This window comes from Triticum dicoccoides, chromosome 5B (genome assembly GCF_002162155.2).
Source record: "Triticum dicoccoides isolate Atlit2015 ecotype Zavitan chromosome 5B, WEW_v2.0, whole genome shotgun sequence".
Taxonomy (NCBI): domain Eukaryota; kingdom Viridiplantae; phylum Streptophyta; class Magnoliopsida; order Poales; family Poaceae; genus Triticum; species Triticum dicoccoides.
In genome coordinates this window covers 378,607,986-378,679,317 of record NC_041389.1, presented here as the reverse complement: position 1 = coordinate 378,679,317, position 71,332 = coordinate 378,607,986, and the positions used below count along the sequence as shown (strand labels likewise).

At 45.4% G+C, this 71,332-nt stretch overlaps 1 long non-coding RNA gene and 1 pseudogene across 1 annotated transcript; both read right to left on the bottom strand.

Annotated features, from left to right (window-relative positions):
* Nucleotides 1–15,477: 15,477 nt before the first annotated feature.
* LOC119309282 lies at nucleotides 15,478–24,028 on the bottom strand. Its single transcript, XR_005150434.1, has 2 exons — nucleotides 21,851–24,028; nucleotides 15,478–15,853 (listed from the first exon to the last, which is right to left on the bottom strand). It is a non-coding gene; the product is annotated as an uncharacterized LOC119309282 (long non-coding RNA).
* A 259-nt stretch (nucleotides 24,029–24,287) lies between these two features.
* Nucleotides 24,288–28,868, bottom strand: LOC119309281 (annotated as a pseudogene).
* Between the last annotated feature and the right edge of the window lie 42,464 nt (nucleotides 28,869–71,332).

Sequence of the window (71,332 nt, the reverse complement as noted above, 5' to 3'; positions counted from 1 at the left end):
AGGATGGCTGCTGGTGGGCTGGGTTTGCACTGCGGCCACTAGGGCCCAGTGCAGCAGTAGTAGTTCCTCTACCTCTTCTCTTTTTCTAAAACTTTTCTGTTTTCTGCCTTTTCTTTTAATATGCACTATTTATATTTAACTAAACCATCAAATTATTTTTGCAAAATATGGAACTTGGTCCAAAATTGGTGTTGCATTTTTAGGCACTGCCACAAAAAAGTATGCAAGGTATTTGAATTCATTTGAAATTTTGTTTAAATAGAAATGATAAATTTTGGGGCTGTTTGCCACAGTTTTGGATAGTTTAGGGCATTTAAACACTTTTTAGAAATGTTGGTTCGCCACCAATATTAACAAATGAATATTTTCGAGATGATGAACATTTTAGTTTTAATGTTTGAAAACTTTTATCGTTTGACTTTAATTCAAATTTGAATTTGAATTGGTTTGAACTAACGCGAGATTAACAACAGTAACCGAGGTGATGTGGCATCATTAGCATGGAATTACTATAGCTTAATTATCTGAGCGTCACAATTCTCCTCCACTACAAGAAATCTCATCCCGAGATTTAAAAGGTAGAGTAAGAGGGAAAATTATGGTTACGTACTTCTAATGGATCTTCTCGTTCTTGGTTTCTCTTCTCCTAGAGGTCGATCCACTACATTGATGTCTTCATTTCTCTACTTCAAGTCATCATGATGAAGCCGACATCCTTTCTTCAGGATCTCCATCGTGCTTATGGAAAGCCAAGGGATAAGAGTTGAGAAGGGCGGAGCTCAATACATGTTAGGTACCTGGGGGCTATCTCTGTGGACAAGGCATAGAGGCATCTCTCGAGTTGATATTTAAGAAAGTCATCGAGAGAAAGGTAAGAAGGTGCAATACGAATCTCAAGCGAATAGGCAATCGTTCGTTGCCTGAAACAAAGTGAAAGGGGTTCAAAGCAATGGGAATATTTATTGTGTCTGATACCAGAATTGGTGATCTTTCGGACAAAGCCACGCGTTAGGAATAACTTTTGAAATATGGGGTGTACAGGAGAGTCAGGTTTCGATTATATGGAACTGTGGGTTATGGACCCACCATATGGGTTAAAAGTAGGAAGGGCAGTGACGTCTTGCACGATCATGTAAGCAAGGCATGTCGGAGGATAGCCTGTCAGTTATGTTGGCAAAAACATCGGTACCAAGGTGAGGGACGAAGAGAACCATTTTCCTACTCGTTTAACGAGGTGGACCAATAGGCAAAGTTCTCGTCCATCGGTGGCTGCCGGAATGTCATCAATAATAGTAACAGGGTCTTACCGATAGAGTGGTACAACGAGGTGCTTACCTAAGCATGGAATTATCACTGCTTAGTTAAGTCAGATTACAAGAAAGGTTAAAAAAACAATGGAAAGGAAAAGTAATTAGTATACTAATCAAAACAATGGAAAGGAAAACTGTGTCTAAACACATATTCTAGGGGTATATCCTTTGCAAGGGCAAGCAGAGCATGATATCCATGACAGGATAGAAGTAGAAAACCCTTTAGGTAAGGGGAGAGAAATTTCATGACATTACCCATACAATGGTGTTTGGATAATTGATAAAGAAATTTTAGCATTTTGCTTCAAATGTCCTTATTGAAAATTGGAGTACCACGGACATGCTTCGAGATATCATAGACATGGTCATCAAGTAAAGGTCTGACTTTCGTAATACAAAGGATCCATCGGGAACTTCTTTATAGAATAAGTCTTACAATTTCAGCATGGATGAATGGCTAACCTTGCTAAAAAGGAAACTATAACAATAGGTCCTCCAGCCAGGTGTGCTAGGCATGACATCACCTTACCGGTTCATATAAAGGCCAATGTTATAACTCTTGGAAATATATTCCGACCATCATATCTGACCGAGATTCAGATATGATTGGTGTCAGGATACCGCAGTCTCAGGATGCCTGAGAAGAAAAGATGCACACAAATTGACGAGATGGCATTATAAGATTCTCGGGAAATGAACTATAGAAGCAAGTTCCAAAACAAGAGTTCATCATTAACCAAGGAGAAGATGAGGATGTGGCTAATGGAGTCAGTGATAATTCACCGAGTTTTCCACAATTATGTTAACAAAGAGATGAAATTCTCAGGCCAAATGATATAATGATGTATGCTCGAGGAAAGCATACACAATTAAACATTGATTGAAATGTGCACCCAAAATATGGGCTGGGTTGCACGATCAATGTTAGAATGGTGGCTTAATGAACACAAGAATTAGAATGAAACTATCGACCATTCACTTCAAAGCAATAGGGTTACTAGAAGTTTTGAATTCACACATCATAGTTCAATTGTTGGTATCCCAGTTAGAAACAACACAAGAAAGAATGGTGATGGTGAGAGGTATCACTATACCAAGAATTCTTAAGAGGTGGAGCAATTCTCACAACATCCTTGATATAAAATATGGTAATGATCCAAGGTAGAACATAACATAAGCTAGGTAGCAAGGAGCTCCATAACATGATCAAGTTTGTGTCGAAGGGGAGGCAATAATGTTGTCGTTGATAATACAAATCATCGAGGGGCAAGGATGGTATTTCTCATTAAGAATTCGATTGATATCCTGGAAGGAGTCAAAATGTTGACGATGATCACGACAACTTTTGTTGAGAGGCTCCACGAAGAAGTAATCGGATGGCGACTGCATCAAGTAAAAGGCTGATGCAGTGAAAGATTATTGGATCCACGGATATGACACTGACCCGGAATCAAGCTTGTTGTTCAGGGTGAACGATAAGTAGAGGAAGATCAAAGTAAGCTTAGCTCATCGTTGAAAGTTGCGCTACGGGAGTAAGGATCAGGTAGCACAATTAAAATTTAGCACAATAATGATATAGCCGATCAGGCTAGGGAATGACTTGAAGGTTTATTAAGCTCGTAAGCAATGAAAAATACTGAGTTATTGAATCGGTGTGCGGAATCGATTCATTTATCGGTGTTCTCGAGTGACTAATAACTCAGAACCCGGAGGGAATCTGAAATCGGTGAGAAGCAATACTAGATGTAGACTCATAGGAAGCGACACAGTTCTTTGATATTATCGATATACCAGAGGGTAATAATCGAAGGAAGATAAAATAGAGGTTGCGGATATGTATTGATCTGGAGAAGACAAGTACTTTAACTTGCCCGAGAAAAGGAATCAAGGAGTATCAATATGGCCAGAACCATGATTGCAAAAGACCAGATCCTAGATATAATATGAACTTATACCAAGGGAATAATTAATTTAAGAGAAGCTTCCATGATAAGATCTACAACGTGTCCACGGGCATGAACACAAAGTTCAAGGTCGACTCCCACTTCTCCAATGCACAACCTTTCATTCACTTTTCGCTTTTGAAGAAGTTGTAGTGTTGAAATTTTATCTGACGAAAAGCCAGTAGAGTGTAACTCGCATAACTTACGAGTTCACACATCTTAGGGAAGGCATAGGTTCAACCCATCGGGGCAACTTAGGAACATATAACACAAACTTCAAGAGTAAATTATACGAGCCCGAAAGCAGAGCATGGTTAAGAAAGCAGAGATACAATTTACCAAAGGCATTATGTATCCGAGGAAAGGCTTACAAGGTTAATGAATATGAAGGTCGCTGTCGGATAAAATCCAACAAAGGATCTGACGGTCCATAACCGAGATGATGTGAGCATTTGCGCACAACCACAGGAAGAAAACAATGCAAAGGCATTAGATTATAGAAACAACCGACTAACTCATAGCTTAGATGCAAAGGAATTATGAATTCCAAATCAAGGTATCAGAAGTAAACGCTCTGATTAAGGATGGATAAGTTGAGTAGGCTTAGGGGTACAATCGACGGCAATCTGATTGGTTGAGATCCATCTCATGTTTAAAATGACGTCTGAGCCGGAAGGATGAATTCTAGGATCTGATTGAGGATTGCGAGCATTCGCAACTTATTGAATCAAGGGACTCAGAATGATAATGACAAAGGATACTAATGAATATTGCTAGTCATATGGAACACAACCATAATGCAAGCAGAAAAGTATTTGTAGAGTAATAGCGGGTAGAGGATTACCGAAAGATTAGATAGTATTTCAATGTGTCTTGTGAATCATATGAACAACGGGGGAAGAGCGGATACTCGGTAAGTGCGAGGAATTATCCATAGAGGGCATTCATGTGGCAAGAACTTCAAAGCAGTAGGCACAAAGTATTCTCGGATCAATAGAGAGAATTTCGGGGTACCTTGTAATAACAAGATCAACTAGGAACATAAGTAAGAATGGCATGTGTATGTATTTATCCATAGGGATATTTTGATGGTAGGGAATTGCAAAAGCAACGGGCACAAAGTCTCGAGAGAACATCGGAGAGTATTTTTGGAATCCTTCGGTGCACCAAGTAATCATCTGGAGTGAGGGGCTCTCCGGGAGGATGTAATTACGAGAACCTAGAGTCAGAGTTAGTAAAATTATTTAACCTAGAAGAGAGATTAGAGTCCCAGAGTATAGACGAGGAATAAAATAACCTAATACCACCCAACGGTGATGTGGGCCTGTAAGCCACACAACCATGTTAGTAAAAGTTTTGCAATGACTAGACTCAACTTCGGCCAACGAGTTTGGAAGGGGATTCCTACAAGCAGTTGGCTCTGATACCAACTTGTGACGCCCGTGATTCAATTGTACACTAATCATACACGCAAACGTGTACGATCAAGATCGGGGACTCACGGGAAGATATCACAACACAACTCTAAAAACAAATAAGTCATACAAGCATCATATTAAAAGCCAGGGGCCTCGAGGGCTCGAATACAAGTGCTCGATCATAAAAGAGTCAGCGCAAGCAACAATATCTGAGTACAGACATAAGTTAGCAAGGTGGCATAAGATGGCTAGCACAAACTAGGATACAGATCGAAAGAGATGCAGGCCTCCTGCCTGGGATCCTCCTAACTACTCCTAGTCATCAGCGGCCCGCACGTAGTAGTAGGCACCCTCAGTGTAGTAGGGGTCATCGTCGACGGTGGCGTGTGGCTCCTGGGTTCCAACATCTGGTTGCAACATCCGAGAAGAATGGATAAGGGGGAAAAGGGAGCAAAGCAACCGTGAGTACTCATCCAAAGTACTCGCAAGCAAGGATCTACACTACATATGCATTGGTATCAATGAAATGGGTAGTATCTGTGGACTGAAATGCAGAATGCCAGAATAGGAGGGGGATAGCTAGTCCTATCGAAGATTATGCTTCTGGCAACCTCCATCTTGAAGCATGTAGAAGAGAGTAGCAAGTGCAGCATCAAGTAACAACGCATAGAATAATCCTACCCGGCGATCCTCCCCTCGTCGCCCTGTGGGAAAGCGATCACCGGGTTGCATCTGGAACTTGTAAGAGGTGTGTTTTATTAAGTATCCGGTTCTAGTTGTCATAAGGTCGAAGTACAACTCTGGGTCATCCTTTTACCGAGGAACACGGCTATTCGAATAGATAAACTTCCCTGCAGGGGTGCACCACATTGCCCAACACGCTCGATCCCTCTGGCCGGGCAAACTTTCCTGGGTCATACCGGCCTCGGAAGATCAACATGTCGCAGCCTACCTAGGCTCCATAGAGAGGTCAGCTAAAAGTATCGAAAAGAGGTGTCTAGAGGGGGGTGAATAGACTCTAAGTAAGAAAAGGTGCAGTTTTTTTAATCTCTTTAAGTTGAATGTGAGTTTGGCACAAGTTTTAACATTCACAATACATATCAAGCAAGCATGACAAGAGTATATGAGCAGCGGAAAGTAAAGCATGCAAATTGCAAGAATGTAAAGGGACGGGATTGGAGTGTGCAAACGCAATTTGGAGACACGAAGATTTTTTACACGTGGTTCTGATAGGTGGTGCTATCGTACATCCACGTTGATGGAGACTTCAACCCACGAAGGGTAATGGTTGCGTGAGTCCACGGAGGGCTCCACCCACGAAGGGTCCACGAAGAAGCAACCTTGTCTATCCCACCATGGCCATCGCCCATGAAGGACTTGCCTCACTAGGGTAGATCTTCACAAAGTAGGCGATCTCCTTGCCCGTACAAACTCCTTGGTTCAACTCCACAATCTTGACGGAGGCTCCCAAGTGACACCTAGCCAATCTAGGAGATACCATTCTCCAAGAGGTAACAAATGGTGTGTTGATGATGAACTCCTTACTCTTGTGCTTCAAATGATAGTCTCCCCAACACTCAACTCTCTCACACGGGATTTGGATTTGGTGGAAAGAAGATTTGAGTGGAAAGCAACTTGGGGAAGGCTAGAGATCAAGATTTATGTGGTAGGAATGGAATATCTTGACTTCAACACAAGTGTAGGTGGTTCTCTCTCAGAAAATGTATGTTGGAAGTGTAGGCATGTTCTGATGGCTCTCTCCATGAATGAAGAGTGGGTGGAGGGGTATATATAGCCTCCACACAAAATATAACCGTTACACACAACTTACCAAACTTGGTGGGATTGAATCGTGAAACTCGGTCAGACTGATTTAGTTCATAATGTGACCGTTAGAAATTTCGGTGGGACCGACATGTCAACTCGGTGGGACCGATATGGTTAGGGTTAGGGCATAACGTAATCTCGGTGAGACCGATTACACAAACTCGGTGAGACCGATTTTGGTAATAGACACACAGAAAGTTGGTCAGGAAAACTCGGTGAGACCGATTCGCTCATCTCGGTTGGACCAAAACATTACGAAAGGGGAACAGAGAGTTTGCATTGCAATTTTGGTGGGAGCGATCGCTTATCTCGGTTAGACCGAAGCTTTGCGAAGAGACACAGAGATATTACAATCCCATCTCGGTGAGACCGAGATCCCTATCGGTGAGACCGAAAAGACTAGGATTTCTGGCAGTGGCTATGTCAAGAGAACTCGGTGGCGCCGGATAGAAAGTTTCGGTGGGGCCGAGTTTGACTTTTGGTTTGGGACATATATGGATGTGAGAAAATGGTTGACGGCTTTGGAGCATATCACTAAGCACTTTGAGCAAGCAAGCCATTAAGCCATACCTCATCCCCTCTTAATAGTATTGGCTTTCCTATGGACTCAATGTGATCTTGGATCACTAAAAGTAAAATGTAGAGTCTTGTGCTTTGAGCTTGAGCCAATCCTTTGTCCTTAGCATCTTGAAGGGGTTCCACATCCTCTAGTCCATGTCACTCCATTGTTGAACTTATCTGAGACATACTAGGTAAAAGTATTAGTCCAACAAGAGATATGTTGACATTAATTACCAAAATCACCCAGGGAGCACTTGTGCTTTCAATCTCCCCCTTTTTGGTAATTGATAACAACATACATCAAAGCTTTAGATAAAGATATAGAGAATAACAAGTAAAGCTTTGGAAAGACATGTAACATGCATAGGCTCCCCCTACATGTATGCAATCATGTAAATATGGAATATAGGAGTATGTGGATGCATAAGCATGACAGAGTAAGCAATGTGTTACATGTATCTTGGATATATGCATCAGAGCAAATGATATGAATAGAAAATGTACCTTCATGCTCATGAGTCCTTCTTGCAAATAGTATGTACATCAGCAAGAAATCCTCACACACATGGCTGTGATGCATATACTTACCTTGTGGTCTTGAGTTGTCTTGGGAAGGAATGAACCTGTGTAAACAAGGTTAGATAAGACAGATACACCTACTAGCCAGAGCAAACAAAAGAAACCACAAGAGTACCAAGACTGGGATGACATGTAGAGAGTGAGTACTGAGTACCCCATTAGATATAGACATGTACCCAAAGGTAAAGATGTGCAATGAATTCAAGGATTTCCTTCCCTTAGATGTCTTGCTCCCCCTGAATCTAGCATGGGATACTGGGAGAAGATAGGGAACAGAAAACCAGATCAAAGAAAAGAAACAAAGCTAATGCAAACAATCAAATATAAATATGCCTTTCCCCTCTTAAAGACATGTGACTTCTCTCCTCTTGAACACCAAGCATCTGGGGTCTCTCTCTCTTCCTGAGTATTCTCTCCCCCTATAGAAATGATTAAGCTTTGATGTGATCTCTCTCTCCCCCTTTGACATCAATTTCCAAGAAGGGTTCTTCTGGATTTTTGTTACAAATGGGTTTGGTCCTTGAGTCACGGAACAAAGCAGCAAGTCGAATGTGATGCTGGTAGAGGACAAGAATCATTGAGTGGAGTTGGATCAAAAAGAATGCAGGAACAAGTGGCAAGTTGTCTTTCCTGCTTGAAATCTGCGGCACCGAGTTGTGTGTTTTGGTTGCACCGAATGAATTCGGTTGGACCAAAAACAACAGACCAATGTGACCGAGTTCATCACAGAGAAAACACTTGTCACCTCAGCTCACTAGACAAGTAAGATATCACAAGGATTTGCAAGGAATTGGATGCAGGGAATGCAGAACAAAAAGAAACAGAAAAGAAATCTAGATGAAGATTTTTTTTGAAAGGGGAAACAAATATGCATGACACAAATGCAAGAGCACAGAAAAAGAACACAAGAGAACTTCATCTAGAATTGCTCGGCGACAATGTCACCTATGTTAGAGTATATTGACTTAGGAGTCAAGTGAGATCACTTGATCATAGGTCATACTCATCGTTTAAGCTCAAAATGGGGTTACCATTTTTCGTTTAAGCATTTTGATGTATTCACATCTTGTTGAGTTTCTTTGACTCATGACTTGGAGTAAAGCTTCTCTAAGATGGAATAACATACCTTGGGTGGTGGTGTTAATCGTGATCATGTAGTTGAACTTGTGTGGGTTGCTCAAGATTGATGTAGCTAATCAAAAGTTGGGAGCTCCACTTAGAATTTGAGTTCATCTTCCTACATGAGTTAGTCTTGCAAGGAAAAGCACTTGTGTATCCAAAATGACAATCATGAAGCTCAATATAGAATTTGTCAAGGATATGTTGAAAGGGTTTCGTGCTTCCTTGTCTTCAACCACCATTTTGTAGGGACTTGGTGATGTAGAGATTTGATCAAGATGTGAGTGGGTTGCAATCTCATAGATTTAGATTCATCCAAGTACATACAAGGGTTAGATGACATGAAAGGGTGCAAATATATCCAAGACATATGAATAGAAACATGAAAGAAATATCAAGGTTTAGTCAAAGGCTCATGCCTTGCATGTATCCAAATGGAGTTCCTACTCCAGGTTTGAAGCATCAATGATGTTCAATTCATCTCTCAAACGGCAAAAGACTTTCTCATCAAGCGGTTTGGTGAATATATCCGCTAATTGTTTATCGATGCGAACATGCTTAAGGTTAATGTCCCCTTTGGCAACGTGATCTCGAATGAAATGGTGACGAACTTCAATATGCTTAGTTCGAGAGTGTTGCACGGGATTGTGAGCAATCTTGATAGCACTTTCATTGTCACAAAGCAATGGAACATGTTTCACATATATCCCATAATCCTTAAGAGTTTGGGTCATCCAAAGTAATTGAGCACAACATGAACCAGCGGTAATGTATTCCGCTTCGGCGGTGGATAAGGATACCGAGTTTTGTTTCTTGGAGGACCAAGACACAAGAGATCTACCAAGAAATTGACAAGTACCCGAAGTGGACTTTCTATCAACCTTGTCTCCGGCATAGTCCGAATCGCAGTAACCAACAAGATTGAAAGAAAACCTCTTAGGATACCAAATGCCAAAATTTGGTGTGTGTAGTAAGTATCTCACTATCCTTTTCACAGCCTTAAGATGACATTCTTTAGGGGCCGCTTGATATCGTGCACACATGCACACACAGGGACGGATGCAGGGGGGCGAGGGGGGGCTAGACCCCCCCTCCCCAACGATTGCCTCGTCCCTTACATGTATGACTTATTCGCTGATCTTTTTTGCCTGTGCACTTGATCGTGATTGCTTCGCCCCCCCCCCCTATCCCTCTTTAGCCTGTTAATTAACGTGCAGCCCGAGCCCATGTACAGCCCAATGCTAAGAATGCCTAAGCAGGCCATCGTGGATGTTAGTTGCAGTGGGCTAATAAAATTATATTAGCAGCCATTCGGCTTGGAAAAAGGCCATCGTGGAACCACGCACGCACATATGGCTGCTAACTTCTTTGTTTCCGAGCCGCCAGGGGCTGCTGCGATCGGATCTTTTCATCACGCGGTTGCGCCGATTGCTGTGATCGAATCTTTCCCATCTCGCGGCCGCGCCACCACCAAGAAGCAGAGAAGGGAAGGGGACGCCGGAACAGGGAGGCGTCAATCTACGGACCACAGACACGTTGCCGGACGGCTTAACGCACTGATGAGAGGCAAAAACATGAGCGGAAAAAGGTAGTTTATATTCAAATTAGTTTAGTTTGTGCTTGACAAATCATAGATATATAGTCATACAGACTGTAGGCATTCAAAATCAATTATACATTTTCTGTTTTTTATTTGTGCTTGTGTAGACAGTAGACATGAAGAGGAAGAAAGTGGAATTGATTCAAGCTCTCAACCGTCAAAACATGATGCCAGTGCAAACAACGTGCAACCTAGCGAAGGGGAGCAGCCTAATCCACAAAGTAAGTCTAAAGATTTTTATTGATGTCATGAGGTAAGTAAGAATGATTTAATTCCAAACATTTATAATTTCTATGTCCAAGGTAATAGCCGGACCAATATTTAATTTATATACAAACTCCTAATCCCAAAATTATGCCACTATAAAATTTCACAAATCTACATCTCTTATGTCATTAAATTTCTATTAGTGCTCAGATTTCCTATCTATTTTTTCTCTTATGACTTTAAGAGGAGGATTAATTCTGTTAAGACATTGGTGTAAAGGAGTTAACATAAGAGGAAAAAAATCTCATGTGCCATTGTCTTGGCCCCCCTATGCTCAAATCCTGGCTCCGTCCCTGTGCACACACTTAGCATAATATCGGGACGAGAGGCACATAGATATAACAATGAACCAATCATGGAGCGGTAAACCTTTTGATCAACCGGTTCACCATCTTTGGTCAAATCAAGATGTCCACTAGTAGGCATGGATGTAGTCATACCTTTGCATTCTTGCATATTGAACTTCTTGAATAAGTCCATGGTGTACTTTGTCTGAGAGACAAAGGTACCTTCCTTAGTTTGCTTGATTTGCAAACCGAGAAAGAATTTGAGTTCGCTCATCATAGACATCTCAAACTTCTCCGACATTAGCTTTCCAAATTTCTCATAAAGTGAGGGTTAGTCGAACCAAATATAATATCATCAACATAGATTTGGCACACAAATAGTTCTCCATTAACCCTTTTAGTAAAAAGAGTAGAATCAATTTTTCCAATTTCAAAGCCTTTTTCAATAAGGAACTTGGTCAAGAATTTATACCACGCTCTAGGAGCTTGTTTAAGACCATAAAGAGCTTTGTGAAGTTTGTAAACATGATTAGGTTTCTTAGGATTAACAAAGCTGGGAGGTTGCTTAACATAAACTTCCTCCTCTATTTCAGCATTTAGAAAAGCACTTTTAATGTCCATTTACTACAAGGTGATATCATAGTGATTAGCATAGGCAAGTAAGATGCAAATGGACTCAAGTCTAGCAACGGGGGCATATGTCTCACCATAGTCCATACCTTTGACTTGAGTGTAGCCTTGGGCGACGAGACGGGCTTTGTTGTGAACTACTTGTCCATCTTCATCTTGATTTTTGCGAAACACCCATTTGGTACCAATGATGTTGTGGTTGTTCTCGGGCTTCTCAACCAATGTCCAAACTTGATTTCTCTCAAAGTTGTGTAGCTATTCATGCATGGCATGTATCCAATCCGGATCTTCCAATGCTTCTTCAACCTTCATAGGTTCAATGCTAGAGATGAATGAATAATGTTCACAAAAGTTAGCCAAACGAGTTTTAGAGCGAGTGATTCTCCCAGTTTGGATATCATTGTAGATTTGCTCGACGGGGTGGTCTTTGGCGACTCTTGCTCGAACTCGTGAAAGCTTTTGCTTGGATCTTGGAGGAACATCTTCTTCATCTTCTTCTTCTTCTTGGCCTTCTTCATTGTTGACGTTGTCGTTCTCTTGTCGTGGTGGAGAAGGAGGTTGTTGATGTTCATCTTGGTGTACTTCCTCGTTTTCTTCATTTTGGTGTGTCCCATTTGTGGATGCTTTTGTATCAACTCTTGGTTCACCTTGTCGTGAGGTGGAAGCTTCCACTTGGACGGACGAGGTACTCTGCTTCACCTCCGTTGGACGAATCTTGCCAATAGACAAGTCTTGGATTGCTTCCGAAGGGTCTTTGTCTCCTACATCAATTGGCAATTGCTCTACTTGCGATCCGTTAGATTCATCAAACTTCACATCTACCGTCTCTTCAACCTTTCGGGTGAAATTATTGTAGACACGGTAAGTGTGAGAGTTTAAGCCATAACCAAGTAGGAAACCTTCATGAGATTCGGCCATAACCAAGTAGCAACTACAACCACAACCTCCGCCAGAAGCATCTGCAGGCGGAGGAGCAGGTCGCCGCCGGCAGGGCGGTCGCGCCGGACGTGGGTTTGGCGAAGCAAGAGGCGTTGCTCGAGTCCTACCGCTCCGCCCGCCAGATTCGCCTCGCCCGCTGGCGATACCAGCAGTGGGTGGCGGCCGCCCACAAGGAGTGCGGGGAGGAGGCGGGCGAGGCGTTGTTCGGCGATACCGACGATGAGGAGAGCGTGCCTCGGCGCCATGACCATGAAGAAACCGGCACGTCCACGGACGCCACCGACAGCGAGGAAGAGTAGTGCACGATACGTAGGTCGCCACCGCTCGTGTCCCGGGAAGGCCACCGCTCCTCCCTCCCATCGATGTGAAGCTTGGTGGGCTGACTATCTTCGGTAGATTAGTCGCTTGGCGGTGACGTGGAGGCGGACAACTTCACTTCCCGGGCCTCCGAAGGCGGAGGTCATGGAGGCAGAGCTGGAGAGCGTCGAGGTGGAGCTGGAAAATGTGAAGCTTCCGTTCTCTTGGTTCATGGCCGAACACGGGGAACGGGCTTCAGCGATCATTTAGCTATTAATTATACTCCAAAGCCCGCCTAGCATCACTTTGATGTATTTGTACTGAAATCGGTCATGTTTATATGAAATCTGGTGTGTTTATATGAATTCCGGCCTTGTTTATATGAAATTCGGACTTGTTTGAACGATTCATCCAGTTGGGTCAAATTGTTGTGAAAATGTATGCGGCTACGGTTGGATGGCGCCCTGCCGCTTCCGTGTCCGCGAACTGGTCCCCCTGTCCGCGAACAGATGCGAAGGGGAATTTGTGGGTTGCCGTTGGAAATGCCCTAAGCATCCATGGGAAGAAGGGGGTAGCAGCGCACCGATGGAGGAGAGGAAGCGACGTCACACACGAGATGAGGGGAAGCGGCACGCAGCGCGCTGAGGAGGACCTGCCCAACCGCCATCTAGGACGGAAGGGGATGAGAGAAGCAGGAGGGATGGGACGAGGGCCACACTCTAGCTATTTAGGAGCAAGAGGGGGCTGGGTGGGGTTATCGGCCAAATAATTAGGCTTTATTCGCCCACAAGCTAACGGACCAACAACAATTAATCGGCCTGAAAACCAATTAATAGGTCTGACAGGCCATTTAATCGTCCTGGCAAGTTAACGCGGCGAGTAGGTGCTATTCGAATCAATCTTTCTACGAGTAGCGATTAACTGGCCCATTAACTGATCCCAAATGATAACGCTCACACGTGTGGCACGAAGCAACATGGCCCAAATGCCTTCATTACCATTCATTTTGCCACGTCAATACAGATGACATCAGCGGAAATCTTTTTGAATTTTGGCTTAAAAATGTTTTGTCTCCTAATTAAAATATCCAATCAAAAATCCGTTTTCATCGTTAAATCAATCTCGACGAGATCTTCAAAAATAGATCTCATGTTGATATGTTTCGATGAAAGAAAAATTGGGTCAAAAGTTGCCATGATGTTTACACTGCAGTTGCCAGTGTTTACACTAAACTTGCCATGTGGCAATTTTAGTTTATAAATCATGGCAATTTAGTTTATAAATCATGGCAATTTTAGTATTTTGACCATGGCAATTCCAAATACTTTGACTATGAAAATTAATTTTTTATGAACCATGGCAATTTTAAGTGCATGTATCATGGCAATTTTAGTTGATTCATGGCAAGTCTAGTTTCTTAATTCTCATTTTATAATATGTTAAAATTACTTTTAAAGGTAGAAGAAAAAATAACTGAAACATACCATGACAACTTCAGTGTAAACACCATGGCAATTCATGTGCAATAGACATGCCAATTTTTAACCCAAAAAAGGGCATCAAAACATATGGATATGAGATCTAGTTTCAAAGATCTCGTCACGAGGGATTTAATCATGAAAACAGATCTTTAATCGGATTTTTTATTTAAAAGATAAAACTTTTTAAAAACTAATCTGTGTATGGATTTAATCATGCATACGGTGACATGGCGCAATCTGTGTGTTGTAGGCGTGTGGACGGGTGTTGCTCTCACCACATGTGCGGACGTTATCAACATCCTAACTGATTAATCAGATGAATTCTTAAACAATCTTTTTTTCATATCGAAGGTGGGATAGTCTCCCAAAAATGTTGTATCTACGCGCAAATGTACTGTGTATTTGTTACTATCTCCGTTCTAAAATAAGTGTCTTGAGCCTAGTATAAATTTGTACTAGAGCTAATACAAAGTTGAGCTTATTTTGGGACGGAGGGAGTACAAAATATTGTTCAACTTTAACGGTGTTAACTAACGGTGTTACCGTAACTGCTCCACCCCTTCCCAGCTTCACCATCTCTCTACCCGCCGTTCCCACAGGGACCATCCCCAATTCTCCACTACCGAAGCTTCCAGACCAAGATCTGCAGACCATGGGGAAGGCGGGGAAGGGAAAGGAGAAGGCGGGGAAGACCGGGAATGCGGAAGGCTCGGCAAGCTGGTATTGCGTCACATGCCGCAAAACCCTACCGCTGAGCGTGCGTCAGGGCATGGAACACTGCGCAAGGTGTAAGGAAGAGGAGAATGCGAGATAGGCGGCCGAAGACAGGGCGCGGAGGGAGCGGCTCGAACGCGAGGCGGAACTCGAGGCTGCGCGGCCGAGGGCAGTACAGTAAGATTTCTAAATCTCCTCATCTGCTTCCGTAAATTCCTTAATGGGTCCCAGATCTGACGTATCTGATTTAAAATCCGCTGGATAAATTAGTTCAAGGTGACTTTTGCTACGTCTATAGCATCTGTAATTAGCATACTGGAGACACAATTTTTGTCATGAACCGCAGTGAACTCTGGAGAATTAGAAGCACATGTTTTTTTTTTCTGCAAACACGGATAAAAGAAAAGTGCAGAGTGTTGCAGTATAGGGACTACTACTGGTCTAAATATGAGCAGGCATGTCTTTGGGTGTAGATTGTCATTCTAGAACATAGGACTAAGGCAGATGAGCAAAATTAAACATTTCATATACATGTTTTATCATCCAATACACCTAGATTACACTGCAGCAGCACATACCATGGGCTGACCACAATACCGGTTCTTCCTCCCGAATTGAGACCTATTGTTTATAGGTCTGGAGATAAAGTAGTGACTTGACTTTGAACAAAACATATTAAACCTATCCTCGATTTAAAGGCATACTTTTTAATGTTTGGCTTACTCATTTTCTGCTCCCAAACAGTATGTTGAGATCCTGGAACATGTGTATGTTAACACTTGAATAACATCATTTCTAAATAATGAAATGCCTCAAAAAAAAACTCTTGAAAGTCTCGAATTTCTTCTGTGAAATCCTTCCCATCTCTAGTTTTTCAGGCCCTGCAGCATAATTAACTTGCTTGAATCCTCTTGTTGCAGGTGACGGGAACGGTAAAATGGACGGTAGGGATACGAGCAAAGAAAAATTTAAAACCTAGTACTTCAAAGTTACTGTTCAGTTCTTTTGTTATGCTCGTGGTTTCAGGGATTGATAGCACCAAAGAATTGCATATGCATCAGCATGCAAAAATAAAATGAAGGATTTCCCAGGGTAGAAACAAGTTGTGGTTGATCCGTACGCTGCACTATACAGCACACTATACATAGGACCTAGTTGGGCCTTCCTGTCAACCAACTTAATTGTTTTATCCATACCACCATCCCAACCTGACCCAAACTGGAAGTGACAGCCCACTACTTGCATCTCCCTCTGTTCACAAATATAAGATGTTCTAACTTGTTTCTGAATCGGATGTATATAGACAAGTTTTAGTGTGTTTGTTCACTGATTTCAGTCCGTATGTAACCCATATAGAAATACCCAAACCACCTTATATTTGTGAACAGAAGGAGTATTTGTTTCATATGGCAGAGATGCCCATACGATCATCCCAACCTGACCCAGACCAATACTAGACATGCAAGACCAATATGTTGTGGCAGGGATGCATGTAGCAAGGGCAGCAACCCATAGTTAGGATAAAGGCAGCATCCTTAGTAAGCTTCTTAGTGCTTCTATGAACGTACTCCGTTGAGATTTTATCCGCATCCTTAGTAAGCTTCTTAGTGCTTCTATGAGGGTTCAGTAGCTCCACCTTCTATGCGAGCAAATAGCCCGGTGAACGGAAACCTGTCATGCTAACCTTGATGAACACGTGCCAGTTCACGTAATTGAAAATTTTAGTTGACCAGAAGCATGCTGGTAGCACCATCAATTCAGTACTTTGGCATTGTTAGCCACTCAGACCTCTGTATAAAGACAGCCTATAGAGGAATAAAGCAGATAATAGGATAAATATCAGATCTCTAGCTATCATTTCTCCTTGTCTCTAAGGTGTGGTACTGTTGTCATCATCAAGCCTTGACTGTGGCCCTCGGGTCCAAGTTTACAGCAAGTTTGACAGCCATTAGTTTAGTGAAGCTTAATGGTAAGGTAGAACATAGTTTAGAGGGTAAAGGGCATCTTAATCAGGTAAAGAGTCTTGGCCATAGTGAACTACTGGTCATCATGTGTTCTTGCGGTGAGTTGTGATGTTCATCCAAATAATTAATGTTAATTTTGGATCTGGTTGCATTTATTATACGATAATAAAAAAGATGAAACCTCTGGGCCAATGTGATGATATTATGGAATTGAATGGTGTGATACTATACTTGTGATTCCAGCATTCCTATGATATTAATTTGTATGCTATTCATGATACGTCAGATCATCCCTTGAAACTGGTGTACACTTGTGCGACAAAAATTGATGGTGGTCTACTGAAAGTCACAATGTGTGTTAGTAGCAAGAGCACAGTTTCTTATTTTGGACTCTATTTTTAGGCTGCTGAAAGGCACTGCAGTTCATGCTGCATAGATGTACTCCCTCCGTCCGGAATTACTTGTCACGGAAATGGATAAAAATGGATGTATCTAGAACTATAATATGTCTAGATGCATTCATTCCTTCGACAAGTATTTCCGGACGGAGGGAGTATATACATACGAGGTACATGGTCTGTTATAGACTAACGGTTGTACCTGACAGCACAGTGACAGCCTGGTGCTAACGACGATGACTTGCTTGCTACAGGATAGCAAGTTTATCTTTACTAAGGAAAACTAACCAGCCTATACTACTATACTACAGGACAAGGATTATTCTAACATTGTCCCACTAATCCTTGTGTATCGATAGATCTCGCGTGAGTCGCTCCCGAGTCGCTCCAGCAGTCAACTCCGGGAGCCAACCCTAGCGCCGCCTCTTCTCGAACCCCGCCCCGGTCTCCCTCCCCTTGCCGCCGCCGGTGGCGTCGCCGGCCAAAGGTCGCGTGGCGTAGGCGGCGGCGGGGCCTCTTTCTCCCGCGCGCTGGAGGTGTACATCGCGGGGCGCGACCTTTCGCAGCGCCGGCGTCGGTCCCTCCCCGGGCCCTGCCTCCTCCCCTTGACGGCCTAGCGTCCCGTTGGTGTTGCTCCCCCTCCCTGCGGTGACTCGTGGGGCTCCGGGGGGTGGGGGCCTCGCTGGCGGCAGATCTGGTCCCCCCCATCCCAGATCTGGGCGATGGCGGCGAAAGGCGTGTGGGTGGTGGCGGCAGCCTGGCTAAGGTGGTGGCGGGGTGGCGGGCAGCCAGGCTGCTCCTTTAGGGGTGGAGGGGCGTCGAACGTCCATGGCCGCGGGGCGCGCTGCGTCTTCGGCGGCGTGCCGCAGCTGCTGCAAGGCGACTCGGGGCTGCTCCTCGGGGTCTCGGCGGTGATGTGGGCTGTCACGGCGTGGTGGTAGCTCATGGTGGTGGTTCGGATTGTTTCACGACGGCGGCTGGGCTCCTTTGGCGGCGGCCCATCGGTCATCGTGTTGCTCCAAGGGAAACTCTGACCCCCGAGTCGGGTGGTGGCGGCGCATTGGCGTCATAACCTTCTTGGAGGCGCTGCCTTGATGCACACGGTTCATCATATGCGGCTTCATCTCTTCGCGGTGGCGTGTTCATGGTGGAGGACCCCGATTGCTCCTGTAGTGTTAGGGGTGGTGTTGCTGCGCTCAGCGCCTATGTATCCCACCCTGGGTGTGTGCGTGTGTTGGCGTGGGGTGCGTTTGTACTTGGACCATGGTTGATCTTTGCTTTATATATAAAGCGGGGCGAAAGCCTTTTTCAGTAATCCTTGTGTATCTACTTGAGTATCCAAAATTGGCACGCAGCTCTTGAAACTTTACTAGCCCTGGCAACTTTGTCAAAATGTAAGCGAGTTGGTCTGAAGTATTGATGTGGCTGGGGCTGATGCTTCCATCTAAAGAAGTGGAATCGAAGATCAACATGTTTGATGCGCTCATGGGAGACTGGATTTTTGGCTAAAGCCAGGGCAGATTTCTCCAAGCAAAATCCTCTGCACTGCAGCAGTTGTGGCTGCCACATACTCTGCCTCTGCCTCTGACTCACAGGAAGAATGTGCAAGCTTTGAGAGATTGCCAACTCCAAGCAGTTGCCGAGGAAGAACAATTTAACACTAGTGCTCTTTGGTATCAATGCCACCGGCGAGGTCACTGTCACAGTAACCAATTAGTCGTGCCTCCTTTGTCTTCCGGTTATAGCGTGAACCATAGTAGATCATGCCCATGACATAGCGAAAGATTCACTTCGCTGCCATCATGTGCTCCCTATGAGCCGCTTCATGAATCGACTGACGAACCCTCGAACCCAACAAAGGCTAGGTCTGGCCATGTGTGGACAAGATAGCTAACAATCCACCGGTACTTCATAGTGTCCAACTCTTTTGTTGTCTGTGCTGGACAACATAAGGCTGCTCCATTGGAGTGTGAGCAAGATTGCAACCATCATTTCTCCAAGGTGAAGGATGTGCATGGAAGCTTGCTATCCATGTGCCAGAGCCATGAGTTGGTTGCGAGATCTTATGGGTTTCAACTCTAGCCTACCCCATCTTATGGCTTTGTTGTTGTTGTTGTTGTTTGTAGGCAAAGGTCACTCACCTAGCATTTTGATTCCATCTCATGCATGAAGCTCTCAAGTCCTCGTTTGGGCGAATTAGAGATGATCAGATCATCTACATAGCCTACAATGATTGAATTTCACCACCAAAGATGCGCTGGTAGATCACGTGCTGACGCCCTCTATTTGAAGCAAATGCCCTTAAGCATGCAGTCAAGCGCCGCGTTCAAAGCTCACGGTGCCTCCCATAGGCCATAGAGGGCCTTACGTAGCCACGAAACTTCTCTTTATTCTTCAGCGACAATGAAGCCAGGTGGCTGGTTCACATAAACCTCTGCCTCTAATTCTCCATTGAGAAGGCTGATTTAAGGTCCATGTGGTGGTAAGGGCCACACCTCCTAGGCAGCCAAAGCAAGCAATAGCCGGAGTGGATTCCATGTGAGTGATAGGCCAACAGCCAAGTGCATTCCACGTCAACGATAAGCGCAAAGACATCCTCAAAGTCAATGCCGGCCTACGGGACAAAACCTCAGTCGAGTGGTCATGCTTTGTACCTTCATTTTTCTTCAATTTATCGACCCATTTGAGGTCTATTGGTCGACGGCCATGTGGTAGATCGACGAGATCCCATGTCTTGTTTTGTTCCACCGCGTCCACTTCCCTCGCACATGGCTATTTGCCACGCCTTCTCTCTCAGATTCTGCGAAGAAGCCCAGCTCCCCTGTGCTAGAGGACTGTAACTCGACATCGAGGTTGCACAACACGAGTCAAGGAGGTGGTTCTTCTCCAATCACCTAGCATCAAGTCGATCATCATCACCTGCTTGTGGAGTGACAAATTCTAGAGTTGCAGGAGCTGGTGAGTGAATCTACGCTCTAGAATATGTCTATATACATCCGTATGTAGTCCGCAGTGGAATCTCTAAAAAGACTTATATTTAGGAACGGAGGGAGCATTTGACAACTAACCATTATTTTATACTAAAAAAAATATGGAACAATAGGATATCCTTAGGATAGATATTACGTGAGTGCAGAGGTAGAAATGTTTCATAATTAGAAATTCTCAAACATGTGCACTTATTATATTCAAACAAATTTTAGTATAAAATTGATTTTAACAATTTTGCTAGAAGTAGGCTGCCTAAATTTCAAATTTGGGTCAGTCGATTTGCATTGGGAACGAAGGAGGCACGCGGAGCACCAAGGCCGCCAACTAGGTCGGTGGCGCCGTCGCGAGCAAAGCAAGGTCCAGGTACGCCGGCAAGGGCGGCCTTGGCAAGGAATGAGCCGTTGCGAGCCCAAAACAGACGGTTCAAGGTGTAGGCTTGCTAGAAAATTTTGGTGGTTCGCCAGTTTAGAGGGATGGCCGAGCGGCGACAGTGAGGGGGGGATGGGGTGGCAAGGCTGGTACATGTGCGCTTGCCGGCCAAGCGGTTCAACTGGTGGATGAGATCGGGAGGTCGAACAAGGCCATCTAGCCATTGGATTCACGTCGGACGTTTCAAAAAAATCGACCCCTAGCCAGTCCCAAAAGATAAATGCCAAAGTATGTGGGTAAGGTTGAAGATAGTACACATTTTCCAACCAAATGGAGGAGTTTGAAATGAAATTTCAGGCACAGTCAGATGACATTAGTCGTTGGATATGGATATAGACATGGTTTCCCTACTACCCAGACGTATCCAAAAATATCCGATTTTTTATTGTTATAGCTGGCAACTATCCTACCAAACCCAATCCACTAATCCTTTGGGTCTGAGTCCCATAGCCCTAGCACCAAGGGAAAAGAAATGGTACTTGATCCTCCCCCCCTCCCCCCAAATAGCCATCCCCAAACGCCATGGTTATAAATCCCCTGCGTCGTTACCTGGCCCAACCCCGTTGCTCGACCGCCAATGCTCCCATGCCCCCTTGTGTCGCATGCATCCAAGCACCGCGGTCCCAAACTTTCAGCATTCCTAGCACCTCACATCTCTTAATATGCACTCTCCACCTCAAAACCCATGTCCACGAGTACTCACGGATGTTGCTGATACTTGTTGCTGATATGAGTGTGCGCAAAATATTGGAGGTGATGAAGAAGGTGCGTCTAATGCATGCAGATGATTTGGCTCTGAAGTGTAGCTCATTTGATGCAGGAGAAATTATGGTGTGTTGTGTCATATACATAGCCTTATTTTCGAAGCAACACCATATACGAGCATATGCTCCACAAAACTAATAGCTTAGGTTGTGTGAGTAAAAAACCATAGCTACAATTAAACCCATACCTATATTTGTAGAGGGATATTGGATGAGATTACAAAGGCTATTTGGTGTACCAAGAGAACAGCCAACGTGCATTTTTTTTTATAATTCAGCATAAAGTAACATAAGTAGCATGCCAAGGAATTCAACAAGGCCATTGAGCATACCTTCAATTGTATGTTACGCAGGGATAAAGGGCATCGAGTCCGATGCGTACCTGCAGAATAAAGTTCTCAGATGAACAAATCAATTATAGAAATAGGGACGTATAATGGAGTACTATTGCTCAACCGATTAAAAAATTAGTGGTAGGAGGTGGTCCTAGGCATTACTAGTATAGAAAGATAATTCATACGTACTGGTATAGAAAAATTAATTGTGTACAACTAATTGTATAGACATAACGCAAAAAAAAATCAATACCATAGAAAATCAACGGTAAATGTATGATAACTGCACAATCATTATCTTGTACAACAGCAGTATAGTTTTGTGGTTAATTCTGCTAGTTACATGAATAACAAGTAACGAGGGCAGGCCTGGCGCAGTGGTGAAGTCCTCCCCACTTGTGCCAAGAGGTCCTGGGTTCGAACCAGCCTCTCTGCATTGCACTTTGCAGGGGTAAGACTAGGTTCCTATAATCCCTCCCCAGACCCCACCTTGTGTGGGAGCTTCTATGCACTGGGTCTGTCCTTTTTACATGAATAACAAGTAACCATGTTCAAGCCATCATTTTGGCAAATGATGTATACAAAATTTTCGATGATGAGATTTTGAATTGCATATTATGAATCGGTACAACATTTTTCTCATCAATATAGAACTATAGACATCGATAGCAAGTACAACTAAATTTGCAATGATATACACTAGAAATTTCACATAATAACTATCTAGTGGCTGCACACATAGAAATTATGATGATTGTGTAACAACAACAACAGAGCCTTTAGTACAAGTTGGTGTAGGGTAGAGCTGAAACGCATAAGGTCTCGAAACCAACTCATGGTTCTAGCACTTGGATAGCTAACTTCCACGCACTCGTGTCCATGACTAGCTCAATAGCTACTCATATAAAATACTACAATTGTATGATAGCAATATTGTTCTGTGTTAAATTTGCTAGTTGTATAAATTTCTAAGCCATCGTTTAATCAAACAGTGCACACCAAAAATTTCCATGATAAATATTACAATTGCATATCATGAATATGAAAAGCTTATTTTGAAATAATAGACATGTATAGCAGATACAACAAAATTTCAATGGTACACATTATAACTCCCAATAATTATTGTACAACGGCTAGCAGCACAATGTACATAATTCAACTAATTACCTGAACAGCCGTCACAGACAAGTTTAAGTCGTCAGACATAATAATCAATTAGTAACTTGACTTATCGACAAAACATTCAACTTAACTTGGTGCTGTTTTATCAACGGCCTGCCCAACCTTCAAGTGAAGCAATTGATCTCCTCTGGCAACCATCGCATCATCCTGGTGCTTCCAAGGCCCTCGAGGCAGTATAACTACAACCAATGCACACCAAACAAACTTGCAAGCCGAGGTCATCCTCCTGTATCACGCATCTGAGCAGACTCCTGCCTTCATCAGCAAAGACCAACATATATTATAACAGATCTAGGCCGGGCTTTGCAGCGGCATCACTAACAATTGCACCAGGCAGGGATGGGTACATGAGAAAGCTAGATCCGGGCCAACGTGCCACCGCAGCCGCATCATTAGCACAAAATTACATCGCTGAATCACATCGCCGATAGCATGCATCAGACACTTGCCGTGGGTCTAGTAATGGAGGTCCGCACGTCTCCTTGCAGATCTGAGTCGCCCACCGGTACCTTCAGATCTGTGGCGGTCAACGCCATAGAGGGATGCTCCTCGAGCAGATCTACGAGAACTATACTGCCTGCCTGGAGTCTACATAGAACATTTACCGGAGCAGGGCGGCGATGCACCGTACTTCCCATCAGTCAGATCAACTCACCGGACCAGTTTGCCGTTACACATCGACAGAGGCCGACCATATAAGTCAGCTACCATCGCACCGTCTCTGCCATGGGGAATTTCTGAAGGATGACAGGCGCTCCGGGCCTCCCGCTCCTCGATCCACAGGCGACGCAAGCCGGGAAATCCCGAAGCATGCCGGCGTACGGGGCGCAGATGCCGGCGGGGGACGGCCGTGCGCGTCAAAACGCTGGAGCATCTCCGGTCGGGGTTGCGGCGGCGGCGCCCTCGCCTTTAGGTAGGTCGTGAGGCGTGGAGAGATGAGAGATGAGGGGAACAACCTTTTAGGTCGCGTTACGTGGACAACAAATAGCGTGGCATGGAAAAACCTGTAACCGCATGCGGGTGGCGCGGTGGACAGATGACATAACACCTTTTTAGCGTGACTGTATAAAGTGTATGTGTCATCTTTTATCGAGAGCGACAGCTCGATAGGTTATTCTTTTGGGGAAGTTTCAATATTTTTTACATATATAGGTTTTACATATTATCTTTACCACCAGGCATGTTGAATAGTTGTCAGCAAGCTTATCTGTCAGCTACTACAAGGCTGATTGTTCTCAACACGGCTGGATGGTGGCAAACAAGGTCCAATCAGTTTTACATACAATTTTGCTCATCTCTTACATCATAATATGATACTCCCTCCGTCTCATAATGTAAAATGTTTTTTTGACACTTACACAGAAAAGATACCCAACTCTTAGGCATGTGTGGTCAGATTGAGAAAAGAAAATTGCACTTGAACATGTCTTGAATCTTATAACAGTACAAAATGAAATGGCAGAACTAGGCCACTAGAAAAACACAAGACTGTGAGTAACTCCTTGTTTCTACACATCAAAGGCGAGAAAAGTCATAAATCAAGACAGCAACGTTGCAGGTTCGCGCAGTCGAGCTTGTTTCTTCAACTTGTTGCGGAAACTTCTTTTTCTACTGAACGCCCTCTCCTGATTATACCAAGAAAAAAGGTTATTTTCTGTAAGAATTTCCGTACAACACGAAGTAACACTGCGTGACATGATGATGAGTAGAACAGAGAAGAGTCTTACCACTGGCTGGGCCAGCTCCTCCGCTTGACGAACTGCTCTCACGAGATCACGGTTTGCATCTGTATATAGGCTAGTCACTATTCCAGATTGGCCAGCTCTAGCTGTGCGACCCACCCTGTGCAAAAAGTCGACAGCGCAAGCAGCAAACTCCGCCTGCAGGTATAGGTAGAAGCGTTAAAAAGAACTTCTGATGAGATGATGCAAAGGAGCATGAGTATCTTAACGTAGGGTTTAGACTTCATAGTAGTAATAACTATAAACATTTTTCTAAGAATACTAGTATTCCACATATATAGCAGCTGTGCATAATGCATGACTTTTTGCGCCATCATGTGTACAGATTTTGAAGTATTGTGCTGACACCACAAGTAGATACGATAGGAAGTTCAATGCTACCTGTGACAGACAGGCAACAGCTGTGCAGCGCCAGACATGCAGACATTTCAAGAGGCGAGGTCGAACGGTACCTGAATAACATGTGATACATTTGGCACGTCAAGCCCACGAGCGGCAGCATCAGTGCAGACGAGCACGCCACCATTCTCCCGGAAAGATTGTAAATTGGCTGTCCTTTCCTCCAGGGAGCTCTCACGGTGGTACAAGATGCATGGAATACCAACTCTCCGCAATATGTCAGAGACCGAATTAGCAGCGTCGACAGTGTTCGTGAACACCATAGTTCGATTTGGACCAAGTTCTGTGTCAACTTCACTCTTCAGGCCATACTTTACTGCATCCAGAAGCGCATCAACTTGTGTATCAGTAGTAACCTCTATCCATCTTCTCTCCAGTCTGCATATATGGTACACTGTGTATCAAATGTAGTGAAGGTGCGAATAGGAAGGTACAATAAGAAACAAATATGAGATTTTTGGAAAAAACTGCGACTAACAAACCCGGCAATAGTGAGAAATCTCTCCAAGCGGAAGAACACTAGCTTATTGTAAGACATAGTGCATACCTAGGGTTGTGACGGTGCAGATAAGCACCACTAACCCACACAGCACTAGGAAACATACGTTTCAGCACACCACCAGCAGTCTTTTTTCCACTCTGAGGGAGGGTGGCAGCAACAAAGATATATTGCTTGCTGCGCCTATAAACTTTTCTAACCCTTCTCCAATCCCTGCGTGCTCCTACAGGAGCATTCTCCACCTTGACTGCTCCATCTTGAACATGACCATCTTCATTTTCATCATCAATATCACTAACTTCAGCACTCTCAGAACCCGAATCCTCATGATATTCATCAGAACCTTCGAGCGGTACTTCTTTTCCAGAATCTTCCGCCCTTGAAAGTAACTTCTCGTCAAACCGCAGCATGTGGATGAGACGAATGATCTGATTTTCAAAACTTCCGCAAAGTAGCATGTCTGCCTCATCAAACACCTGTTCAAAATCAGCTAGTTTTAGGACTCCCTGTCTCAAGGTCAAAGACTGTAATTCAAACACTTGCTATAAGACAGAAAGGCCAACAGAAATGCAAATGCAGAAAATGATAAGAAACAAGAAAAAAATACACAGGAAATTACAGCTTAACTTGAGAGTTGAAACCATTCAAAATGCTTTCTTCTCCAAGTTGCAGGAAAGCACAAAATTCTATCCTAACCTTGCCAAGTATATCCAGCAACTCAAGATTAAATAAAAGATAGGATGGAACAACAAGATTTCTAATCTGGCTATGCCAAAGATGTCTAAAAAGGGCAACCTGATGTCTGCACACACAAAAAAAGTCCCACTAGAGTACTTACGATGTATTTTACACTGCGTAGGAACTTCTCCCTCCGCCTCCTCTCTGGGTCATAATCGAATAGATAATTCAAAAGAGCGGCTGGAGTGGCTACAAGAATATCTGGGCGAACTGCAGGCCAACCCTGTGAAGATACAATATAAATCAAAAAACATAAAATAAGCAGATGTTGTGCCAGAATATGTTTTATTAATGTAACAGTGTTTTAGAAATATGAACATAACTAAAGACCCATGTTTAGTTAAGACCTTAGACCCAAAGTGTAAATTGGGGAATATACCACTACAGAAATGATGAAGTATTGAAACAGACATTCAGTTGTAGAATGTGACGTAAGTAGTCTCATATTATCCGTACATAAAACAAGAAGATGTGACGAGTTTACCATGCTATCAAGTACTGTATCATATATGACAGAAAGGCAGACCATACCTTTGGCCCACAAACTGCAACAGCGCGCTTAAGTGGTTCACCAGATACATCCAGTAATGAATTAGCCATTGAAACAACTTGCTCACACAGCATGACATTAGGACAGAAAACCAACACGATGTTATCTGTTCTCGCAGCAATGTTTTCAGAATCACCATCTTCTGTGGAGGAAGATTTGGTGCACAGTTTTTCAATCAGTGGAACCAGGTAACCATGTGTTTTGCCACTGCCAGTCTCTGCCGCAACAATTACATCGTTCGCCGTAAGAACATGTGGTATACAAGCTGCCTGCATTGCAGCAGTTGACATTTTTAGGAAAGTATTCATTTGTCGCAACACAATGCTCTAACAAAAGCAATATAGAATAATATATGGAACTCTACTAGCACACAAGTTCCAGCAAGAACAGTACATTAGCACCAGACACGCAAACTGGAGAAGGGGCACAATAAAACACTGAATCCAATTTCATCTAGCTAAATTGTTGTCAGTAATTTTGTAGAAGGACTATGTCAGTAATTTTGCAAAGACAAGCAATTGATTCGATTACGACGTCTTAATCTTAAAAGAGGCCTACAAGGAGCTACAACGCCTGAATTTTCTCATCCACAGCTACTTTTTTTTATCATTATTAAAAGGGGGCCAAACGCCCAGATGAGCAGCATGTACAACATGGGAATAGAGACGGGGGTAGAGAGAGGTGGGGAACACAAGATCGGGCCTAAGCTAGGCAGGCAGAGAGCATGCAAAGCAGGCTAACCAGGCATCAGCTGCTGGCTTGAGAGCTACAGGCAGCCGCACCCTCCACAGCACGGCGTCTTCCCTGCAGGGTTTCAGCAGCCGGGGGATCGATGACGGCACACCCTGGAAGACAACCGTGTTGCCGACGCTTCCACAATTGCCAGCAGCAAAGTAGCAGAAAGGTGGGTCCCGTTCGCATTGGCACCGAGCATGGGGGAGACAGCAGGTGGAGCGACCTGACGGAGGCAACATCCGGTTGATTCAGACCTACAAATTCCCAGAACCGACGAGCAAAGGGGCAGCTGAAGATGAGATGATCAGCCGTCTCGAGGGGCGAAGCGCAGAGGGGACAGCCAGCGCCTGCCGACGCGATGATGTGCTTCCGCAGGAGCACGTCTCTTGTGTGTATCTGAGCCTGAACCAGGAGCCAGGCGAAGAAACGGACCTGGCTGGGGGCGTAGTTCTTCCACATGAAGTCGATGAAGGGCACCTGCACTCCACCAAAGTGACAGAGCTGGTAGACGCCGGCCAAGGAGAGCAACGCGCCCTTCCCGCAGCCACGGCGAAGGGTCCGCCCATGGGGTGCTGCCGACAGGCCCACCTCCTGAAGGATGAGCAGCAGGGCGCCGCGCTCCAGGGCGCCGGCGTGGTTCAAACGGGGTACAAGCACGCTATCGGGGCCAAATGCGACGACATGGGCGACGGAAACCGCGAGCATGGTGGTGTGGGAGAAAAGCGAGCTCATCTTCACAGACAGAGCACCGCCGGGCAGCCACGAGTCCAGCCAGAACGCGGTGGTGCACCTGCCGCCGATGGAGACACGGGATATCGCTCTGTACACCGGCATGAGCTGGTCCAGGGAGGACCAGTGAGGGCCTGGGAGAGAGGACGCCAACACCAGGGTTAGCAGCGAGCGTCCGAGCTCGGTCCACACCCAGCGGGCCCAGGGCACGTCCTGACGCGAGTGTAGGCGATATAGCAGCTTCATCTGGAGGAAGCGGTTTTGGACCCGCAGTGCACACACTCCGAGCCCGCCTTCCTCCTTGGGGCGGACCACCCTATCCCAGGCCACCAGGCATTGGGATCCCGACGCGGTCCAAAGGAAGGAGCGACGCAGGGCGTCGGTTGCACGGAGAACCGACGGAGGGAGCCCCATCGCCGCCATGGCGTAGGTGGGCAACGCATCCAGCACAGCATTGAGCAGCACCAGGCGCCCTCCGAAGGAGAGCGGTTGCGCTCACCAGCCGGAGAGGTAGCGCTCGGCCTTGGCGATGAGCTGGAAGAAGTCGTCCATTGAGAGCTTGTGGTTGGAGAGCGGCAGACCGAGGTAGACTTGAGGAAAGCTCCCAACGCCGCAGCCCAGCACCTGAACCATGTCGTGTAGGTCGTCCTCCTGAACATGCATGGGCACCCCCATGCTCTTGTGAAAATTGATGATCAGCCCCGTCGCGACCGCAAAGTCGTCCAAGATGTCCTTTAGGCGCCTAACCACACCTAACCCAGTTCGCATGATGATGAGGGTATCATTGGCGTACTGAAGGGCAAGCGGTGAGGTGCCATCAACCAGAGGGTGCATCATCACTCCATCCTACTTGATATGCTGTTGGAGGACATCCGTCACGAGCAAGAACAGGTAGGGGGCATCCACAGCTACTTATCAAACTAATCACCACATATAGTTTAGGCATGTGATGTAGAAAGCTAAAATCTTCACAACAGCTAGCAGCGCACATGAATTCTGCACTAGAAAGGACTTCCGTGTTTCCAAGAGACAGGGAGTGGACTGATAGGTTATTTAACATTGGGACTCGAAGAATACAAGCTCAGACTGCTCGATCACTTCACATGAACTGAGACCAGGCTAAATCATCCCTATACGGCAACTGTAGATGAAGACACATATAGGAGGTTCGATCTACCAACTGAAAAGCTGACGCTGAAAAGGTATATGAAAACATTGCAACGCGGGCTCAGGCATTTCGTCGAGCACGCGCTGTGCAGAGACCGGCAGCGGCGAGGTGCAACAAGAGTTACCTGGACCAGCGAGGGTCTCTCGAGCCCAGTGCCGTGCAAGGCGGACGCGAGGCGGTCGGAGATGCCGAGGGACTTCCAGGACGTGCTGTCCTCGGCGAAGAAGCCGTCGGTGCCCACGCTGGTGTTGTCGGCCTCGGCGGCGGCGGCGGTGGCGAGCGAGCGCGGCTTCGAGGCGGTAGAGAGGAGGCGCCACGGGCGAGCCGGCGCAAAGAGTAAGAGGCGGCGGGTGGCGGGAGAGGAGCAGGCGATGGACGGGAGCGCGAGGCGGAGAGCGAGCGGCGCATGGCGGAGGTGGCTAAGCGCCATCGTGTCGTTCGCGACTTGGGATAACTCGAGAGGTTCACAGTTCACTCGACATTTTGGCTACGCGATGTAGGAGGTTCACCACAGTTCGCGAATTCGAATTTTTACGTGTTTACCTACAAATGTTTTTTGTTTAAGTTGTGTACCTCATTATTTAGGGCGATGCTAGGCGCCGGTGCGCCGGCCGAACAGTTTCAGCCGGTCCAGCCCTAGCCGTTTGATGCGCGTAATTAGGAGCCGTCCGATTCCCCGCGTTGACTTCCCCTCTCTTTCTTCCTTTCCTCTCCCGGCCGCCGGCCGTCACCCCGTCACCTGGACCTCTCTCTCCGCCGCCCCCGCTACTGGTCGCCGCGCTCGCCGTCGGTCGCCGCGCTCGCCGCCGGTCTCCGCCATCTTCTCTCATGTTTCTCGTCGGGATCTACATGCAGCAAAAACTTCGCCCCTGGGTTGCAGCTCCCCTCGCTGGTGATGGTAGCGGCTCCGGCAACACCAGTCGCCGGTTGCAGCTCCGGCAGCTTGCAGTCGCGTGCCCCGCCGCTCGCAGTCCAGCGCCCCCGCCGGACCCCCTGATTAAAGGTTGTAGCAAAATTCATCAACGGTGGCAGCAAAAAACACCGCCAGTTGAAGCTTTTTTTCCAACTGTTGATTTCGGTTGTAGCAAAACTTGACGCCAATGGTAGCACGGCAAAAATCTAATAAACGGTGGCAGCAAAAAACACCGCCAGTTAAAGCTTTTTTTAGAGTTTTATAGAAAAGAGAGGGTTATACACAAGAAATACAAACGATATGCACCGCCGCACATGGCAGGCACATCCACCCCACCACTCCACACACTAGGCTACTACTCTATATAGGCCCGAACCCAGGGGTGCAACCTGTGCGCCCGCACAGCCCCCCCCCCTTTTCAGGGCCTCACATTTTTTACGTAGCGGTACTCCTCTAAACAGTATCTGGGCCTATGTTGTCTGGCTTCTTATGTCTTCCATCTGGCCCCTGTTAACCTATGTAGATGGGCCTCTTCCGTCTTCCATCTTCCATTTGGCCCTGTTCCGTTCGGGACGTATGCCTCGTCCAGCGATCGATCGAGACGAGCGAAGCGACGAGGCGCCTCTTCCTCTTTTGGTCTGGCGGCCATCGACATGGCACGGCAGCAGGTTAGGGTTCCACTAGACTCCAGTCCTCCTTCCTTCTCACGAATCCCCAGTCAAGATGAGCGGTTCCGTTCCAACGCGGCAACTCCTTTTTAGGAGTCTGGAGGACCGAGGGCATGACCAAGAGCGGCCGAACGACAACCGACATGGAGGACCTGATTCACCTGAAGGCAAGGAAAATTGAGACTATCTCTCGATCTCCGATGTTTAAGCGTCATCGCGTCAATAACCGGTGATCCCGTGAGCCCTTGATTTTGAGTTCTAATTTCAGCCCACTATTTACTTCTGCTAAAATCGTGTAGTTTATTCTTTTGAACTATTAGGTGTCTAGTATTGAGAAGAATACTAAAAATAATGATGTTGTTTAAGTGAAGATTATACAACCAAGAATAGGTATGATTCTTGATATTTCCAATTGTTTTTTTTAGAACGATATTTCCCATTGTTATGTAAGATATTATAGTCTTTGTATTATTATACTTCTGTTTATGTAGTGATTTTTAGTGAGATAAGGCCCATTTTAGAATTTCGCACGGGGCCTCCAATTTTGCCGGCTCGGCCCTTACTCTATACCATATTGCTCTCCTCTTCCTGTCGTCGATGCCCAGAGCATGATCTCTTGATGAATTAAATCGGCCGCCCCTCATTCATTGACGATGTTGTTGTTGTGAAATACCCTGTCGTTCCTCTGTTTCCAAAGGTTCCAACAGACGGACGTGCAGAGTGTATCGAATCCTCTCCGGCATCTCTTGTCGATGCGTTTTCTGGCAACCACCCACTAGTCTCCTAACGTGTCTTCCGTGGTCGGTAGCAATCCTAGGTCGATGCCAATCCGCCTGAAGCACAGAAACCACACTTGTCTCGCGTAAACACATTGTAGGAGGATATCATCCACCTTGTCTTCCTAATGGTCGCATAGGAAGCAAGACGAGCTATGGTCTTGCAGTCCATGTCTCTGTCGGCGATCCGATGTCCATACTCTGTATTGAAGGGCAAGCCACATGAAGAGTTTACAAGTGAGTGTGGCCCAACTACGCTAGACAGCCGAGGCACATTGGAATCGGACTCCCCCTTCGCACATCATTTTGTAAGCAGATTTTGCCGAGTACTTGTCGCTCGCATCCCATTGCCAGATCGGGGTATCCTCGGAGTCGGGGACAAGCTCCATTTGCACCAAGACTTCCCACAGTCGGATGAACTGCAAAAGCTCCTCTGTATTCATCTCACCCACAATATCTTGTGTCCAGGCATGTAAATGTAGGGCCTCCTTAACCTTCCTCCTGTTAACCACCTGTTGTCGGACCTTCTTGACAAGTAACGGGGCAATCTCCTTCACGCATGAATCATTGACCCAACGATCTCTCCAGAACAGAATCCGAGAGCCTTCCCCAACTTCCCATCTGACCAAACTGTCGAAAGCCATCATAACTTGCTTGTCTGTGTCGTAGTTGAGACCTTGCCAAGGCCGCGAGCTGTCCGTGCGCTTCAACCACTCCCACCTTAATCTGAGAGCTATCCCCTGTTTGTATAGATCCACCACGCCTAGACCTCCCAGCTGTTTGGGCCGGCATACCCATTTCCACGCAACTGCGCATTTGCCGCCCTGAATCTCTTTCGTCCCTGCCTTGAAGAACGCGCGACAGCCCTTGTCCACTCTCTCCAGCGCCCACTTCGGGGCTTCCGCTACGATTAGGTGATGAGTGGGCCTAACACGAACAACCTGGTTCACCAGAATGAGGCGCCCGGGCCTGGTTACAAGGCCTCTCTGTCAGCCTGGCATCATCTTTAGCACGTTATCCACAATAGGCCGTCATTCCGATCGCAAGAGTTGTTTGATCCCCAGCTGCAGCCCCAGGTACCTGATGGGGAAAGTCTCCAATTTCCATGGCAGGGCCTGCCACCAGTTCCTCCTCTGCATCCTCCGATCTAATCATAATGGCCAAGGATTAGGCGAAGTCAACCTTGAGACCCGATGCCTCCCCAAAGATTCTGAGTGCCTCCTGAACAAACCACAGATCCGATCTCCATGGCCTTATGAACATAACGACATCATCAACATATAGAGAGAGCATTTGAATCAGAGCGCAGCTGGGGATTTTGCTGATTGCCTTCATCTCCCGGGCCTTCATTACCATAGCAGTGAGAACATCCATCGCAATGACGAAGAGCAAGGGCGGGATGGAGTCCCCCTGCCTCAGTCCACATGCATGCATAAACTTCCTACCAGCACATCCGTTAACTACCACTTTCGAACTTGCCGTCCTGAACAGAGTAGCAATCCATGATCTCCAAGTGCTCGAGAAACCCTTGGCGCGCAACACTTCAAATAAGAACAGCTAGGACAAAGAGTCGAAGGCGCGCGAGATATCCAGCTTCAGCATCACTCCCTTCGTCTTCCTTTTGTGAAGATTTATCGCAAGTTGCCTGACCGGCAAGAAGTTATCATGGATATTTCAGCCCCTAATGAACGTCGATTGGATTGCATGCACCAACTCTCCCATGCACGGGCATAGCCGAGATGCAAGCAGTTTTGATGCTAACTTCGGAATGCTATGAACCAGACAGATCGGCCTAAAGTCGTTGATATGGCAAGCCTCCGGCTTTTTAGGGATCAGGGTGATAAGGGCCTGATATAACCTTCCAAGTCCTCTCCCATTGTTGAGGAATAGCTTGTTCAACGCTGCCATCACGTCACCTTTCACAATCACCCATGCTCTCTGAAAGAAAATACCAGTGAACTTGTCCGGCCTGGGCACGCGATCCGAGGGCATGTCCTTCACCACTTTCCAAATCTCCTCTTCCTAGAAGACCAAATCTTGGTCAGCCGGATCGATTGGCTCAATGCCCAGATAGTCCAAGTCTAATGTGTGCTCACGTGACCCACAACTCCCCAGCAGTTCACTGTATGCCTCGAAAAAAGCCTCCTCTTTGGCCGCTTGGTCCGTGATGGTGGTTCCTGCCATGGAGATTGCACGAATGAAGTTTTTCAGCTTTCGTCCATTGGCCACCAGGTGAAAGAGCTTGTTGTTGGCATCTCCCTCCTGCAGCCATCTCAACCGCGACCGTTGTCTCACAATCATTCGTTCCAGGGAAGCTAATCCAAGTACCATGTGCTTCAGAGTTCTACGCAACCATCTCTCCTCTTCCGTGAGCACACGAGACTCCTGATATCAGGTGAGAGAGGATGGGTACAAAATTATCTCTATCTCTACTATTTATAAAGAAGCAGCTTACATTTTTTAGGGACATCCAACTTATTGTAACAGGACAACCATTGTCATATGATGTAATCCATGTAATTAAATCCCATACTATCTATTCCTTGGATGGTCTGTCACCAATCGAACGGCACAGACTTAATGGTGTGCCAAAGTAAAATCATCATCACGTACATTCTGCCCCTCGCATGTCATGAGGTCCTGCCCCTCGCAAGTCACGATCTTCGACCTCAACTGTGCTTTGTAGCAGCAAATCTCTGCCGCCCAACCCTAGCTTCGATAACCGCGCCACATCCTCGATGGAGTGTCCTCTCTCCCTGATGTCTGTTGGCCGTGGCACAACCATCGCCCTCGACACGTTGTATGTGTTGCTGCCCAGCCCTAACTCTGGTGGCCGCTCTCGTCTTGGTGTCTCCGCACCACTCTAGTGTTCATGCTCTACTCTGTCCTCCATCGTCGCCAGCCATTTCTTCGTGGTTCATCATCCTGCCCGACACGCTTTCTGTTGCCTCCGCTTCCGGAGGTGGGGTGTCTGCGCCACGATATTCGCCCAACCCAGTTGCACCAGCGGTCGCATATGTGGCACCTGTAAGTAGAGCAAGTCGCCAAGGTATTGCAGATAAGTTCAGCAACTCTACCGAAAGGGATTACTGAAAAGGGGTTTCCCCCGCTTTATATTATAAAGCAACCATCACTGGTTACAACCGAGAGACCGATACAAACACACACCACCACCGCACCGAACACACACACCCAAGGCAAGATACAACGGTGCCGGGCACCAACACACCACACCACTAACGACCAAGCAAACTACAGATGAGCAAGTCAGACCGCTTGGAGCCGATGGAGACCTCCACCATGAGCATCCGCAATAAAGAGGCGAGTCGGACAACAACGAAGCCAGGACTCCAAAGCGGTGCCTCCCAGAAGGATACGACCACGGATAGCCACCATTGCTCGATCCGGAAGATCATGTTTTCAACCGGAGCAAGATGACAGAAGAGGGAACACTGCGACAGAGCCTTCAGGAACGATACTGGAAGTGCAATTATCCCTGGGTGGTTTTGGTAATGATTAACAACATATAGCTCATTGAACTAATGCCATTTCAAGATGAATATTTCAGGAAAGTTCAATGTTTGGCATGGCATGGATTAGGAATGTGGACCCCTCAACATGCTAAGGACAAAGGATTGGCTCAAGCTCTAAAAGCTCAAGACTCTACATTTTACTTTTAGTGATCCAAGATCACATTGAGTCTATAGGAAAAGCCAATACTATTAAAAGAGGATGAGGTGTTACTTAATGGCTTGCTTACTCAAAATGCTTAGTGATATGCTCCAAAGCCCTCAACCATTTTCTCATATCCACATATGTCCCAAACCAAAAGTCAAACTCGGCCCCACTGATTTGATCCATCTGGCGCCACCGAGTTCATTTGACATAGCCACTGCTAGAAACCCTAGTCACTTCGGTCTCACCGATAGGGATCTCGGTCTCACCGAGATGGGAGTGCAAACTCTTTGTTTCCCTTCGTAATGTTTCGGTCTAACCGAGATGAGTGATCGGTCCCACCGAGTCCGCAATGCAAACTCCCTGTTTCCCTTTCGTAACGTTTAGGTCCCACCGAGATGAGTGAATCGGTCCCACCGAGTTTGCCTGACCAACTCTCTGGCTATCTTATTATCAAAGTCGGTCCCACCAAGTTTGTATAATCGGTCTCACCGAGATTATGTTATGCCCTAACCCTAATGAAATCGGTCCCACCGAGTTGACATGTTGGTCCCACCAAAATGCCTAACAGACGCATTATGAACTAAATCAGTATGACCGAGTCTCACGGTTCGTTCCCATCGAGTTTGGTGAATTGTGTGTAACGGTTAGATTTTGTGTGGAGGCTATATAAATCCCTCCACCCTCTCTTCATTCATGGAGAAAGCCATCAGAACATGCCTTCACTTCCAGCATTCATTTTCTGAGAGAGAACCACCTACTCATGTGTTGAGGCCAAGATATTCTAATCCTACCATATGAATCTTGATCTCTAGCCTTCCCCAAGTTGCTTTCCACTCAAATCATCTTTCCACCAAATCCAATCCTATGAGAGAGAGTTGAGTGTTGGGGATACCATCATTCGAAGCACAAGAGCAAGGAGTTCATCATCAACACACCATCTATTACCTTTTGGAGAGTGGTGTCTCCTAGATTGGTTAGGTGTCACTTGGGAGCCTCCGTCAAGATTGTGGAGTTGAACCAAGGAGTTTGTATGGGCAAGGAGATCGCCTACTTCATGAAGATCTACCCTAGTGAGGCAAGTCCTTCGTGGGTGATGGCCATGGTGGGATATACAAGGTTGCTTCTTCGTGGACGCTTCGTGGGTGGAGCCCTCCGTGGACTCGCGCAACCGTTACCCTTTGTGGGTTGAAGTCTCCATCAACGTGGATGTACGATAGCACCACCTATTGGAACCACGCCAAAAATCTCCGTGTCAACATTGCGTTTGCTCCCTCCAAACTCCTTCCCTTTACCTTCATATGCAATGATTTACATTTCGCTGCTATACTCTTAGAATGGCATGTGTAGGTTGATTGCTTGACTTGTGCTAAGTTGCTAAAATCTGCCAAGACTTAAAATTGGGAAAAGGCTAGATTTTTATTTGGTCAAGTAGTCTAATCACCCCCCCCCTCTAGACATACTTTCGATCCTACAAGTGGTATCAGAGCTATGGTCTCCATTTTCCTTGATTTCAATAGCTTTTGGTGATCATAGCCTTGGTTTCACAACCTAGGAGAGTATGGCGTCTAGCGAGGGAAATTACCACTGTAGAGGTCCTTACTTTGATGGTACTAATTTTGCTAGTTGGAAGCATAAGATGGAAATGCATATTCTTGGACATAACCCTACCGTTTGGGCTATTGTGTGTATTAGCTTGCAAGGTGAATTCTTTGATGGGAGAGAATCGAACCATGAAGCTACCGCGAAAGAGTTGAAGATGCTGCAATACAACACTCAAGCTTGTGATATTCTCTTCAACGGATTGTGCCCCGAAGAATTCAGCAAAATCAACCATCTTGACAATGCAAAGGAAATTTGGGATAATTTGATTGATATGCATGAAGGTACTGACTCCGTCAAGGAATCCAAATTGGATGTGCTTCAAAGTCAACTTGACAAGTTCAAAATGAAGGATGGTGAAGGTTTCGCTGAAATGTACTTTAGGCTTGCTCTCATCACAAATGAGATTGCCGGCTTAGGAAGTGAAGAGATGACCAATAGATTCATCATCAAGAAGATCCTAAGAGCCTTGGATGGAAAATATGATACCGTGTGCACATTGATCCAAATGATGCCCAATTACAAAGATCTCAAGCCAACAGAAGTCATTGGAAGAATTTTTGCTCATGAGATGTCACTCAAGGATAAAGAAGAGCTTCACAACAAGTCAAGTGGTGCTTACAAAGCCTCATGTGATGCTCCTACATCATCAAGTGAGAAACAGACCTTCAATGAAGAATTGAGCCTAATGGTAAAGAACTTCAACAAGCTCTACAAGAGTAGAAGCAAGGAAAGAAGTTCCAAGTCAAGGTCCTACAATGACAAAAGATCTTCGAGTCGTGAACATAATTGCTACAATTGTGGAAGACCCGGACACTACTCCAATGAGTGTACGGCTCCCTACAAAAGGAGAGAAGATTCACCTAAAAGAAGAAGTAGAAGAGAAGAATCACCGCCAAGACAGAGAAGGAGAAGAGATGATCGTTATGAATGAAGACCTCCCGGAGAAGCAAGGATTCAAAAAGGAAGGACAAATCATCAAAGAGCTACACAAAATGAAGATATCAAGCTCACGTTGGTGAATGGGTATCCGGCTCCGACTCCGACCATCACTCCAAAAGAAGTTATCACTCCGACTCCGAATATACTCAAGATGAAGGTGTTGCCGGTCTAGCACTTTTGTCAACCAACTCCTATGACATATTTGACTCACCAAATGAAGGAATTGGAAGATGCTTCATGTCTAAAGGCCCAAAGGTAACACACCCCAAGTATGTTGATTTCAATAGTGATGAAGATGACTTGCTAGGTGATGATGATTTGCTTGTTGACAACTCTAGTGATGAATACTATGATGAAACGTCAATTAATCATGCTAATCAAGATGAAACGAATGACAATGATAAGGAGAAGATTGAGCGTCTAACTAAAGAGCTAAATACTATTAAGTTAGCTCATGAAACTACCTTGGAAGATCATCGACAACTTTTAAAGACTCATGAGAAGTTACGCTTTGAAAAGCTCAACCTAGAGCAAGAACATGAGTTTTTAAAGGCAATAAATGATGATCTTTGCAAGAGAAGTTCTTTTTACATTGCCAAGCGTTTACTCTTGTCTACTTACATGCCACAAGTTAAATCTAGCAACAAAAGTAAGAAAGATTCTTCTTCTAGTAGTACCAATAATCATGTTAAATCCAATATTGTTGCTTCTAGTAGTTCTCTTGATTCCACTAATGATTCTCTTAGCCAAGTTACACTTGAGAAATAAAATAGCTTATTGAAGGGAATTATAGAGAAAGTTGTTTACAAGAGCCTTGCCGAAAGTAAGCAATTTGAGGAAATTGTACGCAAGCAAGGAAGGCACCGGAAGAATCAAGGTGTTGGTTTTGAATGAAGGTTCAATGCCAATGGAGTTGAGTGGGAAGAAGATCAATACCCCAAGATGAAGTTTGTTCCTCAACAAGAGAAGTATGATCCTACTTCTTTCCAAGGGACACAAGCTCAAGATGATCTTCCACCACAAGACCACAAGCAAAAAGGCAAGGATAAGGTTCAAAAGGAGATTGATGCATTTGAAGAAGCTCCCAAGGCCTTGGTCAAGTGGGTTCCCAAGACTACATCAAGTTCTACTTCATCAAGTATGACTACAACCCCAAAGATTCCCATCAAGATGATGTGGATCCCGAAGAAGAAGAACTAGAGAGTTATTGAGGGTGACTCCGCCAACACACTTCACTCATATCATTTTGGCAAGAATAAGTGCAAACAACTTCCACATCTTTCACTAGTTCAAGGAGTCACAAACCCTCTTGTTGGTAAGACAAGGGACAAGGTAACCTAATGCTTTCATGGACATCATCTTGTGTGAACATCATTCTATGTCTATGGATATCCTTGTTTGTTCCTTGTGGGACTAACCCGTGTAGGTATTGAAAGTGCAACTCACTCCAATGAATTGCTCCGAATGATCTACATCAACATTGAGCATCCACATATTCAACACCTACATGAAGTCATCATCGACAAAACCCAAGGTTAGTTCATCCCTCTTAGGGGGGATATCACATCTAGGGGGAGCTTTACTCTAAGACTTAAGCTAAAGCAACTCTAATGGTGTGAACATGACAATGCTTTATGTAAAAGTGGTAACCCCACTTGTGCTTAAACGATGAGTATTACCTATGATCAAATGTTCTCATTGGACTCCTAAGTCAATATACTCATATATAGATGACCTAGTCATCGCAAATTGCTTGATAGATGCTAAAGTGTTTGTGCATGCTTTGCCACATATTTCATTTGCCATTTTATTGTGTGAGCATGATGGTTGCATATTTTACTCATTCGAGGACATCCACTTGTTGCTTTGATTGTTTGGCTCTTTCTCTTTTTGCCAAGTGGATGGACAAGAATGCCTAAGAACCTTCTCTAGATATTTATGCTTTTCTCGTCTCAAACTCTATTCATGCTACATCACAAAGTTTGATCAAGTCAGATTCGAACCACTCTGTGTGAGGAGCACTCGGAGTCCCCGATTCATCATAGACTTAAACTTCCAAAACCTCTTTGTGCATTTCGGTATGACTGAGTCATCCATTTCGGTCACACTGAGTTCACTAAGTTGATCTAGGGTTTCATCTCGGTGCAACCGATTTGAACATTTTGGTCACACCTAGTTACAGTAACCGCTTGCTATTCTGCATCTCGGTGCCACCGAGTTATTCCAGTCGGTCACATCGACAGGGTCGGGATATATATACCCACGGGTGAGATTTAGGAAATTTCTTCAAAACCCCTCAGCCCGCGCATATCCTGCTCTGCCTCCTCGGGTCTCTGGATCGCCTCCTTGCCGCCAGTGACCTCCCGCCGCTGGTTTCTGTCACCATCAATGGAATCTGCTCTGTCGTTGCCGCCGTAGCAAACACCCACCGAACTAGGGTATGTGTTCGACTCCTTGTGCTCTCTTTTTACCTCCGATTCGAAGCACAAGGTCAATTCCATGATTCTTGCCACGTATGAAATCAATCTATCCAGAGAAAAATTCGTCAGGTTAAGTTTGATTCGAAAATTTAGGGTTAGCTCGACGCTGAACTCATCCCGGACCGATCGAATTGTAGGAATCAGTCTCACCATTTTGGCTTAGGCCATTGCACATGTGCTTTTTGGTCTGACCGAAAACTGCAAATCGGTGTGACCGAGTTCAATTCTTTGTGAAACCCTAGCAATCTCGGTGCCACCGAACTGTGACTCGGTATGACCGAGTTCACTAGCTTAGGTTCCAAATATTGCTTCGGTATCACCGAGTTTATCAATTCGGTAGCTCCGAAATCATTTTAGTAGAGAACTAAAACTAAGTTTTTGGCTCATTTGTTTTGCAAAAATCTCTACACTTTGTGATTCTCATCTACCCTCGTCTATATCTATTCACAGGGTTTGCTGTCAGTTTGCCTGCCAAGATGCCTGACCAGAATGATAGCCAGAATAAGTCTGAAGAGCAAGTGCAAATGAGTGAGGGCACTAGTACCTCAAGCAGCTATGATGAGGGCAGCAGGAGCACACCAAGTAACTTGCCCAAGGCATCCACTAGAGCAAGGAAGAAGAGAACCTCAGACTCCGAGGATGAGGATTATATTGCTGTTAAGGATGAGGCCACCTCAAAGAAGAAAGTGATGAAGAAAGAGTATGGCACTGCTGCTACAACAAAGCCTGGTATGAACAAGAAGGCACCAGCAAGGAGAGTCCCAACATACAAGCCAAAGAAAGTTGCAATAGGAGAAACTATGAAATTCACATCAGAATCAGATGATGGTGAGGCAGTTGGAGATGGCCAGAAGAAGAAGAAGAGGGCAAGAACCACAACTGCAAAAGTTCTTGGAAAGTCAACTATTGTGAGAGATTCAGAAGATGAAGAGGAACAGGATGCTGCACCAGCACCCAAGTCTCAAAATCTTATGGGAGATGCAATCAAGTCAGGGGCTGCTTCTAAGCCCAAAGCAGCTCCCAAAGCTGCTGCTCAAACCACCAAGTCTGCACCCAAGAGAAGCACCAGAAACATCCCAGCTAAAGAGAAGAACAAGGCCCCAGTGCCTGAAGTTGAAGAAGAAGATGTTGAAGCCCAAGTGCTGAGAAAGCTCAAACCAAAGATTACAGACCATAATGACACTCGTCCAGTGGCAGAGGACATGAACATTAGGAAGGATGCAGGTCTGAGACTTTGGAGGAAGAATGATCCTTATGCTGTGAGAAGGAGAACTCCTGTGGACTACAGGTTCCACACCAAAGAACAGAAGACTTCTATGAGACCATTCTGCTTGACAAGAAGCCAATTGTCTGTGATATGAGATGGGTTGACTGGACATACATCAAAGAGAATGAAGATCACTTTCCAGGTGTATATGACAGTTTCAAAGCTTGTGGAGTTGACAAGTTTGTTGGACAGAAGCTCACCAAATGGAATGATGAGCTAATCATGCAATTCTACTCCACTGCTCATTTCTATCCAGATGGAAGGATAGTGTGGATGTCTGAAGGTACAAGGTACCAGTCAACTGTTGATGAATGGGCCAAGTTGATCAATGCTCCAGAAGACCATGAGGATGATTTGGACGTGTATGCCAAGAAGAAGAAAGACCACAACTCCATGGCAACTATGTACAAGGAAATTCCTGATGAAGCCCCAGAAACTGATAAGTTGGGCTCAGTGAAATACTTGTTGTCTAGTCTGCCTACAATCAATACCATCTTGGGGCATACTCTATTGCCCAAATCTGGAGATCATAGGATGATAAGAGGACATTCAATCAACTTGCTGCACTTTTTTGATGTCCCTCAAAAATTCAAGTCATGAGTCTGATTGTAGAGACAATCAAAAGGATAGCCACTGATCAGAAAAGGTCTTGTGGGTATGCTCCACAAATTCAGGTGCTCATCTCAAAGATGGGCACATGAACTTATTTGTTGGACAAGGAGCACTTACCTCTCAAGCCAGACTTTGAAGACAACACAGTTGTAATGGATGAGGATGATCCTTCATCAGTGCAAGCACATGAGAAGAGAGCAAAGGCAAGGGCAGAAAAAGCTGCAAATATGCCAAGTGTTGAAGAGGCATCTCAAGTGTTCTTGAAGAACAAACAAGATCAACTTGGATTTCTGATCCAATCTACCTTGAGGATTGAGAAGGGCTTGGCCACCCTGACTCAGAATCAGGAGAGCTTGGAGAGGATCATTGAACAAAAATTCTATGATCTTGATATGAAAGTCACTGAGATACAGATAGTAGTTGAGCAGCTCTAGGAGGAAGCAGAGGAGAAGAAAGGAAAGGCAACTACAGAAGCTTTTCAGCGAGTGCCAAGAGGCATGAGGTCAGCTACAATGCTAGTACCTGATACTGGAGCTACTACATCTGCACCAGTAGCTACAGCTTCAGTGCCACCTCCAGCAACCACTTCACTAGCTCCAGCTACATTGACTGAAGCCTTAGTCCTTTGAGTCATCTCTACACCACCTCACGGAGACCAAGCCTGAGAGATGCATAGCACTATGCATATTTGAACTTTTTGGTAACTTGTTGCCAAAGGGGGAGAAATATGTATAGATCATAGGCTTCGAGAGAGTGTTGCTTTTTGTCTCTCGTGCTACTTTATTTGGTTGAACTTTATTGTGTGCTTGTTTGAACCTTATGTCCTTGTGTGAGATACTTGAATGATCATGTGTTTGATCATATGCTACTTTAATGTGTGTTTGGATGATATTATTTCTTATATACCTATATGATCATTCACTTTGCTTGGTGATGAGTGCATGCTTTTAATTGCTATCATTTTGAGCGCTCCACCAAGATGTATGTGACATGGAAGAGTAACCCATGATACTAATCGATTGTGCATTTGCATTCAAAAGCAAATCTTAAATAATGCACAAATTTAGGGGGAGCTCTTGCTTATCACATACTTCTCAAAGAGACGATGTATTTAAATCTTATTATCATTTGTCGAAGCTTTGATCTATATGTTGTCATCAATTACCAAAAAGGGGGAGATTGAAAGTGCAACTATCCCTGGGTGGTTTTGGTAATGATTAACAACATATAGCTCATTGAACTAATGCCATTTCAAGATGAATATTTCAGGAAAGTTCAATGTTTGGCATGGCATGGATTAGGAATGTGGACCACTCAAAATGCTAAGGACAAAGGATTGGCTCAAGCTCTAAAAGCTCAAGACTCTACATTTTACTTTTAGTGATCCAAGATCACATTGAGTCTATAGGAAAAGCCAATACTATTAAAAGGAGATGAGGTGTTGCTTAATGGATTGCTTGCTCAAAATGCTTAGTGATATGCTCCAAAGCCCTCAACCATTTTCTCATATCCACATACGTCCCAAACCAAAAGTCAAACTCGGCCCCACCGATTTGATCCATCCGGCGCCACCGAGTTCATTTGACATAGCCACTGCCAGAAACCCTAGTCACTTCGGTCTCACCAATAGGGATCTCGGTCTCACCGAGATGGGATTGCAAACTCCTTGTTTCCCTTCGTAATGTTTCGGTCTAACCGAGATGAGCGATCGGTCCCACCGAGTTCGCAGTGCAAACTCCCTATTTCCCTTTCGTAACGTTTCAGTCCCACCGAGATGAGCGAATCGGTCCCATCGAGTTTGCCTGACCAACTCTCCGGTTATCTCATTATCAAAGTCGGTCCCACCGAGTTTGTGTAATCGGTCTCACCGAGATTATGTTATGCCCTAACCCTAATGAAATCGGTCCTACCGAGTTGTCATGTTGGTCCCACCGAAATGCCTAACAGTCACATTATGAACTAAATCGGTCTGACTGAGTTTCACGATTCGGTCCCACCGAGTTTGGTGAATTGTGTGTAACGGTAAGATTTTGTGTGGAGGCTATATATACCCCTCCACCCTCTCTTCATTCATGGAGAAAGCCATCAGAACATGCCTTCACTTCCATCATTCATTTTCTAAGAGAGAACCACCTACTCATGTGTTGAGGCCAAGATATTCCAATCCTACCATATGAATCTTGATCTCTAGCCTTCCCCAAGTTGCTTTCCACACAAATCATCTTTCCACCAAATCCAATCCTATGAGAGAGAGTTGAGTGTTGGGGAGACTATCATTTGAAGCACAAGGGCAAGGAGTTCATCATCATCACACCATCTATTACCTTTTGGAGAGTGGTGTCTCCTAGATTGGTTAGGTGTCACTTGGGAGCCTCCGTCAAGATTGTGGAGTTGAACCAAGGAGTTTGTATGGGCAAGGAGATCACCTACTTCGTGAAGATCTACCCTAGTAAGGCAAGTCCTTCGTGGGCGATGGCCATGGTGGGATAGACAAGGTTGCTTCTTCGTGGACCCTTCGTGGGTGGAGCCCTCCGTGGATTCGTGCAGCCGTTACCCTTCGTGGGTTGAAGTCTCCATCAACGTGGATGTATGATAGCACCGCCTATCAGAACCACGCCAAAAATCTTCGTGTCAACATTGCGTTTTCTCCCTCCAACCTCCTCCCCTTTACCTTCATATGCAATAATTTACATTCCGCTGCTATACTCTTAGAATGGCATGTGTAGGTTGATTGCTTGACTTGTGCTAAGTTGCTAAAATATGCCAAGACTTAAAATTGGGAAAAGGCCAGATTTTTATTTCGTAAAGTAGTCTAATCACCCCCCTAGACATACTTTGGATCCTACATATACGGCGTCAACGGCCGCAACCATTGTCGGCCGGTCAAAGGACTGGAAAAGTGGTGTACCCCAAACGCTAACCCCCTCTGACGGTGTCCTAGACTAGGGGGGTGCTAACCTAGTCGGCCCATGCTCCTCGGGTTGGGCCGATGGTCCCTCATTCGTGATCAAGGTGGACTCCGGAGGCCGTGTGTAGGAGGCGTGATCGAGACTACCTCCACCGAAGACTTGACGTATACTCCAAGATCTCTCCTGCCACGTTGCTCCTAGATACCGACCTTGTAACCCTAGATACCCTACATGGCATGTATATAAGTCATAGGGTTTGGCCCGTAGAGGGGACATCAATGCAGTATCATTCACCTAGCCCTAGAGTTAGACCATATATTATGATCTCGAGGTAGATCAACTTTGCACTTGATACATCTCCATTAATATAAACAAGAGCAGGACGTAGGGTTTTACCTCCATTAAGAGGGCCTGAACTTGGGTAAAACATTCTCTCTCTGTTCTTCTTACCATCTATCCGAGATCCACAGCTCAGGACCCCCTACCCAGAGGTCTGCCGGTTTTGACACCGACACTGGTGCTTCCATTGAGAGTTTTGCTTTGTGATCAACAGAAGGATCGATGGCTCATCTGCAGATCAACTGCGCCAAGGGCCATGGGAGTGTCTATGCCCCCATTTAGCCTTTTGTGTTCGGCAACATGGTCTTTTGCGTCGACTCGACGGGCCATCTGGCTGTTGACACCAGATTTTGGCACAGTCAAGAACTTGATTAAGATGTCCTCTAATGGAGAAGTGATCTACATTAAAAAGTTCCATATTGTCGAAATGAACATCTTTGAAGTTTGGGCCATCTCCATCTGATCTCATCTCAAGGGCCGAAACTATGCTCAAAGTACTACGATTTTGTATTCAGATTATTGCTCGGCCAATTAACCCACCAAGACGACCTCATATGAGAAAAGTTTCTATACGGATTGTCTTTGCCTCGTCGAAATTGTCGATTTTGATATAAAAATGGTCTTGTCATATGCAAAAGTTAGAGCTGAAAATGCGCCGCTGCATCAGGATGGCCGGACACTCAGGGGATAATCATCCTATTTTTGGATTTCTCTGAGGATGGCCAGACACTCCCGGGATAATCATCCGGATTTTGGATTTTTCTGCTGCAGACTTCGGAAAACCAAAAAAACCCTCAAGATTGCCTTTGATAAAAAAATGTTCAACATGAAAATTGTTCGTCTCGTCGAGGCGGTCAAGATTGATTTTGGGATCATTTCAATCCGAGATTGTTTACCACCTCAAAAAATATCCGCAAGGTGCAGCCAGTTTGTGACGCCCTAATTCAATCAGACACGCAAATGTGTATGATCAAGATTAGGGACTCATGAAAAGATATCACAACAAAACTCTAGACACAAATTAAAATAATACAAGCTTTATATTACAATCCAGGGGCCTCAAGGACTCGAACACATAGCTCGATACACAAGAGTCAGCGGAAGCAACAATATCTGAGTACAAACATAAGTTAAGCAAGGCTTCCTTAAGAAGCCAAACACAAAAGCAACAATGATCGAAGAGGCAAGGCCTCCTGCCTGGGACCTCCTAACTACTCCTGGTTGTCGGTGGTCTCCACGTAGTAGGCATCCTCGGGGTTGTCGCAGTAGTTAGCGTTGGCAGCATCTAGCTCCTGGGATCCACCATCTGATCGCAACAACCAGGTATATGGGGAAAAGAAGTAGCAAAGCAACCGTGAGTACTCATCCATATTACTCACAAGACTTACATCAGATCTATATTAAATATGCATCGGTATCAAATGGAAGGGTTCAGTGGATTGAACTGCAGAATGCCAGCAGAGATAAGAAATCTTAGCCTATCAAAGACTGGCATCTTCAAGCATCTTCAAGCACCTTGCAGCATTCAGAAGAGTACAGAATAGCATTTTATAATTATCAAACATGTTGTAGCATTAATGCCCAGAGATCCTTCCTCGACTCCCTACGAGAAAGCAATCCCGGAACCAACATAACCATCTCATGTATCAGATATCCATTTCTAGTTGTAATAGATCAGAATACAACTCCGAGCATCCATTACCGTGGACACGGCTATTCGAATAGATAAACCTCCCTACAGGGGTGCACCACATTACCCAACACGCTTGATTACTCTGGCCGGACACACTTTCTTGGGTCAATGCCCGGCCTCGGAAGATCAACATGCCACATCCCTACCTAGGATTAGTAGAGAGGTCCCCGCCGGTCTACATCCTAAGCGCTCCAGGGTCTTGGGCCCATCGCCCATTGCACTCCAGTTCGTTATGTGCAGGGTGAATACTAGCACCACCCGTGTAGTGGATGGCATCATCCGGCCGTGCCGCAATGCTGAACTGGACGCCTGACAAAGCTTCGGCTGATACTGAGATGTCGAGTGCCCATAAATGTTCCCGCGTGGTGGTTAGTCTGTAAAGGCCAGTGGACAACTCAGATCAAATACCCCAACCCTTAGTGTATTAGGAGCTCGCGGAGACGAGGAGAGACTCATGATCATGTGACCCCGTCGCCCTGTCTCGAGGAAATACGGCAAGGGCCAGGCCCAACCCTCTCTATCTAGGGAAGTCTACCTGCCCGGCCGTGCCTCGTAATTATCTCACGGGTGCTCTCCGGGCCTACCTGACTTTCACATCAACTAGAGGGTACCCCTCAGGGTCGACCCGACTTCAACAATGGTCTCAAGTAAAGTCCAGGTAACCGTGTGTCCATAACATCAAGGGAGAATCCGAGGAATCACCCTCGATGAAATCCACTTGATGTAATCGTCAAGGCAAACTTAAGAGGAATCATCCTCAAGGTTTACACTTGAGGAGTTACACGACAGAGTCATATCAGGAGTGGTGAAGGAGGAATCACCCTCGATGACCGTGACCGAAATAGCTACACTACAGAGTTATCATCAGGAGTGTGTTACAAGGTATCACCCTCGGCACTCGATAGTAGCTCTGAAGAGTCGAGCAACAAAGGGGATGTGATGTGATGTGTCAGGCTCTGGACATCGATCTCATTGATCGAGTCATCGGTCATCAAGCCGAGGCAACTAGGACAAGGTGAGGGGTCACTGGTGGATCATTAACCAACCTATAATACGCAATTTAGGATAAGCAAGTAAGGTACAATGAGCAGGTTACAAAAGCAGCCTATGCATCAGAATTGGAGCAATCACTTACATTAGCAAAATCTAATGCAAGCATTAGAGAGAATAGAATGGGCGATATCAGAATGATCAAGGGGGGTTTGCTTGCCTGGAAGCTCTACTAAAAAGGAAGAAGGGCCGTCGGTGACGTAGTCGATCACAGTGGCATCAACAGCGGTCTCGGGGTCTACCGGAGAGAAGAGGGGGAAGAAACAGTAAATATAGAGCAAACAGATGCATGACAGGACAACATGCAGAGCTAGGGGTGTTCTAACATAGTGCTAGGTAATACCGATGAAGGGGGGAACATCCGGGAATGTTTTCCCAAAGTTTACATTTTTTGGATAGGAGAAATAGAGGGGGACGGTTGCATGATCTCTATGCTAGGGACGTGTGACAGATGAGCAGACTGCGTATTCGGATTCGTCTCGTCTTTCTCAGCAACTTTCATGTATAAAACTTTTTCATCCGAGCTACGGTTTAATTTATATGATTTTTCAAAGTTTTAATAATATCATGAAATTATTATTATTTTAATTCAGAAGAGATTTACTGCATCAACATGACAGCACACTGATGTCGGCAGTCAACCAGCCAATTGACTGGTTAAACTGACACCCGAGACCCACCTGTCATTGAGAGTGGGGATTAACAATGGTTAATACTAATCTAATTTGGCTAATTAATCTATCGGGCCCCACACGTCAGTGTGTAATTAGGTTAAACTAATTAACCTAGTTAGATTAATTAATTATAGAGGGTATGTGCCCCATATGTCAGCGACTAGGCCCTAGCCAGTCGGCGTTGACTGCGGTCAAAGGGACCAGCCGGGCCCTAGGGTCCCACCTGGTAGTGACCCTGGGGATGGGGCAGGCCGGCCACGTTGGCAGGGCACCACCGGAGAGGCTGTGGCGACCTAAATCACGGTGGAAGGGGTGCGTGGCTCGCTGGAAAACGGGCTATAGGTCCCCATTTGGGGCGCGGTCGGTGGCTTTCGAGTGCGGGCGACGGGTCGTGGCCATTGGGGGCGGTGGGAGCATGCGAGGTGGCCAGAGTCGGCAGCTACAGCGAGGGCAGGCGGCAGCGGCGATCGGGCTTCGAGTGGGATGGTGCTGTGGCGCACAAACATGCATACGAGAGGGCTAGGGCGGGTCTACGTGACATGGTGATCACGACGGTGGCAGGCACAGGACCAAAAGGTCACTGTGGCCAGGCCGAAGACGAGAGTGGGTGGCGGCGAGCTTGGCTGCAAAGGGGGTGAGCTACGGCCTAGGTAAGAAGCAAGGGAGAGATAGAGGGGGGAAGCGCTGCTCACAGTGGCCCTGCAGAGGTGCTAGAGTAGGCTCGGGGGAGAGCTCGCCGGAGTGAATCATCGACGGAGTCCGCTGGGGCCGAGGAGGAAGCCGGTGGCGGTCAAGGCATCACGGGGGCGTCCAGCATCCTGCGGCTTGTCGAGGGGACGTAGTCGAGGGTGGTCGAGTGCTTGGACACATCGGTGAGGCACGAGGTCGACGGTTGCCACGACGATGCGAGGTGCCCGGCTACAGGCGTGTCGCGCGCGGGTGGCTGACGTGGATCTAGGGGAGAGGAGAAGACGGAGAGGGCGAGAGGAAGTGTGAGGGGGCAACTAGGGAGGGGGCCCGAGGAGGCGGGGCGCTGGAGGCCTTATCCTCACCGGGGCATTGCCGGTGAGGTGGTCGGGGATGACCACGTCCTGTAGCAGTGCGGTCGGGGGCACAGGGGTGAGGAGCGACCGGTGGGGAAGCTGGGCCGGCCCAGGTGGGCGGCCGGCTGGGCTGAGGCCTAGTTGGGCCACGGCCCCGGGGGTTGCCCCTTTTATATTTTTTGTTTCCTTTTTGTTTTCTCCAAGTTTTAGTTTATTTTTTGTTTTATTAAATGTAAAACTAGATCCAGAATTAGTGTTACCAATTAACCCACTACCACAAATTTTTTTGCACAATAATAAATAGTTTACATTTGTTTATTAATTAAAAAGCATTAAAACAATTGTTTTAGCCACTATTTTATTCATTCAAAGCAATTAAACATTTTATAAAAAGATGATTTCTCCACCAATATTACCAAATGATTATTTGAAACAACTTGAACATTTTAGTTTGCATGTTTGACAAAATTTGAATTTTGACTTTAAACTCGGTTTTGAATTTGAATTGCAATTTGGATCAAGCGAAGATTAGCAACAATAATATGATGACATGGCACCGTTAGCAGGGGATTACTATAGCATAATTATATGAGCGTTACAATTCTCCTCCACTACAAGAAATCTCGTCCCGAGATTTAGGAGGTAGAAGGAAACAATCTGGGGTATTCATCACGTAGGCGATCCTCTCATTCCCAAGTGGCTTCATCTTCAGAGTGATGCGACCACTGGACGTTGAGGAACCTTATTGCCTTCTGACATGTGCGGTGTTGAGCTTGGTCGAGAATGCGGACCGGATGCTCTTTATAGGATAGGTCTTGTTGCAATTCAAGCACTTCATGATCCACTGCTCGGATTGGTTCCTTGAAGCAGCGGCGGAGTTGTGACACGTGTAACACATCGTGAACCTAAGAAAGGTTCAACAGAAGCTCCAACTGGTATGCCACTTTTCCACGCCTTTCGAGAATAGTGAATGGACCAATATAGCAAGGAGCTAGCTTGCCCTTGATCCTGAAGCGGTGTGCACCCTTCATTGGTGTAACTCGAAGATAAGCCTTTTCGCCAGGTTGATAGACCATGTCTTTATGATGACGGTCATACTGACTTTTCTAACATGACTGAGCAGTCTTGAGATTCTCGCGAGTGACACAGATTTGTTCTTCAGCGTGTTGGATAATATCCGGACCGAAGAGTGGCCGTTTCCCAGTTTCTGACCAGTGCAGAGGGGTTCGACACTTTCGTCCATATAACACTTTGAAGGGGGCCATCTTCAGACTAGCCTGATAGTTATTGTTGTAAGAGAACTCAGCATACCGGAGAGATTCCTCCCATTTATTGTCGAAGGAAATTACACAAGATCGAAGCATGTCTTTGAGTACTTGATTGACGCATTCACCTTACCCTTGCGACTGAGGATGAAATGCAATACTGAATGACAAATGAGTTCCCATAGATTCTTGGAAACTTGCCCAGAATGTTGAAATGAATAAGCTGCCACGGTCTGAGCTGATAACCAGTGGAATAGCGTGAAGTGAAACAATTCTATACATATAGAGGGTTGCCAGCTGACTAGCAGTGATCGTTTCTTTGACGGCCAAAAAATGCGCAACTTTAGAAAGCCGGTCAATGACGACAAGAATAGCATCATTACCTTTTTGTGATTTGGGAAATCCACTGACGAAGTCCATTTCAACATGGTCCCATTTCCATTCAGGTATAGAGATAGGTTGTGGAGTTTCGTCAGGCCTTTGATGTTCTGCTTTGATACGACGGCAAACGTCACATTCAACAACATAGCAAGCAATGTCTTGCTTCATATTTGACCACCAGAATCTCCGACGAATGTCTTGGTACATTTGGTACTACCGGGATGAATAGACAAAGGCGTATCATGAGCTTCTTCAATAACCTTCTGAGTCCTATCTAGGTTGTCTTCCGTGGGTACCACTAGGCGACCTTTAAAGAACAAGGTGACATCATCTTCAAGAGTGAAGAATGAGGGTCTTCCTTCTTCAAGGCAGCGCCTAATATTGTGGGCTTGAGAGTCATACTTTTGCAGCCTCTTGATGCTCTCCACGAGATCTGGTTCGACAACTAGGGTATTGAGGGAACCCTGGGGAACAACACGGAGGTCCATCTTGCAGATCTCTAGAGGAGGGGGAGCGAGTGCACCAGGAGGAACAATATGGAGGTTCAGCTTTCTGAATTCTTCAACAAGCGAGGGCTGAACTTTGCGAACTTCAAGATGGTTGCAATATGACTTGCAGCTCAAAGCATCAGCAATTACATTAGCCTTGCCTGGGGTATAAGAAATACCCAAGTCAAAATCTGCTACAATCTCCATCCATCTATGCTGATGAAGGTTCAGATATGGCTGAGTAAACAGATACTTCAGACGTTGGTGGTCGGTGAAGATCTCACAATGATTACTGAGAAGGTAATGTCGCCACTATTTCAGTACATATATGACATCAGCAAGCTCGAGGTCATGAACTAGATAGTTCTCTTCGTGAGGGTGCAGTTGACGAGAGGCATAAGCAATTACTCTGCGCTCTTCCATTAGGACACAACCTAATCCTTGTCATGAAGTGTCGCAGTAAATGATAAAATCCTTCTTAGTATCGGGAGGAGCAAACACTGGGGCAGAGGTGAGCTTGTCTTTGAGCGCTTGGAAACTTTCCTGACACTTTTCTGTCCAATCGAACTTGACGCCCTTGTGAAGCAGACCAGTCAGAGGCTTGGCGATTTTGGAGAAGTTCTCGATGAATCAACGACAGTAGTCAGCGAGTCCGAGAAAACTTCTGACTTGTTTGACATTCTTTGGAGGAGTCCAATCGAGAATAGCCTAAACTCGCTTGGGGTTGATGGCAATACCATCCTTGGAGATAACATGCCCAAGGTAGGTTACTTCGGGTAACCAGAATTCATACTTAGAGTACTTAGTATATAGCTGATGCTCTCAAAGTTTTTCTAGAACAAGTCAAAGATGTTCAGCATGGTCTTCTTTATTCTTGGAGTATACAAGGATATCATCCAGATAAACCATGGCGAACTTGTTGAGGTATTCCATGAATATATAGTTCATTAGACGAGAGAATGTCACTGGAGCATTGGTCAAGCCGAAGGACATGATGATGTACTCGTATGAACCATAGCGAGTAATGAAGGCGATCTTGGGAATATCCTCTTCACGAACTCGGATCTGGTGGTAACCCAACCTCAAATCCAGTTTAGATGATACTGAGGAACCAGCAAGTTGATCATACAGATTATTGATTCTGGAAAGTCGATACTTGTTCTGGATTGTTGCCTGGTTGATTGGTCGGTAATCCTAGACCAAACGATTAGTTCCATCCTTCTTCTTGACAAAGAGAGAAGGTGCTCCCCGAGCAGAGGAACTAGGATGAATGAATCCCTTGCAAAGAGATTTGTTGATTTCCTCCTTAATCTCAAGGAGTTCATGTGGCGGCATCTTGTAGGGTCGTTTGGCTATAGGAATAGTGCCCGGCTCCAAGTCTATGATGAATTCAACAGATCTAGCAGGGGGTATTCCTGGAAGTTCTTCTGGAAATACATCTTTGGAATCATGAACGACTGGAATGTTCTCTATTCCCTCAAGAGGTGAAGCATGTAATGCATTCAGAACATATATCTGATTCTCGGCATCCTGAGCTGCTCGGGCTGAGTATTGGACAGTCTGGCCAGAAGGGTGAATGAGCTAGACTGTCTTGGTAGCACAGTCAATTAAAGCATTATGGGTTGTCAACCAATCCATACCAAGAATGATGTCTATGTTGGAAGGTCCGAGTACAATGAGAGAAGCCGGAAAAAGTAGACCTCCAATCTCGATTTGGTTGAGAGGGCTTACTATTGAGGTTTGCCACTTGGACCTCGGGGATTCAACCGCTAAAGGAGCGGGTAATTTTTCCATGTATAACTCATGTGACTGAGCAAATTGTTGGGACACAAAAGCATGTGATGCTCCTGAATCAAAGAGGACAGAGGCTGTCACTGAATTAACGTGAAGGGTACCCATCACAATTTTGGGGGACTCACGAGCTTATTCAACCTTGACATGGGTGACTTGACCACAACTCATTACAGGCGTCTTGGCACTACAACTTCTGGGATGACTATTTTGGCTGCTCTTCTTACGACCAATAGAAGGACATGATGCATTTTGTGGCTCACCCTGGCGACTATCAAGGGTAAGGTGTATTGACTGTTCACACTTGCGGCACAAACCATCATTATGGGGTGGAGCTATAGCATTGGACTGTCCACCCTGAGTCGTTAGCTGTCTCGGGGGCGGAGGTAGGCGTGGTGCAACATAAGACGGCCTTGGTGTTGGAGCAGGCCGGTGATGAACATTGTGTGGGATCCAGACTTGACGTTTCTGAGCAGGATGACCCGAGGATGGGCCAACATCTCTAGTACACTTGAGCGATTCCTGGTACTCAGTCAGACTAGTTTCAGTTCGGAAAGCTTGGTGACAAGCGTCGCAAAGTCTTCGCAATGATGATCAACAAGTGCGAGCTTTATATTGGGACGCAGTCCGTCACAGAATTTCTCCTACTTACGAGTGTCAATGCAAATGTCATCCGCATCATAGTAGGATAATTCAAGGAATTTCCTCTGATATTCATCCACAATCATGGTGCCATGTGAGAGTTTGCAGAACTCCTTCTTCTTTTAGTCCATCAGACCTTGAGGAATGTGCCATGCACGGAAGGCTAACTGAAATTCCTGCCATGTGGTTACAGTTTCTGCACGCAACATACCCCTGTGGCTTTCCCACCATTGAGCAGTTGGACCCTTTAAGTGATATGTCACAAAGGTGACGTAACTGGCAGGGGCAACATTAGCTGACTCCATCACAAACAGGATGTCACGAAGCCAATCATCAGCATCCATAGGATTGGTGGAGTTGCGGAAAATGGACGGGTTGAGGCACACAAATTCTTGCAATGTTATTGGGGCAGGCTATTGATGAGCATTCGGGTTTGGAAATTGTGCCATTACTCCAGCCATAAACTAATGATTCAACTCAAACTATTGCATCATTGTGGAAATATAAGGTGAAGGTGGAGGATCGTCAGCCATCCTGCTAAAAACATCAGGGAGCAGTTTAACAAGGGATGGAGCAGGTGTATGGAGTCATTCATGATGCAACTTGAATAATGAGCAAAGGCGCAGTATGTACAAAGCAGTAGTCATTAAAGACATACAGATACATATACAGAGCCAATTACATGTTGTTAGTATGAGTTCGGACAAGAGAATCATCCTAGACATACTAGGCGGCACGCATGCACGCGATGGAGGGATACAAAAATGGGACATAGCAAAGGCTATATCAACATCGGAGAAAGCCACTAGAGCGAGGAATCCGCAGGGGACGACACAGGGTGCCCTTGATAAGAGGATCCTGCGGCCCATGAACAATGTGAAGCACATCCTGACCCTCAATTCAAGAAAGGCATAATACAAATCTCCGAGTGGATGTGATCACGAGAACCTACGATAGAGTTAGCAAAATCGTTTAACCTGAATAGAAAAGAGATCATAGTCCCAGAGTATAGATGAGGAGTAAAAGATCCTAATACCACCCATTTGGCAACATGGGCCTGTAAGCCACACAACCATGTTAGTAAAACATTTTTTCAAAGACAGACTCAACTTTGGCCAAGGAGTTGGAAAGGGGGTTCCTACATGCAGTCGTCTCTAATACCAACTTGTGACACCCCCGATTCAATCATACACACAAATGTGTACGATCAAGATCAGGGACTGATATGTCTCCAATGTATCTATAATTTTCGATTGTTTCATGCTGTTATATTATCATTCTTGGATGTTTTATAATAATTTTATATCATTTTTTGGGACTAACCTATTGACATAGTGCCAAGTGTTAGTTGTTGTTTTCTGCTAGTTTTTACATCGCAGGAAATCAATATCAAATGGAGTCCAAATGCAGCGAAACTTTTTGTGGATTTGTTTGGACCAGAAGACACCATATGGGCCAAAGAAGCACCTAGGGGTGCCCCGAGGGGGGCAACCCACCAGGGCGGGCCTGGGCCCCCAGGCACTCCCAGGTGGGTTGTGCCCACCTTGGTGACCTCCGCACCGCCTCTTTCGCTCTATAAATACCTCCTTGCCCCCAAAACCCTAGGGGAGTCGACAAAATTTTATTCCACATGCCGCAAGTTCCAGAACCACGAGATCCAATCTAGAGCCCTATTCCGGCACTCCACCGGAGGGGAACACGATCACGGAGGGGTTCATCATCCTCGTTGGTGCCTCTCCGATGATGTGCGAGTAGTTCAACTCAGACCTACGGGTCCGTAGGTAGTAGCTAAATGGCATTTTCTCTCTTTGTATCTCAATACGACGGTCTCTTGGAGATCTATTTGATGTAATGACTCTTTGCGGTGTGTTTGTTGGGATCCGATCACTTGTGAGTTTATGATCAGATTTGCCTTGATTTAATATCCAATCTTGATTGTTATAGCCTCGTATTTCTTCTCTGATATTTGGGTTTTGTTTGGCCAACTTGATGTATCTATGTTGCAATGTGAAGAGGTGCTTTGTAATGGGTTCGATCTTGCGGCGTCCTTTCCCAGTGACAGAAGGGGCAGCAAGGCACACATGTATCTTTGCTATTAAGGATAAAAAGATGGGGTCTATTCCTACATGAATAGATCTTGTCTACATCATGTCATCGTTATTATTGCATTACTCCGTTTTTCCATGAACTTAATACACTAGATGCATCCTGGATAGCAGTTGATGTGTGGAGTAATAGTAATAGATGCACGCAGGAGTCGGTCTACTAATCTTGGACGTGATGCCTATATACATGATCATTGTCTTGGATATCATCATAATTATTTGCTTTTCTATCAATTGCCCAACAGTAATTTGTCTACCCACCGTTGCTATTTTCTCAAGAAAAGCCACTAGTGAAATCTACGCCCCCGGGTCTATTTTCCATCATATACTTTAAGATCCATATTCCCATTTTCCTTTTATTTTATTTTCAGATCTATATCATAAAAAACCCAAAAATACCTTGCTGCGTTTTATTTACTTTTATTTGCATCTATCAATCTACTACAATTTTATGCTATCCTTACGTCACTTTTTGGCACTACCCGAAAGGGATTGACAACCCCTTTAATGCGTCAGGTTGCAAGTATTTGTTATTTGTGTGCAGGTACTGTTTACGTAGTGTTGCGTGGTTCTCCTACTAAGGGAAATACCTTACTGTTGATATGCTGCATCCTCCCTTATTCCTTGGGGAAACACCGACGCATCTCAAGCGACATCAAAGGAACTTTCTAGCGCCGTTGCTGGGGAGACATCACCAACATCTATCAGGTTCCTAATCACAAATCTGATCTCCTTGCAATTTATATTATTTGCCATTTGCCTCTATTTTCCTCTCCCCCACTTCACAAAAAAATGCCTTTTTCGCCCTCTTTTTCGTTCACCATTTTCTCATCACATCTGTTTCTGTGTGCAACTGTGTTTGCCACTTTTTGTAGTTATGGATAGTTCTTCCTCTATTTCATGCACTTCCGAGAACGAGGTTCTTAACTTTAAACAAAGGGGAGGGGAGAGTTTGAAAGATGCTTGGTATATGATTTGCAATGCTCATGATAGATCTATTCGTAAGCAATCTACCGTTGTTCTTCTTCGTTGTTTCTACGCACCACTTGGTATAGATTCGTCCTTGATACGATTACTAGTGGAAATTTCTTGATGTGTCCCTCTCTTGATGCTTTTAATGTGAGAAAGCAATCCTGGAGCCAACATAACCATCTCATGTATCAGATATCCATTTCTAGTTGTGATAGATCAGGATACAACTCCGAGCGTCCATTACCGTGGATACGGCTATTCGAATAGATAAACTTTCCTATAGGGGTGCACCACATTACCCAACATGATTGATTACTCTGGCCCAACACACTTTCTTGGGTCAACACCCGGTCTCGGAAGATCAACACGTCGCAGCTCCACCTAGGCTCAACAGAGAGGTCCCCGTCGGTCTACATCCTAAGTGCTCCAGGGTCTTGGGCCCATTGCCCATTGCACACCGGGTCATTGTGTGCAGGGTGACTACCAACACCACCCGTGTAGTGGATGGCACGATCCAACCATGCCACAATGCTGAACTAGATGTCTAACAAAGCTTTGGCTGATACCGCGATGCTGAGTGCCCATAACAGTTCTAGCATATTGGTTAGTGCGTAAAGGCTAGTGGCCAACTCAGATCAAATACCCAAACCCTTAGTGTATTAGGAGCTCGCGGAGACGAGCAGAGACTCACGATCATGTGACCCCGTCACGAGGAAATACGGCAAGGGCCAGGCCCAACCCTCTCTCTCTCTAGGGCGGTCTAGCTGCCCCGGTCGTGCCTCGTAATTATCTCGCAGGTGCTCTCTAGGCCCACCCGACTTTCACATCAACTCGCAGGTACCCCTCAGGGCCGACCCGACTTCAACAATGGTCTCAAGTAAAGTCCAAGTGACCATGTGTCCATGACATCAAGGGGGAATCCGAGGAATCACCCTCGATGGAATCCACCTGATGTAACCGTCAAGTCGAACTTAAGAGGAATCACCCTCAAGGTTCACACTTGAGGAGTTGCACGACAGAGTCATATCAATAGTGGTGAAGGAGGAATCACCCTCGACGACCGCGACCGAAATAGCTACACTACAGAGTTATCATCAGGAGTGTGTTACGAGGTATCACCCTCGCCACTCGATAGTAGCTCTGAAGAGTCGAACAACAAAGGGGATGTGATGTGATGTGTCGGGCTCTGGACGTCGATCTCGTTGATCGAGTCATCGATCATCAAGCCGAGGCAACTAGGACAAGGTGAGGGGTCACTAGTGGATCACTAACCAACCTATAGTAAGCAGTTTAGGATAAGCAAGTAAGGTACAATGAGCAGGCTACAAAAGCAGCCTATGCATCAGAATTGGAGCAATCACTTACATTAGCAAAATCTAATGCAAGCATTAGAGAGAATAGAATGGGCGATATCAGAATGATCAAGGGGGGTTTGCTTGCCTGGAAGCTCTGCTAAAAAGGAAGAAGGGCCGTCGATGACATAGTCGATCACAGTGGCATCAACAGCGGTCTCGGGGTCTACCGGAGAGAAGAGGGGGAATAAACAGTAAATATAGAGCAAACAGATGCATGACAGGACAACATGCAGAGCTAGGGGTGTTCTAACACAGTGCTAGGTAATACCGATGAAGGGGGGAACATCCGAGAATGTTTTCCCAAAGTTTGCATTTTTTGGACAGGAGAAATGGAGGGGGACGGTTGCATGATCTCTATGCTAGGGACATGTGACAGATGAACAGACTGCGTATTCGGATTCGTCTCGTCTTTCTCAGCAACTTTCATGTATAAAACTTTTTCATCCAAGCTACGGTTTAATTTATATGATTTTTCAAAGTTTTAATAATATTATGAAATTATTATTATTTTAAATAGATTCAAAAGAGAATTACTGCATCAGCATGATGGCACACTGATGTCGGCAGTCAACCAGCCAGTTGACTGGTTAAACTAACACCCGAGGCCCACCTGTCATTGAGAGTGGGGATTAACAATGGTTAATACTAATCTAATTTGGCTAATTAATCTATTGGGCCCCACACATCAGTGTGTATTTAGGTTAAACTAATTAACCTAATTAGATTAATTAATTAAAGAGGGTGTGGGCCCCATATGTCAGCGACTGGGCCCTGGCAAGTCGGTGTTGACTGTGGTCAAAGGGACCAGCCAAGCCCTAGGGTTCCACCTGGTAGTGACCATGGGGATGGGGCAGGCCGACCACGTCGGCATGGCGCCGCTGGAAAGGCTCCGGCGACCTAAATAATGGCGGAAGGGGCGCGGGGCTCACCAGAAAATGGGCTATAGGCCCCCATTTGGGGCGCTGTCGATGGCTTTTGAGTGCGGGTTACGGGCCGCGGCCATTGGTGGCGGTGGGAGCGTCCGAGGTGGCTGGAGCCGGCCGCTGCAGCGACAGTAGGTGGCGCGGCAATCGGGGTTCGACAGGGATGGTGCTGCGGCACGTAAACATGCATACGAGAGGGCTAGGGCGGGTCTACGCGATGCGATGATCACGTCAGTGGCATGCACAGGACAAAAAGGTCACCGTGGCCACGCCGAAGACGAGCGCGGGCAGCGGTTGATATGTCTCCAACGTATCTACTTTTCTAAACACTTTTGCCCTTGTTTTGGACTCTAATTTGCATGATTTGAATGGAACTAATTCGGACAGACGCTGTTTTCAGCAGAATTGCCATGGTGTTATTTTTGTGCAGAAATAAAAGTTCTCGGAATGACCTGAAACTTCACGGAGGCACATTTTAGAATTAATAAAAAATATTGGCGAAAGAATCAACAGAAGGGGGCCCACACCCTGACCATGAGGGTGGGGGGCGCGCCTCCCCTAGGGCGCGCCCCCTGCCTCGTGGGCCCCGTGGAGCTCCACCGACCTCAACTCCAACTCCATATATTCACGTTTGGGGAGAACAAAATCGGAGAGAAGGATTCATCGCGTTTTACGATACAAAGCCGCTGCCAAGCCCCATTCTTCCTCGGGAGGGCTGATCTGGAGTCCGTTCGGGGCTCTGGAGAGGGAAATCCGTCACCATCGTCATCATCAACCATCCTCCATCACCAATTTCATGATGCTCATCGCCGTGCGTGAGTAATCCCATCGTAGGCTTGCTGGACGGTGATGGGTTGGATGAGATTGACCATGTAACCGAGTTAGTTTTGATAGGGTTTGATCCCTTGTACCATTATGTTCTAAGATTGATGTTGCTATGACTTTGCCATGCTTAATGCTTGTCACTAGGGCCCAAGTGCCATGATTTTAGATCTGAACCTATTATGTTTTCTTGAATATATGAGTGTTCTTGATCCTATCTTGCAAGTTATAGTCACCTACTACGTGTTATGATCCGGCAAACCCCGGAGTGACAATAGTCGGGACACTTCCCGGTGATGACCGTAGTTTGAGGAGTTCATGTATTCACTAAGTGTTAATGCTTTTGTTCGGTACTCTATTAAAAGGAGGCTTAATATCCCTTAGTTTCCAATAGGACCCCGTTGCCACGGGAGGGTAGGACAAAAGATGTCGTGCAAGTTCTTTTCCATAAGCATGTATGACTATATTCGGAATACATGCCTACATTACATTGATGAATTGGAGCTAGTTCTGTGTCACCCTATGTTATAATTGTTGCATGATGAACTCCACCCGACATAATTATCCATCATTGATCCATTGCCTACGAGCTTTTCGCATATTGATCTTTGTTAAGTTACTTCTCCGTTGCCACTATTACGATTGCTACCAAACTGCTACTGTTACTTTTGCCACCGTTACCGTTACTTCCATACTACTTTGCTACTAAATAATTTTCTGCAGATATTAAGTTTTTAGGTGTGCTTGAATTGACAACTCGGCTGCTAATACTTGAAAATATTCTTTGGCTCCCCTTATGTAGAATCAATAAATTTGGGTTGAATACTCTACCCTCAAAAACTGTTGTGGTCCCCTATACTTGTGGGTTATCAAGACCTTTTTCTGGCACCGTTGCCGGGGGGCATAGCTCTATTCTTTGAGTCACTTCGGATTTATATATGTTGATCACTATGAGGAATTTCAAAGATCAAAGAACCAAGATTTTTCCGTCAACTACGAGGGGAGGTAAGGAACTGCCATCTAGCTCTGCACTTGATTCACCTTCTGTTCTGAGTAAACTTGCGACACCTACACCTGCTATTGATTCTGATATGTCGCGTGTCATTGATGAAGCCACTTATGCTATGTATGATGCTTATGATGATACTACTTCTCTGCTTGATAATAATGTGCCACTAGGTGAATTTCTTGATGAACAACTTGCTAGGGTTAGAGAGAACGAAATTACTGAAACTGATGATATTAATGAAAGTGATGATGAAGATTCTGCCCCTAAATATGAATTGCCTGTTGTGCCTGAGGGTTATCACTACAAAAAAATACACTTCCGTGATGATACGTGTTTGTCACAGTAGGTCGCGTTTTTTGTCATGCATGTACATCCATGACGGTTTTATGACAGAATCAAGATATTCATACATGTGCTGTCATAGAAGTGTTCCATGACATTACCAAAATTATCATCACGGAAGTGTCCACTTCCATGATGATAAATCGCGCGTCACAGAAGTGCTTTCGTCAAGGGTGACCGACATGTGGAATCCACCGTAACGGAACACCGTTAAGCTATCGGGTCGGGTTTTGGATCCGATAACCCGTTAACAGCCCCGACCAATGGGAAATTTCCACGTGTAAAATTCTTATTGGCCGGACGAAACACATGTCAGCTTGTCAGTGGGTCAGATAGGCGCCTATGATATGTCGACACGTGCCACGGCCCACCATTGGCCCATTTAGCTTACAAAGCCGGCCCGTTTGACTTGGTTAAAAGTTAACGGGCTGGCCCATGAAAAGCATGTTAACGGCCTCTTCGCAAATAGCCCATTTTACGGCCCGGTAACTTACGACCCGTTAGGCCCTAAAGGAAATCGGCCCAACAACGTCATGTGGACCGTCGAATATAACACCAACCCATTTCACATTTGGCCCATGTATGGCCCACGATGTCTTTCGGCCCATATGAGGCCTTCGTAGCTTTAGGCCCTTTACAGGCCTACGGTGACTCTAGCCCATAATGAACAGTATTTTTCTTTGTACCCGGTCCGTGATTCACATGGGCCATTTCCAGCCCGTGTTAGCTTTCGGCCTATTGACGGCCCATACATTCTTGGGCTCCTTTCCGGCCCTTGATTACTTCCGGCCCGTTACTGGCCTGTTCCCCCAATGGGCCAAATTAGGCCCATGGCAAGAGTCGGCCCGTTTCTGGCCTGTTAACCCGTTGCGCCATTTCCACCCCGTCCTATATTCTCGCCCATTAACGACCTGTTATGCCTGTGACAGAATTAAGCCTTTGCTATCCTCCGGCCTGTTAACGGCCCATTACCATGTTGGGACGATACCAATTACGCCCGTTTAAGGCCCATGTAGACCCATTTATCCAATGGCCTGAGGCCCACTGATTCTACGGCCCTATTGGAGGCCCATTTATTGACGGCCCATAGGAGACCCATGGATCCTACGGCCCGTATATGGCCCATGGTTGTTGCGGCCACTAGCAAACCAGGGAAAAAGAAGACTAGGAAATAAATAAGGCCGAAACTAACGCTAGGCTATTAAGGCGTTTGCACAGATTACATCCACTCGGCATCAAAGATCGCCACCAGTGCAAATATAGGGAACACCCTACACTATATAAAAATGGCTTGTTGTTTTCTTCAGCCGGTGGATGCACGTTAAGAATAAATTCTGTATCGTACCAACACAAATTACAACTATATAACAAAAGGAAGGTTGGCATAAAACTTAACAGTCTAGCAGATAAATGCACCGCCAGAAGTTCAGAAGCTCAGTTCATTTGACCTGACTGTTACGTTTTCATGTTGTATTATCCAATTGAGCACCATAACCCTCGCCTTCATTTCCCCTAGGCTCCTGAACAACATAGAAAATGTCTGATAGTATGGTTTCAAAACCATGCATATCTTGACGACATCGAACAATGTCTCTCCTTGTTTCGCAAAGGGTCTCTGTTAGGGAATGGACTTGTGTCTGGAGCACAGATACAACATTGCTTTGAGCTTGCATATCTTGATCATGAGGCAGTTTGGACGATATTGCCTTAACAACCAACCCAGTATTACGCAGGAACGTGCTTTTGGCACTGTTAGTGGACAGGTACTGACCCACTACAGCAAGAGCTGACATTGTGGTTATAGTTGCCTCGCCACCTTCAGAAGGTGGCAGTTCCACCATTTTTTCCATAGCTCGCTGAAAAGTTGAGTTTTTACATTAGTAGTACCAGAACAGAAGATATTAAGGAGGCAGCAAAACCAAACAAAATAGCTTTAGTCTATATACAGAACTTATTCTGGTGAACCCATGTAAAATATTAGTTGTATTTTATTGCAAAGTACATAATAAAACCAGGTTCCAAACATATGACCATGTACCATCGCTAATGTATTATCTATTTCTTCACATTGTATTGAGGGCTAAGGATAAAGAGACGAAGTTTATAATACGGTAAGCATAGTATGACATCATTCATATCACAAAACAACTGAGAACAAACAAACATGCAATTGTAACGTTATGTGGGCAAGTCCAGCACAGAACTAGATTATGGGTCAAGATGAAAGGAACATCACTCCTCTCTTTTAAACCTTGTAAGGTGCAATGATACGCTAAGACAATTGTGTATAAAATTGAAAAGAGTAATAGACATTGGCTGCAAACCATGCACTTCAAGGCACAAGTCAGAGTAAGTAGTAATTAAAAGGCATGAGGATTAAGGACTTACAACAGCGGCTTTGATTGGTGTAGTCATGCCCTTCTTCTTGCTGGTGTGACAGTCCTTGAAGATTTCCACATCATTTGGTTCAGGTAATTTTTGGTCCTTGCGGGCTTTCCTCTGCATTTCGAACAAGTCAATATAGATCTGATAATATGGTACAACAAAAAGAGTGAAACAGCAGCTAATTACAAGAGCCTCGCAGTGTGCAATATAGCTACGAGATCCTGTCGTCTGTTGGAATTTCACTTTCGTCTGGTTGGCCTTGTTCTTTGAACAGTTCACCTACAAGAAGATAGATTTGTGTGGCACATGCGTAAATAGGACTTCAACATGTGATCTGATCACATATATATAATGTACCTGATACTTTGGATCAGACCAGTGTTCAACAAGGCCCCTCCAGTCTTGATCTGATATATTTTCCACTTGAGATGTTTGGGAAAGTTCACTGTTAGCCTTGCCTTCAAAGTGAGTTTTCCTCAAGTTATACCGATACTGTCGCAGAGCAGACTTGAAAACATGGGTGCAAGCTTGTCTGGTTGCATCATCTTGTCTATCCAACTTGAACCTCATCTGTTGAAAATTATGGGAGTCTCATTATCAGCAACCTAGAAAGTATGTGACAGAGCAAGACGATATTACTAGTTTCCATACATAACCATACTTACAGATAAATGGTCGAGGAAGGTGTTGAACTGGGTTTCGTCTTTGTTATTCCTGTACTGAATCCATGTTGGGAGGATACGTACATGACACCTAACGGCAACCGCTGCCTCTGATACTAACTTGGCTGACTCTGTAGCATCATGTGGCCTTTTTAAACCTGCCTCAAAACAGATCTCCATAACCTATCGAGCATTATCCCTGATGTTTGTTTCCTCTTGCGCCTAGGTGCTAGTCCAACAACGAACATAGGAAGTGTTAGTGTACATCAAACTGTGAGACTACATATAAAGAAGCATGCAACTGTAACTTGACTCTAACAACTACCTTCTTGTTGTTGAAGCTCACAAGGTTCATCTGATATTGCCAACTCGTCTTGTGTCAAGAGTGCTTGGGAAGTAGTGTCAGGTGGCAAGGGAGCTTGGGAACATGCTACTAGCTCAGTTGACGCATGAGTAACTCGTGCAGCTGGTAGTACTGTGGTAGGTGTTGCAAGAACTAGGGCTGTCTCTACTTGTTTGGTGGCAGCTATTTGTTTCTGTTTGGCTTTTTTTGCAGCTCGTGTAGCATGGGATGCCCTGTTTGTAGAATTTTCCGCTGGACTTTGACCTTCTATTGCACCATCAGTACCATCAGAATCTGCAGGATTCATCCACTTCTCATTCCCTGCCATTCTGTATTTCTTCCTCTTTCTCTGTGCCACGTTAAGTCAAGCCGACAAGAAAAACGAATAACAGTTTAGTTCTTCAGAAAAATTGATGTGTGATGCAGATGAACTGAACTTTGATGTTAGACAACCACATGATAGGAGGATGTAATATGTACGAAAAACAGGACGGAAGAGATAACCAGAACTATGATGTGTAAACTAAGCAGAAGACATTTCACCAAACTAGAAGCAATGCAATGGAAGGTAGACACCATATGAAAGATGCTACAAATATCGCTCTGCCAAGTTAACAGTGTCTCATCATAAATGGCGTTTAAACAAATGTGAAGCAGTACAAGAAATAAATCATATGCAAGATGCAAACAACATCACACTACCATGTTAGAGGTCTCTCGTCATTAGTGCCATTGCATATTCACAACTTATGATGTGTAAACTAAGGAGAAGGCATTTCAACAAATTAGAAGCAATGAAAGCTAGACACCATATGAAAGATGCAATGAATATCACTCTACCAAGTTAAAATTGTCTAGTCATAAGTGCCATTTCAACAAATTAGTAGTACAAGCTAGAAAAGAATGTGAGATGTAACCTATATCACACTCCGAAGTCAAACGTGTCTTATGATAAGTGATTGTTGTAGGTTACACAACAGTAGTAATTTGATGTAAGAACATGGTGTGATAGATAGATATTGTATGTTCTAGAAACAGGAACACGTGTCTTATTCAAGTATAATGTGTAAAGTAAGCAGTTGGAATTCAACAAAATTAGAAGCAATACAAGCTAGACATCACACATAACATGCAACCACATATAATAGTGCCAAGTTAGAGGGAGCACTGGTGATGGTGCACTAGGGGAGACGTGCTCATCATAAACACAGCTTTGTTGAGTGTCTATGCATGTGTTGTCTTGGAAATCATCTTGGGGGTGTGGAGGAGTAGAAACTGTAGAGGCCCTCCGTTTGGAAGGAGCACCTTTATCCGCTGCCTTGCTAACTTCCTTCCGCTTTATTGATTTTGAATTGTCAAGTAAAACCGATAAGAAAAAGCAATAAAATTCTCTCTTCAGAACTCATTCATGCATGATACTGACAATTACTACTTTGATGTAAGGCAAACACATGATACCAGGATGGAATATGTACGAAAAACAGGACGACATGGCATGTTCACAACTGTTTGTGTAAACTAAGTAGAAACCATTCCAAGAAATAAGAAGCAATGCAAGCTAGACACCACATGAAAGATGCAACCAATATGACTCTGTCAAGTTAAAAGCGTCCCATCATAAATGGAATTTCAACAAATTAGAAGCAGCACATGTTATAAATCATATGAAAGATGCAACTAATATCTCATTGCATATACTAAAGGTGTCTCGTCATATTGATTGATGCGGGATACAAAAAAAACAATAGTTTTATGTAAGGACATGCTTAATAGACAGATGTACTTTGTACTAAATACAGGAAGGCATGCCACATTAACAGGTATAATGTATAAGCTAAGCAGACTAGCACATGCAGTTTAACCAGATTGGATGAATTACAATCTAGACACCATATGCAACATGCAACCACATATCACGCTGCCAAGTTAGAGCAAGCACCTGCGATGCTAGTGTCGGGGAAATGCTGTAATCAACTACAGAGCTACGTTCACTATCTTCATCTAGCATTGCTATTTCTTGATAATCATGTCGGGAGGCTGACATTGCATTCTTTAAATGAGGAGTAGTCCACTAGCTTGCCTGCCTCATCATAAGTGATTGATGAGGGATACACAAGAACATTAGTTTGATGTAAGAATATGGTTAATACACAGATGTACTAGTATGTACCAAAAACAGAAAGGCATGTCATATTCAAAGGTATAATGTGTAAGCTAAGCAGATGCAATTTAACCAAATTGGAAGAAATACAAGCTAGACATCTGGTTGGAGTGGTGAGCATGATCATCTAGGACCTGAGAGCCTGGTGGGAGGCGGGCTGCTTCGCCACCATCACGGCTTTTTAGTTGGCTTCCAGGTGATGCCTGTCTTTGTTGGGCTTGTCACTGGCTCGGCCAGTGCCCTGACTAGCTATTTGTCTTCTGGTGCTCATGGGATGGTGGTTCATGTAAAAAACATCTTTCTTATCTTAATAAAGACAGACTTCAGCCTTTCGAATACAAGATAGACACCATATGGAACATGCAACCACATATGACACCGCGAAGTTAAAGCAAGCACCTGGGATGGTGGTTCATTGCGAGCGAGGTCATCAACTCCAGAGCTACGTTTACCGTCTCCATCTGCTGTGTGACGTCCCCGATTCAACCGTACACTAATCATACACGCAAATGTGTACGATCAAGATCAGAGACTCACGGGAAGATATCACAACACAACTCTAGACACAAATCAAAATAATACAAGCTTTATATTACAAGCCAGGGGCCTCGAGGGCTCGAATACAAGCTCGATACACAAGAGTCAGCGGAAGCAACAATATCTGAGTACAGACATAAGTTAAACAAGGATGCCTTAAGAAGGCTAGCACAAAAGCAACACGATCGAAGAGGCAAGGCCTCCTGCCTCGGACCTCCTAACTACTCCTGGTCGTCGGCGGTCTTCACATAGCAGTATCCGTCGGTGGTGGCATCTGGCTCCATGGATCCACCATCTGGTTGCATTAACCGGAAAGAAGAAAGAAGGGGGAAAAGGGGGTAGCAAAGCAACCGTGAGTACTCATCCAAAGTACTCGCAAGCATCAGATCTATACTAAGTATGCATTGGTATCAAATGGAAGGGTTGTATCTGTGGACTGAACTGCAGAATGCCAGAATAGAAGGGGGAAGGCCTAGCCTATCGAAGACTAGCATCTTCACGCAGCTCCAAGCATCTTGCAGCAAGTAGAAGAGTAAAGAATAGCAGTTTATATTTAATAAGCATGTTGTAACATTAATGCCCAGAGATCCTTCCTTGACTCCCAGCGAGAAAGCAATCCTGGAGCCACATATCTCAAGTATCCAATTGTAGTTGTATAAGAACAGGATATAAGTCTGAACGTCCGTTACCGTGGACACGACTATTAATAGATAATCTTCCCTGCAAGGGTGCACCACGTTTTCCAACATGCTCGATCACTCTGGCCGGACACACCTTTCTGGGGTTAATGCCCGGCCTCGAAAGATCAACGCGTCGCAGCCCTACCTAGGCTCAACAGAGAGGTCCCCGTCGGTCTACCTCCTAAGCACTCCGGGGTCTGGGCCCATCGCCCGTTGCACTCCGGGTCGTTGCGTACAGGGCGGGTCCAGGCTCCACCACTACAGGATGGTGCCGGCCCAGCCGTGCCACACTGCTGAATTGGACGTCTAACAAAGCTTCGGCTGATAATGTGACGTCGAGGCCCATAACTATTCTCACGTGGTGGTTGGTGCATAAAGGCCAAAGGCCAACTCAGAACAAATACCCAAACCATAGTGTATTATTAGCTTGCGGAGACGAGCAGAGACTCACGATCGAAAGTGACCCCGTCGACCCATCTTGTGGACTTACGACAAGGGCCTAGAATGCTCGGCTGTGCCACGTCATGATCTTGCGGGTGCTCTCCGGGCCCGCCCGACTTTCACCAAGGTCTCAAGTAAAGCCAATGTTACCGTGTGTCCAAACATCAAGGGGAAAACCCGAGGAATCACCCCTGGTGTATTCCACTCGATGTAATCATCAAGGTGAACATAAGAGGGACGACCCTCGAGGTTCACACTTGAGGTGTTGAACGACAGAGCCGTATCAGAAATGGTGAAAGAGGAAATCACCCTCGATGACCACGGCCGAATAGCTACACTACAGAATTATCATCAGGAGTGCGTTATGAGGGATCACCCTCGGCACTCGATAGTAGCTCTGCAGAGTCGAGCAACTAAAAGGGCGTGATGTGATATGAGGTGTCGGGCTCTGGTCGTTGATCACGTCGATCGAGGCGTCGATGATGAAGCAGGGGCAACAAGGACAAGTGGGGGTCACTGATGGATCACTAGCCAACCTATACTAAGCAGTTTAGGATAAGCAGGTAGGTAACAATAAGCAGGTACAAAAGCAGGCTATGCATGAGAATAGGAGCAATCAAATACAGTAGCAAAATCTAATGCAAGCATGATAGTATAGAATGGGCGATATCGGGATGATCAAAGGGGGGGCTTGCCTGGTTGCTCAGACAAGAAGGAGGGTCGTCGTCGACGTAGTCGATCATAGTGGCATCAACAGCGGTCTCAGTGTCTACCGGAGAGAAGAGGGTGAAGAAACAGTAAATACACACAAACATATGCATAACATGACAATAAGCGATGCTAGAGGTGTTCTAACGCGGTGCTACACGTTACCGGCGAAGGGGGATAACATTCGGGAATGTTTCCCCAGGTTTAGCATTTTCGGACAGATGACACGGAGGGGAAAAGTTGCATGTTCAGGTAGTTAGGGACATGTGGCAGATGAACGGATCGCGCATTCGGATTCGTCTCGTCGTTCTGAGCAACTTTCATGTAGAAAACTTTTTCATCCGAGCTATGGTTTATTTTATATGATTTTTCAAAGATTTAAACAATTTCTGGGTTTACTCTTAATTCGAAATTAAAATGGTTAATTGCTAGGTACACCCAAAAGTGTACCCAACCGGAGTGCTCCTATGGCTGACAGCGGGCCAGGGAGGTTCCAGTCAGCAGAGTTGACCCAGTCAACATTTGACCGGTCAAAAGGTCAATAGGGTTTGGGTCCCACTTGTCATTGGCTCATCTAGCTAACTGCAGTTTTAAAATAACTATTCTACTTCATTAGGTTAACTAAGATTAATTAATTAAGTTAATTAAATATTTAACTATTTATTTATTTATTTATTTGTTAATATTATTTTTTAACCCCCTTTTTTACAGAAAAGGGGGGCATGGGCCCCACTGGGCAGTGGCCCATAGAGCCAATCTGGCAATGGGCGAACGGGCACAGGGGCGTGGAAGTGGGCGCCCGTACCCGAGGAGGGGGCGATCCCGAGCGAGGCGGGATGCTGGTGTCGGGCGCCGCCCGGGGCGTGGTCGCCGGCGACGAGGGTAGCCGCCGGATGGACCACTAGAGGAGGGATGTGGCAACGGTAGTGTGGCAGGGGAGAGCGGGAGTGAGCGCGGGCGCCGGCTCCAAGCGCGGCCAGCCGGGGCCTCGGTGAGCATCGACGAAGCACGGGGGCAAAGCGGAGAGCACGACGGGCGGCTCTATGGGGCAAGGGAGAAAGAGGAGGCAGGGGGGGGAC